At 35.5% G+C, this 72,089-nt stretch overlaps 1 protein-coding gene across 1 annotated transcript; it reads left to right on the top strand.

Annotated features, from left to right (window-relative positions):
- Nucleotides 1–34,436: 34,436 nt before the first annotated feature.
- LOC139352957 (uncharacterized) lies at nucleotides 34,437–40,403 on the top strand. The gene is made up of 2 exons (XM_070995857.1): nucleotides 34,437–36,215; nucleotides 40,114–40,403. The coding sequence occupies exons 1-2, from the start codon at nucleotides 35,235–35,237 to the stop codon at nucleotides 40,138–40,140; spliced, it is 1,008 nt and encodes a 335-aa protein (XP_070851958.1). The 5' UTR covers nucleotides 34,437–35,234; the 3' UTR covers nucleotides 40,141–40,403.
- The last annotated feature ends 31,686 nt before the right edge of the window (nucleotides 40,404–72,089 follow it).

Raw genomic sequence — 72,089 nt, 5'->3', positions numbered from 1 at the left:
TTTAAATTTAAATGTTTAAATGCGGATAACAGTATAATGATTCCACAAGCTTGTAAAGGTATGCCATATCGAAATTCGAGTCCTTTTAATCAAGTTATTGACTTTTAAGGATAGAAAGAAGGCCCGTTTTTGTAAACCTTCGCAAAACTAAAATCAATGACATAAAAACGGTCATATTTTTGCTACCTTTAAAGTTAAATGTTTTAATGCAGGTAACAACATAAGCATTTCACAAACCCATAAAAGTATGCCATATCGAAATCAGAGCCTTTTGACCAAGGTATTGGCTTTTAAAGATGGAAAGAAGGACCATTTCTAAACCTTCGCAAAATTAAAATCGATGACATAAAAACTGTTATAGCAACATAATCATCCAACAAGCCCTTAAAGTTATGCTTTATCGAAATCCGAATCCGTTTGACCAAGTTATGGGCTTTTAAAGATGGAGGAAGGCCCATTTCTGTAAACCTTTGCAAAATTAAAATCAATGACATAAAAACGCTCATATTTTGACTACCTTTAAAGTTAAATGTTTTAATGCAGATAACAACATAAGCATTTCACAAGCCCATAAAGGTATGCCATATCGAAATCAGAGCCTTCTGACCAAGGTATTGGCATTTAAAGATGTAAAGAAGGACCATTTCTAAACCTTCGCAAAATTAAAATCAATGACATAAAAACTGTTATAGCAACATAATCATCCCACAATCCCTTAAAGTTATGCCTTATCGAAATCCGAATACGTTTGACCAAGTTATGGGCTTTTAAAGATGGAGGAAGGCCCATTTCCATAAACCCTTGCAAAATTAAAATCAATGACATAAAAACAGTCATATTTTTTACTACCTTTAAAGTTATACATTTTAATGCAGATAGCAACATAATCATTTCACAAGCCCATGAAGGTATGCCATATCGAAATCCGAGTCCTTTTGACCAAGTAATGGGCTTTTAAAGATGGAAAGAAGGCGCATTTCTGTAAGCCTTTGCTGAATTAAAATCAATGACATAAAAACGGTCATAGTTTTACTACCTTTAAGGTTAAATGTTTTAATGCAGATAGCAACATAATCATTCCACAAGCGCATAAAGGTATGCCACATCGAAATCCGAGTCCTTTTGACCAAGGTATGTGCTTTTAAAGATGGAAAGAAGGCCCATTTCTGTAAGCCTTCGCAAAATTAAAAAAAATGACATAAAAACGTTCATATTTTTACTACCTTTAAAGTTAAATGTTTTAATGCAGATAGCAACATAATTGTCCCACAAGCCCATAAAGGTATGCCTTATCGAAACCCGAATCCGTTTGACCAAGGTATGGGCTTTTAAAGATCGAAAGAAGGACCATTTCTGTAAACCTTCGCAAAATTAAAATAATGACATAAAAACTGTCATATTTTGTTCTACCTTTGAGTTATACATTTTAATGCAGATAGCAACATAATCATTTCACAAGCCCATGAAGGTATGCCATATCGAAATCCGAGTCCTTTTGACCAAGTAATGGGCTTTTAAAGATGGAAAGAAGGCCCATTTCTGTAAGCCTTTGCTAAATTAAAATCAATGACATAAAATCGGTCATAGTTTTACTACCTTTAAGGTTAAATGTTTTAATGCAGATAACAACATAATCATTCCTTAAGCCGAATCCTTTTGACCAAAGAATGGGCTTTTAAAGATGGAAAGAAGGCCCATTTCTGTAAGCCTTCGCAAAATTAAAACCAATGACATAAAAACGGTCATATTTTTGACTACCTTTAAATTTAAATGTTTATATGCGGATAACAGTATAATGATTCCACAAGCTTGTAAAGGTATGCCATATCGAAATTCGAGTCCTTTTTATCAAGTTATTGACTTTTTAGGATAGAAAGAAGGCCCATTTTTGTAAACCTTCGCAAAATTAAAATCAATGACATAAAAACGGTCATATTTTTTCTACCTTTAAAGTTAAATGTTTTAATGCAGATAACAACATAAGCATTTCACAAGCCCATAAAGGTATGCCATATCGAAATCAGAGCCTTTTGACCAAGGTATTGGCTTTTAAAGATTGAAAGAAGGACCATTTCTAAACCTTCGCAAAATTAAAATCAATGACATAAAAACTGTCATAGCAACATAATCATTTCACAAGCCCGAATATATGCCATATCGAAATCCGAGTTCTTTTGACCAAGTAATGGGCTTTTAATGATGGAAAGAAGGCCCATTTCTGTAAACCTTTCCTAAATTAAAATCAATGTCATAAAAACGGTCATATTTTTACTTCCTTTAAAGTTGAATGTTTTAATGCAGATAACAAAATTAAAATCAATGACATAAAAACGGTCATATTTTTAATACCTTTAAAGTTAAATGTTTTAATGCAGATAACAACATAAGCATTTCACAAGCCCATAAAGGTATGCCATATCGAAATCAGAGCCTTCTGACCAAGGTATTGGCTTTTAAAGATGGAAAGAAGGACCATTTCTAAACCTTCGCAAAATTAAAATCAATGACCTAAAAACTGTCATAGCAACAAAATCATCCCACAAGCCCTTAAGGGTATGCCATGTCGAAATCCGAGTCCTATTGACCAAGTAATGGGCTTTTAATGATGGAAAGAAGGCCCATTTCTGTAAACCTTTGCTAAATTAAAATCAATGACATAGAAACGGTCATATTTTTACTTCCTTTAAAGTTGAATGTTTTAATGCAGATAACAAAATTAAAATCGATGACATAGAAATGGTCATATTTTATACTACCTTTAAAGTTATATATTTTAATGCAGATAGTAACATAATTGTCCCACAAGCCCATAAAGGTATGCCATATCGAAATCCGAGTCCTTTTGACCAAGTTATGGGCTTTTAAAGATGCAAAGAAGGCCCATTTCTGTAAGCCTTCGCAAAATTAAAATCAATGACATAAAAACGGTCACATTTTTGACTACCTTTAAATTTAAATGTTTAAGTGCGGATAACAGTATAATAATTTCACAAGCTTGTAAAGGTATGCCATATCGAAATTCGAGTCCTTTTGATCAAGTTATTGGCTTTTAAGGATAGAAAGAAGTCCCATTTCTGTAAACCTTCGCAAAATTAACATCAATGACATAAAAACGGTCATATTTTTGACTACCTTTAAAGTTAAATGTTTTAATGCAGATAGCAACATAATTGTCCCACAAGCCCATAAAGGTATGCCTTATCGAAATCCGAATCCGTTTGACCAAGGTATGGGCTTTTAAAGATCGAAAGAAGGACCATTTCTGTAAACCTTCGCAAAATTAAAATAATGACATAAAAACTGACATATTTTTTACTACCTTTAAAGTTATATATTTTAATGCAGATAAAAACATAAGCATTCCACAAGCCCATAAAGGTATGCCATATCGAAATCCGAGTCCTTTTGACCAAGTTATGGGCTTTTAAAGATGGAAAGATGGCCCTTTTCTGTAAGCCTTCGCAAAATTAAAACCAATGACATAAAAACGGTCATATTTTTGACTACCTTTAAATTTAAATGTTTATATGCGGATAACAGTATAATGATTCCACAAGCTTGTAAAGGTATGCCATATCGAAATTCGAGTCCTTTTTATCAAGTTATTGACTTTTTAGGATAGAAAGAAGGCCCATTTTTGTAAACCTTCGCAAAATTAAAATCAATGACATAAAAACGGTCATATTTTTTCTACCTTTAAAGTTAAATGTTTTAATGCAGATAACAACATAAGCATTTCACAAGCCCATAAAGGTATGCCATATCGAAATCAGAGCCTTTTGACCAAGGTATTGGCTTTTAAAGATGGAAAGAAGGACCATTTCTAAACCTTCGCAAATTTAAAAACAATGACATAAAAACTGTCATAGCAACATAATCATTTCACAAGCCCGAATGTATGCCATATCGAAATCCGAGTCCTTTTGACCAAGTAATGGGCTTTTAATGATGGAAAGAAGGCCCATTTCTGTAAGCCTTTGCTAAATTAAAATCAATGTCATAAAAACGGTCATATTTTTACTTCCTTTAAAGTTGAATGTTTTAATGCAGATAACAAAATTAAAATCAATGACATAAAAACAGTCATATTTTTTACTACCTTTAAAGTTATATATTTTAATGCAGATAGTAACATAATTGTCCAACAAGCCCATAAAGGTATGCCATATCGAAATCCGAGTCCTTTTGACCAAGTTATGGGCTTTTAAAGATGCAAAGAAGGCCCATTTCTGTAAGCCTTCGCAAAATTAAAATCAATGACATAAAAACGGTCATATTTTTGACTACCTTTTAATATAAATGTTTAAGTGCGGATAACAGTATAATAATTTCACTAGCTTGTAAAGGTATGCCATATCGAAATTCGAGTCCTTTTGATCAAGTTATTGGCTTTTAAGGATAGAAAGAAGTCCCATTTCTGTAAACCTTCGCAAAGTTAACATCAATGACACAAAAACGGTCATATTTTTGACTACCTTTAAAGTTAAATGTTTTAATGCAGATAGCAACATAATTGTCCTACAAGCCCATAAAGGTATGCCTTATCGAAATCCGAATCCGTTTGACCAAGGTATGGGCTTTTAAAGATCGAAAGAAGGACCATTTCTGTAAACCTTCGCAAAATTAAAACCAATGACATAAAAACGGTCATATTTTTGACTACCTTTAAATTTAAATGTTTATATGCGGATAACAGTATAATGATTCCACAAGCTTGTAAAGGTATGCCATATCGAAATTCGAGTCCTTTTTATCAAGTTATTGACTTTTTAGGATAGAAAGAAGGTCCATTTTTGTAAACCTTCGCAAAATTAAAATCAATGACATAAAAACGGTCATATTTTTTCTACCTTTAAAGTTATATATTTTAATGCAGATAAAAACATAAGCATTCCACAAGCCCATGAAGGTATGCCATATCGAAATCCGAGTCCTTTTGACCAAGTTATGGGCTTTTAAAGATGGAAAGAAGGCCCATTTCTGTAAGCCTTCGCAAAATTAAAACCAATGACATAAAAACGGTCATATTTTTGACTACCTTTAAATTTAAATGTTTTAATGCGGATAACAGTATAATGATTCCACAAGCTTGTAAAGGTATGCCATATCAAAATTCGAGTCCTTTTGATCAAGTAATTGGCTTTTAAGGATAGAAAGAAGGCCCATTTTGGTAAACCTTCGCAAAATTAAAACCAATGACATAAAAACGGTAATATTTTTGACTACCTTTAAATTTAAATGTTTAAGTGCGGATAACAGTATAATAATTTCACAAGCTTGTAAAGGTATGCCATATCTAAATTCGAGTCCTTTTGATCAAGTTATTGGCTTTTAAGGATAGAAAGAAGTCCCATTTTTGTAAACCTTCTCAAAATTAACATCAATGACACAAAAACGGTCATATTTTTGACTACCTTTAAAGTTAAATGTTTTAATGCAGATAGCAACATAATTGTCCCACAAGCCCATAAAGGTATGCCTTATCGAAATCCGAATCCGTTTGACCAAGGTATGGGCTTTTAAAGATCGAAAGAAGGACCATTTCTGTAAGCCTTCGCAAAATTAAAACCAATGACATAAAAACGGTCATATTTTTGACTACCTTTAAATTTAAATGTTTATATGCGGATAACAGTATAATGATTCCACAAGCTTGTAAAGGTATGCCATATCGAAATTCGAGTCCTTTTTATCAAGTTATTGACTTTTTAGGATAGAAAGAAGGCCCATTTTTGTAAACCTTCGCAAAATTAAAATCAATGACATAAAAACGGTCATATTTTTTCTACCTTTAAAGTTAAATGTTTTAATGCAGATAACAACATAAGCATTTCACAAGCCCATAAAGGTATGCCATATCGAAATCAGAGCCTTTTGACCAAGGTATTGGCTTTTAAAGATGGAAAGAAGGACCATTTCTAAACCTTCGCAAAATTAAAATCAATAACATAAAAACTGTCATAGCAACATAATCATTTCACAAGCCCGAATGTATGCCATATCGAAATCCGAGTCCTTTTGACCAAGTAATGGGCTTTTAATGATGGAAAGAAGGCCCATTTCTGTAAGCCTTTGCTAAATTAAAATCAATGTCATAAAAACGGTCATATTTTTACTTCCTTTAAAGTTGAATGTTTTAATGCAGATAACAAAATTAAAATCAATGACATAAAAACAGTCATATTTTTTACTACCTTTAAAGTTATATGTTTTAGTGCAGATAGCAAAATAATCATCCCACAAGCCCATAAAGGTATGCCATATCGAAATCCGAGTCCTTTTGACCAAGTTATGGGCTTTTAAAGATGCAAAGAAGGCCCATTTCTGTAAGCCTTCGCAAAATTAAAATCAATGACATAAAAACGGTCATATTTTTGACTACCTTTAAATTTAAATGTTTAAGTGCGGATAACAGTATAATAATTTCACAAGCTTGTAAAGGTATGCCATATCGAAATTCGAGTCCTTTTGATCAAGTTATTGGCTTTTAAGGATAGAAAGAAGTCCCATTTCTGTAAACCTTCGCAAAATTAACATCAATGACACAAAAACGGACATATTTTTGACTACCTTTAAAGTTAAATGTTTTAATGCAGATAGCAACATAATTGTCCCACAAGCCCATAAAGGTATGCCTTATCGAAATCCGAATCCGTTTGACCAAGGTATGGGCTTTTAAAGATCGAAAGAAGGACCATTTCTGTAAACCTTCGCAAAATTAAAATAATGACATAAAAACTGTCATATTTTTTACTAACTTTAAAGTTATATGTTTTAGTGCAGATAGCAAAATAATCATCCCACAAGCCCATAAAGGTATGCCAAATCGAAATCCGAGTCCTTTTAACCAAGTAATGGGCTTTTAAAGAAGGAAAGAAGGCCCATTTCTGTAAGCCTTTGCTAAATTAAAATCAATGACATAAAAACGGTCATAGTTTTACTACCTTTAAGGTTAAATGTTTTAATGCAGATAACAACATAATCATTCCACAAGCCGAATCCTTTTGACCAAGTAATGGGCTTTTAAAGATGGAAAGAAGGCCCATTTCTGTAAGCCTTCGCAAAATTAAAACCAATGACATAAAAACTGTCATATTTTTGACTACCTTTAAATTTAAATGTTTAAATGCGGATAACAGCATAATAATTCCACAAACTTGTAAAGGTATGCCATATCGAAATTCGAGTCCTTTTGATCAAGTTATTGGCTTTTAAGGATAGAAAGAAGGCCCATTTCTGTAAACCTAGCAAAATTAAAATCAATTACATAAAAACGGTCATATTTTTACTACCTTTAAAGTTAAATGTTTTAATGCAGATAACAACATAAGCATTTCACAAGCCCATAAAGGTATGCCATATCGAAATCAGAGCCTTTTACCCAAGGTATTGGCTGTTAAAGATGGAAAAAAGGACCATTTCTAAACCTTCGCAAAATTAAAATCAATGACATAAAAACTGTCATAGCAACATAATCATTTCACAAGCCCATGAACGTATGCCATATCGAAATCCGAGTCCTTTTGACCAAGTAATGGGCTTTTAATGATGGAAAGAAGGCCCATTTCTGTAAGCCTTTGCTAAATTAAAATCAATGACATAAAAACGGTCATATTTTTACTTCCTTTAAAGTTGAATGTTTTAATGCAGATAACAAAATTAAAATCAATGACTAAAAACAGTCATATTTTTTACTACCTTTAAAGTTATATGATTTAGTGCAGATAGCAAAATAATCATCCCACAAGCCCATAAAGGTATGCCATATCGAAATCAGAGCCTTTTGACCAAGGTATTGGCTTTTAAAGATGGAAAAAAGGACCATTTCTAAACCTTCGCAAAATTAAAATCAATGACATAAAAACTGTCATAGCAACATAATCATTTCACAAGCCCATGAATGTATGCCATATCGAAATCCGAGTCCTTTTGACCAAGTAATGGGCTTTTAATGATGGAAAGAAGGCCCATTTCTGTAAGCCTTTGCTAAATTAAAATCAATGTCATAAAAAGGGTCATATTTTTACTTCCTTTAAAGTTGAATGTTTTAATAACAAAATTAAAATCAATGACATAAAAACGGTCACATTTTTAATACCTTTAAAGTTAAATGTTTTAATGCAGATAACAACATAAGCATTTCACAAGCCCATAAAGGTATGCCATATCGAAATCAGAGCCTTCTGACCAAGGTATTGGCTTTTAAAGATGGAAAGAAGGACCATTTCTAAACCTTCGCAAAATTAAAATCAATGACCTAAAAACTGTCATAGCAACAAAATCATCCCACAAGCCCTTAAGGGTATGCCATGTCGAAATCCGAGTCCTATTGACCAAGTAATGGGCTTTAAATGATGGAAAGAAGGCCCATTTCTGTAAACCTTTGCTAAATTAAAATCAATGACATAGAAACGGTCATATTTTTACTTCCTTTAAAGTTGAATGTTTTAATGCAGATAACAAAATTAAAATCGATGACATAAAAATGGTCATATTTTTTACTACCTTTAAAGTTATATATTTTAATGCAGATAGTAACATAATTGTCCCACAAGCCCATAAAGGTATGCCATATCGAAATCCGAGTCCTTTTGACCAAGTTATGGGCTTTTAAAGATGCAAAGAAGGCCCATTTCTGTAAGCCTTCGCAAAATTAAAATCAATGACATAAAAACGGTCATTTTTTTGACTACCTTTAAATTTAAATGTTTAAGTGCGGATAACAGTATAATAATTTCACAAGCTTGTAAAGGTATGCCATATCGAAATTCGAGTCCTTTTGATCAAGTTATTGGCTTTTAAGGATAGAAAGAAGTCCCATTTCTGTAAACCTTCGCAAAATTAACATCAATGACATAAAAACGGTCATATTTTTGACTACCTTTAAAGTTAAATGTTTTAATGCAGATAGCAACATAATTGTCCCACAAGCCCATAAAGGTATGCCTTATCGAAATCCGAATCCGTTTGACCAAGGTATGGGCTTTTAAAGATCGAAAGAAGGACCATTTCTGTAAACCTTCGCAAAATTAAAATAATGACATAAAAACTGACATATTTTTTACTACCTTTAAAGTTATATATTTTAATGCAGATAAAAACATAAGCATTCCACAAGCCCATAAAGGTATGCCATATCGAAATCCGAGTCCTTTTGACCAAGTTATGGGCTTTTAAAGATGGAAAGAAGGCCCTTTTCTGTAAGCCTTCGCAAAATTAAAACCAATGACATAAAAACGGTCATATTTTTGACTACCTTTAAATTTAAATGTTTATATGCGGATAACAGTATAATGATTCCACAAGCTTGTAAAGGTATGCCATATCGAAATTCGAGTCCTTTTTATCAAGTTATTGACTTTTTAGGATAGAAAGAAGGCCCATTTTTGTAAACCTTCGCAAAATTAAAATCAATGACATAAAAACGGTCATATTTTTTCTACCTTTAAAGTTAAATGTTTTAATGCAGATAACAACATAAGCATTTCACAAGCCCATAAAGGTATGCCATATCGAAATCAGAGCCTTTTGACCAAGGTATTGGCTTTTAAAGATGGAAAGAAGGACCATTTCTAAACCTTCGCAAAATTAAAATCAATGACATAAAAACTGTCATAGCAACATAATCATTTCACAAGCCCGAATGTATGCCATATCGAAATCCGAGTCCTTTTGACCAAGTAATGGGCTTTTAATGATGGAAAGAAGGCCCATTTCTGTAAGCCTTTGCTAAATAAAAATCAATGTCATAAAAACGGTCATATTTTTACTTCCTTTAAAGTTGAATGTTTTAATGCAGATAACAAAATTAAAATCAATGACATAAAAACAGTCATATTTTTTACTACCTTTAAAGTTATATGTTTTAGTGCAGATAGCAAAATAATCATCCCAAAAGCCCATAAAGGTATGCCATATCGAAATCCGAGTCCTTTTGACCAAGTTATGGGCTTTTAAAGATGCAAAGAAGGCCCATTTCTGTAAGCCTTCGCAAAATTAAAATCAATGACATAAAAACGGTCATATTTTTGACTACCTTTTAATTTAAATGTTTAAGTGCGGATAACAGTATAATAATTTGACAAGCTTGTAAAGGTATGCCATATCGAAATTCGAGTCCTTTTGATCAAGTTATTGGCTTTTAAGGATAGAAAGAAGTCCCATTTCTGTAAACCTTCGCAAAGTTAACATCAATGACACAAAAACGGTCATATTTTTGACTACCTTTAAAGTTAAATGTTTTAATGCAGATAACAACATAAGCATTTCACAAGCCCATAAAGGTATGCCATATCGAAATCCGAGTCCTTTTGACCAAGTAATGGGCTTTTAATTATGGAAAGAAGGCCCATTTCTGTAAGCCTTTGCTAAATTAAAATCAATGTCATAAAAACGGTCATATTTTTACTTCCTTTAAAGTTGAATGTTTTAATGCAGATAACAAAATTAAAATCAATGACATAAAAACAGTCATATTTTTTACTACCTTTAAAGTTATATGTTTTAGTGCCGATAGCAAAATAATCATCGCAAAAGCCCATAAAGGTATGCCATATCGAGATCCGAGTCCTTTTGACCAAGTTATGGGCTTTTAAAGATGCAAAGAAGGCCCATTTCTGTAAGCCTTCGCAAAATTAAAATCAATGACATAAAAACGGTCATATTTTTTCTACCTTTAAAGTTAAATGTTTTAATGCAGATAACAACATAAGCATTTCACAAGCCCATAAAGGTATGCCATATCGAAATCAGAGCCTTTTGACCAAGTTATGGGCTTTTAAAGATGCAAAGAAGGCCCATTTCTGTAAGCCTTCGCAAAATTAAAATCAATGACATAAAAACGGTCATATTTTTGACTACCTTTTAATTTAAATGTTTAAGTGCGGATAACAGTATAATAATTTCACTAGCTTGTAAAGGTATGCCATATCGAAATTCGAGTCCTTTTGATCAAGTTATTGGCTTTTAAGCATTTCTGTAAACCTTCGCAAAGTTAACATCAATGACACAAAAACGGTCATATTTTTGACTACCTTTAAAGTTAAATGTTTTAATGCAGATAGCAACATAATTGTCTCACAAGCCCATAAAGGTATGCCTTATCGAAATCCGAATCCGTTTGACCAAGGTATGGGCTTTTAAAGATCGAAAGAAGGACCATTTCTGTAAACCTTCGCAAAATTAAAATAATGACATAAAAACTGTCATATTTTTTACTACCTTTAAAGTTATATATTTTAATGCAGATAAAAACATAAGCATTCCACAAGCCCATGAAGGTATGCCATATCGAAATCCGAGTCCTTTTGATCAAGTTATTGGCTTTTAAGGATAGAAAGAAGTCCCATTTCTGTAAACCTTCGCAAAATTAAAATCAATGACATAAAAACGGTCATATTTTTGACTACCTTTAAATTTAAATGTTTAAGTGCGGATAACAGTATAATAATTTCACAAGCTTGTAAAGGTATGCCATATCGAAATTCGAGTCCTTTTGATCAAGTTATTGGCTTTTAAGGATAGAAAGAAGTCCCATTTCTGTAAACCTTCGCAAAATTAACATCAATGACACAAAAACGGTCATATTTTTGACTACCTTTAAAGTTAAATGTTTTAATGCAGATAGCAACATAATTGTCCCACAAGCCCATAAAGGTATGCCATATCGAAAGCCGAGTCCTTTTGACCAAGTTATGGGCTTTTAAAGATGGAAAGAAGGCCCATTTCTGTAAGCCTTCGCAAAATTAAAACCAATGACATAAAAACGGTCATATTTTTGACTACCCTTAAATTTAAATGTTTATATGCGGATAACAGTATAATGATTCCACAAGCTTGTAAAGGTATGCCATATCGAAATTCGAGTCCTTTTTATCAAGTTATTGACTTTTTAGGATAGAAAGAAGGCCCATTTTTGTAAACCTTCGCAAAATTAAAATCAATGACATAAAAACGGTCATATTTTTTCTACCTTTAAAGTTAAATGTTTTAATGCAGATAACAACATAAGCATTTCACAAGCCCATAAAGGTATGCCATATCGAAATCAGAGCCTTTTGACCAAGGTATTGGCTTTTAAAGATGGAAAGAAGGACCATTTCTAAACCTTCGCAAAATTAAAATCAATAACATAAAAACTGTCATAGCAACATAATCATTTCACAAGCCCGAATGTATGCCATATCGAAATCCGAGTCCTTTTGACCAAGTAATGGGCTTTTAATGATGGAAAGAAGGCCCATTTCTGTAAGCCTTTGCTAAATTAAAATCAATGTCATAAAAACGGTCATATTTTTACTTCCTTTAAAGTTGAATGTTTTAATGCAGATAACAAAATTAAAAACAATGACATAAAAACAGTCATATTTTTTACTACCTTTAAAGTTATATGTTTTAGTGCAGATAGCAAAATAATCATCCCACAAGCCCATAAAGGTATGCCATATCGAAATCCGAGTCCTTTTGACCAAGTTATGGGCTTTTAAAGATGCAAAGAAGGCCCATTTCTGTAAGCCTTCGCAAAATTAAAATCAATGACATAAAAACGGTCATATTTTTGACTACCTTTAAATTTAAATGTTTAAGTGCGGATAACAGTATAATAATTTCACAAGCTTGTAAAGGTATGCCATATCGAAATTCGAGTCCTTTTGATCAAGTTATTGGCTTTTAAGGATAGAAAGAAGTCCCATTTCTGTAAACCTTCGCAAAATTAAAATAATGACATAAAAACTGTCATATTTTTTACTAACTTTAAAGTTATATGTTTTAGTGCAGATAGCAAAATAATCATCCCACAAGCCCATAAAGGTATGCCAAATCGAAATCCGAGTCCTTTTAACCAAGTAATGGGCTTTTAAAGAAGGAAAGAAGGCCCATTTCTGTAAGCCTTTGCTAAATTAAAATCAATGACATAAAAACGGTCATAGTTTTACTACCTTTAAGGTTAAATGTTTTAATGCAGATAACAACATAATCATTCCACAAGCCGAATCCTTTTGACCAAGTAATGGGCTTTTAAAGATGGAAAGAAGGCCCATTTCTGTAAGCCTTCGCAAAATTAAAACCAATGACATAAAAACTGTCATATTTTTGACTACCTTTAAATTTAAATGTTTAAATGCGGATAACAGCATAATAATTCCACAAACTTGTAAAGGTATGCCATATCGAAATTCGAGTCCTTTTGATCAAGTTATTGGCTTTTAAGGATAGAAAGAAGGCCCATTTCTGTAAACCTAGCAAAATTAAAATCAATGACAGAAAAACGGTCATATTTTTACTACCTTTAAAGTTAAATGTTTTAATGCAGATAACAACATAAGCATTTCACAAGCCCATAAAGGTATGCCATATCGAAATCAGAGCCTTTTACCCAAGGTATTGGCTGTTAAAGATGGAAAAAAGGACCATTTCTAAACCTTCGCAAAATTAAAATCAATGACATAAAAACTGTCATAGCAACATAATCATTTCACAAGCCCATGAACGTATGCCATATCGAAATCCGAGTCCTTTTGACCAAGTAATGGGCTTTTAATGATGGAAAGAAGGCCCATTTCTGTAAGCCTTTGCTAAATTAAAATCAATGACATAAAAACGGTCATATTTTTACTTCCTTTAAAGTTGAATGTTTTAATGCAGAGAACAAAATTAAAATCAATGACTAAAAACAGTCATATTTTTTACTACCTTTAAAGTTATATGTTTTAGTGCAGATAGCAAAATAATCATCCCACAAGCCCATAAAGGTATGCCATATCGAAATCAGAGCCTTTTGACCAAGGTATTGGCTTTTAAAGATGGAAAAAAGGACCATATCTAAACCTTCGCAAAATTAAAATCAATGACATAAAAACTGTCATAGCAACATAATCATTTCACAAGCCCATGAATGTATGCCATATCAAAATCCGAGTCCTTTTGACCAAGTAATGGGCTTTTAATGATGGAAAGAAGGCCCATTTCTGTAAGCCTTTGCTAAATTAAAATCAATGTCATAAAAAGGGTCATATTTTTACTTCCTTTAAAGTTGAATGTTTTAATGCAGATAACAAAATTAAAATCAATGACATAAAAACGGTCATATTTTTTTACTACCTTTAAACTTATATGTTTTAGTGCAGATAGCAAAATAATCATCCCACAAGCCCATAAAGGTATGCCATATCGAAATCAGAGCCTTTTGACCGAGGTATTGGCTTTTCAAGATGGAAAAAAGGACCATTTCTAAACCTTCGCAAAATTAAAATCAATGACATAAAAACTGTCATAGCAACATAATCATTTCACAAGCCCATGAATGTATGCCATATCAAAATCCGAGTCCTTTTGACCAAGTAATGGGCTTTTAATGATGGAAAGAAGGCCCATTTGTGTAAGCCTTTGCTAAATTAAAATCAATGTCATAAAAACGGTCATATTTTTACTTCCTTTAAAGTTGAATGTTTTAATGCAGATAACAAAATTAAAATCAATGACATAAAAACGGTCATATTTTTTTACTACCTTTAAAGTTATATGTTTTAGTGCAGATAGCAAAATAATCATCCCACAAGCCCATAAAGGTATGCCATATCGAAATCCGAGTCCTTTTGACCAAGTTATGGGCTTTTAAAGATGCAAAGAAGGCCCATTTCTGTAAGCCTTCGCAAAATTAAAAACAATGACATAAAAACGGTAATTTTTTTGACTTCCCTTAAATTTAAATGTTTAAGTGCGGACAACAGTATAATAATTCCACAAGCTCATAAAGGTATGTAATTCGAGTCCTTTTGATCAAGTTATTGGCTTTTAAGGATAGAAAGAAGGCCCATTTCTGTAAACCTTTGCAAAATTAAAATCAATGACATAAAAACGGTCATATTTTTAATACCTTTAAAGTTAAATGTTTTAATGCAGATAACAACATAAGCATTTCACAAGCCCATAAAGGTATGCCATATCGAAATCAGAGCCTTCTGACCAAGGTATTGGCCTTTAAAGATGGAAAGAAGGACCATTTCTAAACCTTCGCAAAATTAAAATCAATGACATAAAAACTGTCATAGCAACAAAATCATCCCACAAGCCCTTAAGGGTATGCCATGTCGAAATCCGAGTCCTATTGACCAAGTAATGGGCTTTTAATGATGGAAAGAAGGCCCATTTCTGTAAGCCTTTGCTAAATTAAAATCAATGTCATAAAAACGGTCATATTTTTACTTCCTTTAAAGTTGAATGTTTTAATGCAGATAACAAAATTAAAATCAATGACATAAAAACGGTCATATTTTTTTACTACCTTTAAAGTTATATGTTTTAGTGCAGATAGCAAAATAATCATCCCACAAGCCCATAAAGGTATGCCATATCGAAATCCGAGTCCTTTTGACCAAGGTATGGGCTTTTAAAGATCGAAAGAAGGACCATTTCTGTAAACCTTCGCAAAATTAAAATAATGACATAAAAACTGACATATTTTTTACTACCTTTAAAGTTATATATTTTAATGCAGATAAAAACATAAGCATTCCACAAGCCCATAAAGGTATGCCGTATCGAAATCCGAGTCCTTTTGACCAAGTTATGGGCTTTTAAAGATGGAAAGAAGGCCCGTTTCTGTAAGCCTTCGCAAAATTTTTTGATTTGATTATTTTTGACTACCTTTAAATTTAAATGTTTAAATGCGGATAACAGTATAATGATTCCACAAGCTTGTAAAGGTAAGCCATATCGAAATTCGAGTCCTTTTGACCAAGTTATGGGCTTTTAAAGATGCAAGGAAGGCCCATTTCTTTAACCTTCGCAAAATTAAAATCAATGACATAAAAACTGTCATAGCAACATAATCATTTCACAAGCCCGAATGTATGCCATATCGAATTCCGAGTCCTTTTGACCAAGTAATGGGCTTTTAATGATGGAAAGAAGGCCCATTTCTGTAAGCCTTTGCTAAATTAAAATCAATGACATAAAAACGGTCATATTTTTACTTCCTTTAAAGTTGAATGTTTTAATGCAGATAACAAAATTAAAATCAATGACATAAAAACGGTCATATTTTTTTACCACCTTTAAAGTTATATGTTTTAGGGCAGATAGCAAAATAATCATCCCACAAGCCCATAAAGGTATGCCATATCGAAATCCGAGTCCTTTTGACCAAGTTATGGGCTTTTAAAGATGCAAAGAAGGCCCATTTCTGTAAGCCTTCGCAAAATTAAAAACAATGACATAAAAACGGTCATTTTTTTGACTACCCTTAAATTTAAATGTTTAAGTGCGGACAACAGTATAATAATTCCACAAGCTCATAAAGGTATGTAATTCGAGTCCTTTTGATCAAGTTATTGGCTTTTAAGGATAGAAAGAAGGCCCATTTCTGTAAACCTTTGTAAAATTAAAATCAATGACATAAAAACGGTCATATTTTTAATACCTTTAAAGTTAAATGTTTTAATGCAGATAGCAACATAAGCATTTCACAAGCCCATAAAGGTATGCCATATCGAAATCAGAGCCTTCTGACCAAGGTATTGGCTTTTAAAGATGGAAAGAAGGACCATTTCTAAACCTTCGCGAAATTAAAATCAATGACATAAAAACTGTCATAGCAACAAAATCATCCCACAAGCCCTTAAGGGTATGCCATGTCCAAATCCGAGTCCTATTGACCAAGAAATGGGCTTTTAATGATGGAAAGAAGGCCCATTTCTGTAAGCCTTTGCTAAATTAAAAGCAATGACATAAAAACGGTCATATTTTTACTTCCTTTAAAGTTGAATGTTTTAATGCAGATAACAAAATTAAAATCAATGACATAAAAACGGTCATATTTTTTTACTAACTTTAAAGTTATATGTTTTAGTGCAGATAGCAAAATAATCATCCCACAAGCCCATAAAGGTATGCCATATCGAAATCCGAGTCCTTTTGACCAAGTTATGGGCTTTTAAAGATGCAAAGAAGACCCATTCATTTAACCTTCGCAAAATTAAAATCAATGACATAAAAACGGTCATTTTTTTGACTACCCTTAAATTTAAATGTTTAAGTGCGGACAACAGTATAATAATTCCACAAGCTCATAAAGGTATGTAATTCGAGTCCTTTTGATCAAGTTATTGGCTTTTAAGGATAGAAAGAAGGACCATTTCTGTAAACCTTTGCAAAATTAAAATCAATGACATAAAAACGTTCATATTTTTAATACCTTTAAGGTTAAATGTTTTAATGCAGATAACAACATAAGCATTTCACAAGCCCATAAAGGTATGCCATATCGAAATCAGAGCCTTTTGACCAAGGTATTGGCTTTTAAAGATGGAAAGAAGGACCATTTCTAAACCTTCGCAAAATTAAAATCAATGACATAAAAACTTTCATAGCAACATAATCATTTCACAAGCCCGAATGTATGCCATATCGAAATCCGAGTCCTTTTGACCAAGTAATGGGCTTTTAATGATGGAAAGAAGGCCCATTTCTGTAAGCCTTTGCTAAATTAAAATCAATGACATAAAAACGGTCATATTTTTACTTCCTTTAAAGTTGAATGTTTTAATGCAGATAACAAAATTAAAATCAATGACATAAAAACGGTCATATTTTTTTACCACCTTTAAAGTTATATGTTTTAGTGCAGATAGCAAAATAATTATCCCACAAGCCCATAAAGGTATGCCATATCGAAATCCGAGTCCTTTTGACCAAGTTATGGGCTTTTAAAGATGCAAAGAAGGCCCATTTCTGTAAGCCTTCGCAAAATTAAAAACAATGACATAAAAACGGTCATTTTTTTGACTACCCTTAAATTTAAATGTTTAAGTGCGGACAACAGTATAATAATTCCACAAGCTCATAAAGGTATGTAATTCGAGTCCTTTTGATCAAGTTATTGGCTTTTAAGGATAGAAAGAAGGACCATTTCTGTAAACCTTTGCAAAATTAAAATCAATGACATAAAAACGTTCATATTTTTAATACCTTTAAGGTTAAATGTTTTAATGCAGATAACAACATAAGCATTTCACAAGCCCATAAAGGTATGCCATATCGAAATCAGAGCCTTTTGACCAAGGTATTGGCTTTTAAAGATGGAAAGAAGGACCATTTCTAAACCTTCGCAAAATTAAAATCAATGACATAAAAACTTTCATAGCAACATAATCATTTCACAAGCCCGAATGTATGCCATATCGAAATCCGAGTCCTTTTGACCAAGTAATGGGCTTTTAATGATGGAAAGAAGGCCCATTTCTGTAAGCCTTTGCTAAATTAAAATCAATGTCATAAAAACGGTCATATTTTTACTTCCTTTAAAGTTGAATGTTTTAATGCAGTTAACAAAATTAAAATAAATGACATAAAAACAGTCATATTTTTTACTACCTTTAAAGTTATATGTTTTAGTGCAGATAGCAAAATAATCATCCCACAAGCCCATAAAGGTATGCCATATCGAAATCCGAGTCCTTTTGACCAAGTTATGGGCTTTTAAAGATGCAAAGAAGACCCATTCATTTAACCTTCGCAAAATTAAAATCAATGACATAAAAACGGTCATTTTTTTGACTACCCTTAAATTTAAATGTTTAAGTGCGGACAACAGTATAATAATTCCACAAGCTCATAAAGGTATGTAATTCGAGTCCTTTTGATCAAGTTATTGGCTTTTAAGGATAGAAAGAAGGCCCATTTCTGTAAACCTTTGCAAAATTAAAATCAATGACATAAAAACGGTCATATTTTTAATACCTTTAAAGTTAAATGTTTTAATGCAGATAACAACATAAGCATTTCACAAGCCCATAAAGGTATGCCATATCGAAATCAGAGCCTTCTGACCAAGGTATTGGCTTTTAAAGATGGAAAGAAGGACCATTTCTAAACCTTCGCGAAATTAAAATCAATGACATAAAAACTTTCATAGCAACATAATCATTTCACAAGCCCGAATGTATGCCATATCGAAATCCGAGTCCTTTTGACCAAGTAATGGGCTTTTAATGATGGAAAGAAGGCCCATTTCTGTAAGCCTTTGCTAAATTAAAATCAATGACATAAAAACGGTCATATTTTTACTTCCTTTAAAGTTGAATGTTTTAATGCAGATAACAAAATTAAAATCAATGACATAAAAACGGTCATATTTTTTTACCACCTTTAAAGTTATATGTTTTAGTGCAGATAGCAAAATAATTATCCCACAAGCCCATAAAGGTATGCCATATCGAAATCCGAGTCCTTTTGACCAAGTTATGGGCTTTTAAAGATGCAAAGAAGGCCCATTTCTGTAAGCCTTCGCAAAATTAAAAACAATGACATAAAAACGGTCATTTTTTTGACTACCCTTAAATTTAAATGTTTAAGTGCGGACAACAGTATAATAATTCCACAAGCTCATAAAGGTATGTAATTCGAGTCCTTTTGATCAAGTTATTGGCTTTTAAGGATAGAAAGAAGGACCATTTCTGTAAACCTTTGCAAAATTAAAATCAATGACATAAAAACGTTCATATTTTTAATACCTTTAAGGTTAAATGTTTTAATGCAGATAACAACATAAGCATTTCACAAGCCCATAAAGGTATGCCATATCGAAATCAGAGCCTTTTGACCAAGGTATTGGCTTTTAAAGATGGAAAGAAGGACCATTTCTAAACCTTCGCAAAATTAAAATCAATGACATAAAAACTTTCATAGCAACATAATCATTTCACAAGCCCGAATGTATGCCATATCGAAATCCGAGTCCTTTTGACCAAGTAATGGGCTTTTAATGATGGAAAGAAGGCCCATTTCTGTAAGCCTTTGCTAAATTAAAATCAATGTCATAAAAACGGTCATATTTTTACTTCCTTTAAAGTTGAATGTTTTAATGCAGTTAACAAAATTAAAATAAATGACATAAAAACAGTCATATTTTTTACTACCTTTAAAGTTATATGTTTTAGTGCAGATAGCAAAATAATCATCCCACAAGCCCATAAAGGTATGCCATATCGAAATCCGAGTCCTTTTGACCAAGTTATGGGCTTTTAAAGATGCAAAGAAGACCCATTCCTTTAACCTTCGCAAAATTAAAATCAATGACATAAAAACTGTCATAGCAACATAATCATTTCACAAGCCCGAATGTATGCCATATCGAATTCCGAGTCCTTTTGACCAAGTAATGGGCTTTTAATGATGGAAAGAAGGCCCATTTCTGTAAGCCTTTGCTAAATTAAAATCAATGACATAAAAACGGTCATATTTTTACTTCCTTTAAAGTTGAATGTTTTAATGCAGATAACAAAATTAAAATCAATGACATAAAAACGGTCATATTTTTTTACCCCCTTTAAAGTTATATGTTTTAGTGCAGATAGCAAAATAATCATCCCACAAGCCCATAAAGGTATGCCATATCGAAATCCGAGTCCTTTTGACCAAGTTATGGGCTTTTAAAGATGCAAAGAAGGCCCATTTCTGTAAGCCTTCGCAAAATTAAAAACAATGACATAAAAACGGTCATTTTTTTGACTACCCTTAAATTTAAATGTTTAAGTGCGGACAACAGTATAATAATTCCACAAGCTCATAAAGGTATGTAATTCGAGTCCTTTTGATCAAGTTATTGGCTTTTAAGGATAGAAAGAAGGCCCATTTCTGTAAACCTTTGCAAAATTAAAATCAATGACATAAAAACGGTCATATTTTTAATACCTTTAAAGTTAAATGTTTTAATGCAGATAACAACATAAGCATTTCACAAGCCCATAAAGGTATGCCATATCGAAATCAGAGCCTTCTGACCAAGGTATTGGCTTTTAAAGATGGAAAGAAGGACCATTTCTAAACCTTCGCGAAATTAAAATCAATGACATAAAAACTGTCATAGCAACAAAATCATCCCACAAGCCCTTAAGGGTATGCCATGTCGAAATCCGAGTCCTATTGACCAAGAAATGGGCTTTTAATGATGGAAAGAAGGCCCATTTCTGTAAGCCTTTGCTATTGTAAATTAAAAGCAATGACATAAAAACGGTCATATTTTTACTTCCTTTAAAGTTGAATGTTTTAATGCAGATAACAAAATTAAAATCAATGACATAAAAACGGTCATATTTTTTTACTACCTTTAAAGTTATATGTTTTAGTGCAGATAGCAAAATAATCATCCCACAAGCCCATAAAGGTATGCCATATCGAAATCCGAGTCCTTTTGACCAAGTTATGGGCTTTTAAAGATGCAAAGAAGGCCCATTTCTGTAAGCCTTCGCAAAATTAAAACCAATGACATAAAAACGGTCATTTTTTTGACTACCCTTAAATTTAAATGTTTAAGTGCGGACAACAGTATAATAATTCCACAAGCTCATAAAGGTATGTAATTCGAGTCCTTTTGATCAAGTTATTGGCTTTTAAGGATAGAAAGAAGGCCCATTTCTGTAAACCTTTGCAAAATTAAAATCAATGACATAAAAACGGTCATATTTTTAATACCTTTAAGGTTAAATGTTTTAATGCAGATAACAACATAAGCATTTCACAAGCCCATAAAGGTATGCCATATCGAAATCAGAGCCTTCTGACCAAGGTATTGGCTTTTAAAGATGGAAAGAAGGACCATTTCTAAACCTTCGCAAAATTAAAATCAATGACATAAAAACTGTCATAGCAACAAAATCATCCCACAAGCCCTTAAGGGTATGCCATGTCGAAATCCGAGTCCTATTGACCAAGTAATGGGCTTTTAATGATGGAAAGAAGGCCCATTTCTGTAAACCTTTGCTAAATTAAAATCAATGACATAAAAACGGTCATATTTTTACTTCCTTTAAAGTTGAATGTTTTAATGCAGATAACAAAATTAAAATCGATGACATAAAAATGGTCATATTTTTTTCTACCTTTAAAGTTATATATTTTAATGCAGATAGCAACATAATTGTCCCACAAGCCCATAAAGGTATGCCATATCGAAATCCGAGTCCTTTTGACCAAGTTATGGGCTTTGAAAGATGCAAAGAAGGCCCATTTCTGTAAGCCTTCGCAAAATTAAAATCAATGACATAAAAACGGTCATATTTTTGACTACCTTTAAATTTAAATGTTTAAGTGCGGATAACAGTATAATAATTTCACAAGCTTGTAAAGGTATGCCATATCGAAATTCGAGTCCTTTTGATCAAGTTATTGGCTTTTAAGGATAGAAAGAAGTCCCATTTCTGTAAACCTTCGCAAAATTAACATCAATGACATAAAAACGGTCATATTTTTGACTACCTTTAAAGTTAAATGTTTTAATGCAGATAGCAACATAATTGTCCCACAAGCCCATAAAGGTATGCCTTATCGAAATCCGAGTCCGTTTGACCAAGGTATGGGCTTTTAAAGATCGAAAGAAGGACCATTTCTGTAAACCTTCGCAAAATTAAAATAATGACATAAAAACTGACATATTTTTTACTACCTTTAAAGTTATATATTTTAATGCAGATAAAAACATAAGCATTCCACAAGCCCATGAAGGTATGCCATATCGAAATCCGAGTCCTTTTGACCAAGTTATGGGCTTTTGAAGATGGAAAGAAGGCCCATTTCTGTAAGCCTTCGCAAAATTAAAACCAATGACATAAAAACGGTCATATTTTTGACTACCTTTAAATTTAAATGTTTTAATGCGGATAACAGTATAATGATTCCACAAGCTTGTAAAGGTATGCCATATCAAAATTCGAGTCCTTTTGATCAAGTAATTGGCTTTTAAGGATAGAAAGAAGGCCCATTTTTGTAAACCTTCGCAAAATTAAAATCAATGACATAAAAACGGTCATATTTTTGACTACCTTTAAAGTTAAATGTTTTAATGCGGATAACAGTATAAAGATTCCACAAGCTTGTAAAGGTATGCCATATCGAAATTCGAGTCCTTTTGATCAAGTTATTGACTTTTAAGGATAGAAAGAAGGCCCATTTCTGTAAGCCTTCGCAAAATTAAAACCAATGACATAAAAACGGTCATATTTTTGACTACCTTTAAATTTAAATGTTTAAGTGCGGATAACAGTATAATAATTTCTTGAGCTTGTAAAGGTATGCCATATCGAAATTCGAGTCCTTTTGATCAAGTTATTGGCTTTTAAGGACAGAAAGAAGTCCCATTTCTGTAAACCTTCTCAAAATTAACATCAATGACACAAAAACGGTCATATTTTTGACTACCTTTAAAGTTAAATGTTTTAATGCAGATAGCAACATAATTGTCCCACAAGCCCATAAAGGTATGCCTTATCGAAATCCGAATCCGTTTGACCAAGGTATGGGCTTTTAAAGATCGAAAGAAGGACCATTTCTGTAAGCCTTCGCAAAATTAATATAATGACATAAAAACTGTCATATTTTTTACTACCTTTAAAGTTATAAATTTTAATGCAGATAGCAACATAATCATTTCACAAGCCCATGAAGGTATGCCATATCGAAATCCGAGTCCTTTTGACCAAGTAATGGGCTTTTAAAGATGGAAAGAAGGCCCATTTCTGTAAGCCTTTGCTAAATTAAAATCAATGACATAAAAACGGTCATAGTTTTAGTACCTTTAAGGTTAAATGTTTTAATGCAGATAACAACATAAGCATTCCACAAGCCCATAAAGGTATGCCTTATCGAAATCCGAATCCGTTTGACCAAGGTATGGGCTTTTAAAGATCGAAAGAAGGACCATTTCTGTAAACCTTCGCAAAATTAAAATCAATGACATAAAAACGGTCATATTTTTGACTACCTTTAAATTTAAATAATTAAGTGCGGATAACAGTATAATAATTTCACAAGCTTGTAAAGGTATGCCATATCGAAATTCGAGTCCTTTTGATCAAGTTATTGGCTTTTAAGGATAGAAAGAAGTCCCATTTCTGTAAACCTTCGCAAAATTAACATCAATGACACAAAAACGGTCATATTTTTGACTACCTTTAAAGTTAAATGTTTTAAGGCAGATAGCAACATAATTGTCCCACAAGCCCATTAAGGTATGCCTTATCGAAATCCGAATCCGTTTGACCAAGGTATGGGCTTTTAAAGATCGAGAGAAGGACCATTTCTGTAAACCTTCGCAAAATTAAAATAATGACATAAAAACTGTCATATTTTTTACTACCTTTAAAGTTATATATTTTAATGCAGATAAAAACATAAGCATTCCACAAGCCCATAAAGGTATGCCATATCGAAATCCGAGTCCTTTTGACCAAGTTATGGGCTTTTAAAGATGGAAAGAAGGCCCATTTCTGTAAGCCTTCGCAAAATTAAAAGCAATGACATAAAAACGGTCATATTTTTGAATACCTTTAAATTTAAATGTTTTAATGCGGATAACAGTATAATGATTCCACAAGCTTGTAAAGGTATGCCATATCAAAATTCGAGTCCTTTTGATCAAGTTATTGGCTTTTAAGGATAGAAAGAAGGACCATTTTTGTAAACCTTCGCAAAATTAAAATCAATGACATAAAAACGGTCATATTTTTGACTACCTTTAAAGTTAAATGTTTTAATGCGGATAACAGTATAATGATTCCACAAGCTTGTAAAGATATGCCATATCGAAATTCGAGTCCTTTTGATCAAGTTATTGACTTTTAAGGATAGAAAGAAGGCCCGTTTCTGTAAGCCTTCGCAAAATTAAAACCAATGACATAAAAACGGTCATATTTTTGACTACCTTTAAATTTAAATGTTTAAGTGCGGATAACAGTATAATAATTTCACATGCTTGTAAAGGTATGCCATATCGAAATTCGAGTCCTTTTGATCAAGTTATTGGCTTTTAAGGATAGAAAGAAGTCCCATTTCTGTAAACCTTCTCAAAATTAACATCAATGACACAAAAACGGTCATATTTTTGACTACCTTTAAAGTTAAATGTTTTAATGCAGATAGCAACATAATTGTCCCACAAGCCCATAAAGGTATGCCTTATCGAAATCCGAATCCGTTTGACCAAGGTATGGGCTTTTAAAGATCGAAAGAAGGACCATTTCTGTAAGCCTTCGCAAAATTAATATAATGACATAAAAACTGTCATATTTTTTACTACCTTTAAAGTTATAAATTTTAATGCAGATAGCAACATAATCATTTCACAAGCCCATGAAGGTATGCCATATCGAAATCCGAGTCCTTTTGACCAAGTAATGGGCTTTTAAAGATGGAAAGAAGGCCCATTTCTGTAAGCCTTTGCTAAATTAAAATCAATGACATAAAAACGGTCATAGTTTTAGTACCTTTAAGGTTAAATGTTTTAATGCAGATAACAACATAAGCATTCCACAAGCCCATAAAGGTATGCCTTATCGAAATCCGAATCCGTTTGACCAAGGTATGGGCTTTTAAAGATCGAAAGAAGGACCATTTCTGTAAACCTTCGCAAAATTAAAATCAATGACATAAAAACGGTCATATTTTTGACTACCTTTAAATTTAAATAATTAAGTGCGGATAACAGTATAATAATTTCACAAGCTTGTAAAGGTATGCCATATCGAAATTCGAGTCCTTTTGATCAAGTTATTGGCTTTTAAGGATAGAAAGAAGTCCCATTTCTGTAAACCTTCGCAAAATTAACATCAATGACACAAAAACGGTCATATTTTTGACTACCTTTAAAGTTAAATGTTTTAAGGCAGATAGCAACATAATTGTCCCACAAGCCCATTAAGGTATGCCTTATCGAAATCCGAATCCGTTTGACCAAGGTATGGGCTTTTAAAGATCGAGAGAAGGACCATTTCTGTAAACCTTCGCAAAATTAAAATAATGACATAAAAACTGTCATATTTTTTACTACCTTTAAAGTTATATATTTTAATGCAGATAAAAACATAAGCATTCCACAAGCCCATAAAGGTATGCCATATCGAAATCCGAGTCCTTTTGACCAAGTTATGGGCTTTTAAAGATGGAAAGAAGGCCCATTTCTGTAAGCCTTCGCAAAATTAAAAGCAATGACATAAAAACGGTCATATTTTTGAATACCTTTAAATTTAAATGTTTTAATGCGGATAACAGTATAATGATTCCACAAGCTTGTAAAGGTATGCCATATCAAAATTCGAGTCCTTTTGATCAAGTTATTGGCTTTTAAGGATAGAAAGAAGGACCATTTTTGTAAACCTTCGCAAAATTAAAATCAATGACATAAAAACGGTCATATTTTTGACTACCTTTAAAGTTAAATGTTTTAATGCGGATAACAGTATAATGATTCCACAAGCTTGTAAAGATATGCCATATCGAAATTCGAGTCCTTTTGATCAAGTTATTGACTTTTAAGGATAGAAAGAAGGCCCGTTTCTGTAAGCCTTCGCAAAATTAAAACCAATGACATAAAAACGGTCATATTTTTGACTACCTTTAAATTTAAATGTTTAAGTGCGGATAACAGTATAATAATTTCACATGCTTGTAAAGGTATGCCATATCGAAATTCGAGTCCTTTTGATCAAGTTATTGGCTTTTAAGGATAGAAAGAAGTCCCATTTCTGTAAACCTTCGCAAAATTAACATCAATGACATAAAAACGGTCATATTTTTGACTACCCTTAAAGTTAAATGTTTTAATGCAGATAGCAACATAATCATTTCACAAGCCCATGAAGGTATGCCATATCGAAATCCGAGTCCTTTTGACCAAGTAATGGGCTTTTAAAGATGCAAAGAAGGCCCATTTCTGTAAGCCTTCGCAAAATTAAAATCAATGACATAAAAACGGTCATATTTTTGACTACCTTTAAAGTTAAATGTTTTAATGCGGATAACAGTATAAAGATTCCACAAGCTTGTAAAGGTATGCCATATCAAAATTCGAGTCCTTTTGATCAAGTAATTGGCTTTTAAGGATAGAAAGAAGGCCCATTTTTGTAAACCTTCGCAAAATTAAAATCAATGACATAAAAACGGTCATATTTTTGACTACCTTTAAAGTTAAATGTTTTAATGCGGATAACAGTATAAAGATTCCACAAGCTTGTAAAGGTATGCCATATCGAAATTCGAGTCCTTTTGATCAAGTTATTGACTTTTAAGGATAGAAAGAAGGCCCATTTCTGTAAGCCTTCGCAAAATTAAAACCAATGACATAAAAACGGTCATATTTTTGACTACCTTTAAATTTAAATGTTTAAGTGCGGATAACAGTATAATAATTTCTTGAGCTTGTAAAGGTATGCCATATCGAAATCAGAGTCCTTTTGACCAAGTTATGGGCTTTTAAAGATGGAAAGAAGGCCCATTTCTGTAAGCCTTCGCAAAATTAAAACCAATGACATAAAAACGGTCATATTTTTGACTACCTTTAAATTTAAATGTTTATATGCGGATAACAGTATAATGATTCCACAAGCTTGTAAAGGTATGCCATATCGAAATTCGAGTCCTTTTTATCAAGTTATTGACTTTTTAGGATAGAAAGAAGGCCCATTTTTGTAAACCTTCGCAAAATTAAAATCAATGACTTAAAAACGGTCATATTTTTTCTACCTTTAAAGTTAAATGTTTTAATGCAGATAGCAACATAAGCATTTCACAAGCCCATAAAGGTATGCCATATCGAAATCAGAGCCTTTTGACCAAGGTATTGGCTTTTAAAGATGGAAAGAAGGACCATTTCTAAACCTTCGCAAAATTAAAATCAATGACATAAAAACTGTCATAGCAACATAATCATTTCACAAGCCCGAATGTATGCCATATCGAAATCCGAGTCCTTTTGACCAAGTAATGGGCTTTTAATGATGGAAAGAAGGCCCATTTCTGTAAGCCTTTGCTAAATTAAAATCAATGTCATAAAAACGGTCATATTTTTACTTCCTTTAAAGTTGAATGCTTTAATGCAGATAACAAAATTAAAATCAATGACATAAAAACAGTCATATTTTTTACTACCTTTAAAGTTATATGTTTTAGTGCAGATAGCAAAATAATCATCCCACAAGCCCATAAAGGTATGCCATATCGAAATCCGAGTCCTTTTGACCAAGTTATGGGCTTTTAAAGATGCAAAGAAGGCCCATTTCTGTAAGCCTTCGCAAAATTAAAATCAATGACATAAAAACGGTCATATTTTTGACTACCTTTTAATTTAAATGTTTAAGTCCGGATAACAGTATAATAATTTCACAAGCTTGTAAAGGTATGCCATATCGAAATTCGAGTCCTTTTGATCAAGTTATTGGCTTTTAAGGATTGAAAGAAGTCCCATTTCTGTAAACCTTCGCAAAATTAACATCAATGACACAAAAACGGTCATATTTTTGACTACCTTTAAAGTTAAATGTTTTAATGCAGATAGCAACATAATTGTCCCACAAGCCCATAAAGGTATGCCTTATCGAAATCCGAATCCGTTTGACCAAGGTATGGGCTTTTAAAGATCGAAAGAAGGACCATTTCTGTAAACCTTCGCAAAATTAAAATAATGACATAAAAGCTGACATATTTTTTACTACCTTTAAAGTTATATATTTTAATGCAGATAAAAACAAAGGCATTCCACAAGCCCATGAAGGTATGCCACATCGAAATCCGAGTCCTTTTGACCAAGTTATGGGCTTTTGAAGATGGAAAGAAGGCCCATTTCTGTAAGCCTTCGCAAAATTCAAACCAATGACATAAAAACGGTCATATTTTTGACTACCTTTAAATTTAAATGTTTTAATGCGGATAACAGTATAATGATTCCACAAGCTTGTAAAGGTATGCCATATCAAAATTCGAGTCCTTTTGATCAAGTAATTGGCTTTTAAGGATAGAAAGAAGGCCCATTTTTGTAAACCTTCGCAAAATTAAAATCAATGACATAAAAACGGTCATATTTTTGACTACCTTTAAAGTTAAATGTTTTAATGCGGATAACAGTATAAAGATTCCACAAGCTTGTAAAGGTATGCCATATCGAAATTCGAGTCCTTTTGATCAAGTTATTGACTTTTAAGGATAGAAAGAAGGCCCATTTCTGTAAGCCTTCGCAAAATTAAAACCAATGACATAAAAACGGTCATATTTTTGACTACCTTTAAATTTAAATGTTTAAGTGCGGATAACAGTATAATAATTTCTTGAGCTTGTAAAGGTATGCCATATCGAAATTCGAGTCCTTTTGATCAAGTTATTGGCTTTTAAGGATAGAAAGAAGTCCCATTTCTGTAAACCTTCTCAAAATTATCATCAATGACACAAAAACGGTCATATTTTTGACTACCTTTAAAGTTAAATGTTTTAGTGCAGATAGCAACATAATTGTCCCACAAGCCCATAAAGGTATGCCTTATCGAAATCCGAATCCGTTTGACCAAGGTATGGGCTTTTAAAGATCGAAAGAAGGACCATTTCTGTAAGCCTTCGCAAAATTAATATAATGACATAAAAACTGTCATATTTTTTACTACCTTTAAAGTTATAAATTTTAATGCAGATAGCAACATAATCATTTCACAAGCCCATGAAGGTATGCCATATCGAAATCCGAGTCCTTTTGACCAAGTAATGGGCTTTTAAAGATGGAAAGAAGGCCCATTTCTGTAAGCCTTTGCTAAATTAAAATCAATGACATAAAAACGGTCATAGTTTTAGTACCTTTAAGGTTAAATGTTTTAATGCAGATAACAACATAAGCATTCCACAAGCCCATAAAGGTATGCCTTATCGAAATCCGAATCCGTTTGACCAAGGCTTTTAAAGATCGAAAGAAGGACCATTTCTGTAAACCTTCGCAAAATTAAAATCAATGACATAAAAACGGTCATATTTTTGACTACCCTTAAATTTAAATAATTAAGTGCGGATAACAGTATAATAATTTCACAAGCTTGTAAAGGTATGCCATATCGAAATTCGAGTCCTTTTGATCAAGTTATTGGCTTTTAAGGATAGAAAGAAGTCCCATTTCTGTAAACCTTCGCAAAATTAACATCAATGACACAAAAACGGTCATATTTTTGACTACCTTTAAAGTTAAATGTTTTAAGGCAGATAGCAACATAATTGTCCCACAAGCCCATAAAGGTATGCCTTATCGAAATCCGAATCCGTTTGACCAAGGTATGGGCTTTTAAAGATCGAGAGAAGGACCATTTCTGTAAACCTTCGCAAAATTAAAATAATGACATAAAAACTGTCATATTTTTTACTACCTTTAAAGTTATATATTTTAATGCAGATAAAAACATAAGCATTCCACAAGCCCATAAAGGTATGCCATATCGAAATCCGAGTCCTTTTGACCAAGTTATGGGCTTTTAAAGATGGAAAGAAGGCCCATTTCTGTAAGCCTTCGCAAAATTAAAACCAATGACATAAAAACGGTCATATTTTTGACTACCTTTAAATTTAAATGTTTTAATGCGGATAACAGTATAATGATTCCACAAGCTTGTAAAGGTATGCCATATCAAAATTCGAGTCCTTTTGATCAAGATATTGGCTTTTAAGGATAGAAAGAAGGACCATTTTTGTAAACCTTTGCAAAATTAAAATCAATGACATAAAAACGGTCATATTTTTGACTACCTTTAAAGCTAAATGTTTTAATGCGGATAACAGTATAATGATTCCACAAGCTTGTAAAGGTATGCCATATCGAAATTCGAGTCCTTTTGATCAAGTTATTGACTTTTAAGGATAGAAAGAAGGCCCGTTTCTGTAAGCCTTCGCAAAATTAAAACCAATGACATAAAAACGGTCATATTTTTGACTACCTTTAAATTTAAATGTTTAAGTGCGGATAACAGTATAATAATTTCACAAGCTTGTAAAGGTATGCCATATCGAAATTCGAGTCCTTTTGATCAAGTTATTGGCTTTTAAGGATAGAAAGAAGTCCCATTTCTGTAAACCTTCGCAAAATTAACATCAATGACATAAAAACGGTCATATTTTTGACCACCCTTAAAGTTAAATGTTTTAATGCAGATAGCAACATAATCATTTCACAAGCCCATGAAGGTATGCCATATCGAAATCCGAGTCCTTTTGACCAAGTAATGGGCTTTTAAAGGTGGAAGAAGGCCCATTTCTGTAAGCCTTCGCAAAATTAAAACCAATGACATAAAAACGGTCATATTTTTGACTACCTTTAAATTTAAATGTTTAAATGCGGATAACAGTATAATGATTCCACAAGCTTGTAAAGGTATGCCATATTGAAATTCGAGTCCTTTTGATCAAGTTATTGACTTTTAAGGATAGAAAGAAGGCCCATTTTTGTAAACCTTCGCAATATTAAAATCAATGACATAAAAACGGTCATATTTTTGCTACCTTTAAAGTTAAATGTTTTAATGCAGATAACAACATAAGCATCCCACAAGCCCATAAAGGTATGCCATATCGAAATCCGAGTCCTTTTGACCAAGTTATGGGCTTTTAAAGATGCAAAGAAGGCCCATTTCTGTAAGCCTTCGCAAAATTAAAACCAATGACATAAAAACGGTCATATTTTTGACTACCTTTAAATTTAAATGTTTAAATGCGGATAACAGTATAATGATTCCACAAGCTTGTAAAGGTATGCCATATTGAAATTCGAGTCCTTTTGATCAAGTTATTGACTTTTAAGGATAGAAAGAAGGCCCATTTTTGTAAACCTTCGCAATATTAAAATCAATGACATAAAAACGGTCATATTTTTGCTACCTTTAAAGTTAAATGTTTTAATGCAGATAGCAACATAATCATTTCACAAGCCCATGAAGGTATGCCATATCGAAATCCGAGTCCTTTTGACCAAGTAATGGGCTTTTAAAGGTGGAAGAAGGCCCATTTCTGTAAGCCTTCGCAAAATTAAAACCAATGACATAAAAACGGTCATATTTTTGACTACCTTTAAATTTAAATGTTTAAATGCGGATAACAGTATAATAATTTCACAAGCTTGTAAAGGTATGCCATATCGAAATTCGAGTCCTTTTGATCAAGTTATTGGCTTTTAAGGATAGAAAGAAGTCCCATTTCTGTAAACCTTCGCAAAATTAACATCAATGACACAAAAACGGTCATATTTTTGACTACCTTTAAAGTTAAATGTTTTAATGCAGATAGCAACATAATTGTCCCACAAGCCCATAAAGGTATGCCTTATCGAAATCCGAATCCGTTTAACCAAGGTATGGGCTTTTAAAGATCGAAAGAAGGACCATTTCTGTAAACCTTCGCAAAATTAAAATAATGACATAAAAACTGTCATATTTTTTACTACCTTTAAAGTTATATATTTTAATGCAGATAAAAACATAAGCATTCCACAAGCCCATGAAGGTATGCCATATCGAAATCCGAGTCCTTTTGACCAAGTTATGGGCTTTTAAAGATGGAAAGAAGGCCCCTTTCTGTAAGCCTTCGCAAAATTCAAACCAATGACATAAAAACGGTCATATTTTTGACTACCTTTAAATTTAAATGTTTTAATGCGGATAACAGTATAATGATTCCACAAGCTTGTAAAGGTATGCCATATCAAAATTCAAGTCCTTTTGATCAAGTAATTGGCTTTGAAGGATAGAAAGAAGGCCCATTTTTGTAAACCTTCGCAAACTTAAAATCAATGACATAAAAACGGTCATATTTTTGACTACCTTTAAAGTTAAAGGTTTTAATGCGGATAACAGTATAATGATTCTACAAGCTTGTAAAGGTATGCCATATCGAAATTCGAGTCCTTTTGATCAAGTTATTGACTTTTAAGGATAGAAAGAAGGCCCATTTCTGTAAGCCTTCGCAAAATTAAAACCAATGACATAAAAACGGTCATATTTTTGACTACCTTTAAATTTAAATGTTTAAGTGCGGATAACAGTATAATAATTTCACAAGCTTGTAAAGGTATGCCATATCGAAATTCGAGTCCTTTTGATCAAGTTATTGGCTTTTAAGGATAGAAAGAAGTCCCATTTCTGTAAACCTTCGCAAAATTAACATCAATGACATAAAAACGGTCATATTTTTGACTACCTTTAAAGTTAAATGTTTTAATGCAGATAGCAACATAATTGTCCCACAAGCCCATAAAGGTATGCCTTATCGAAATCCGAATCCGTTTGACCAAGGCTTTTAAAGATCGAAAGAAGGACCATTTCTGTAAACCTTCGCAAAATTAAAATAATGACATAAAAACTGTCATATTTATACCCGTTACTCGTAGAGTAAAAGGGTATACTAGATTCGTCGGAAAGTATGTAACAGGCAGAAGGAAGCGTTTCCGACCCCACAAAGTATATATATTCTTGATCAGGATCACTAGCCGAGTCGATCTAGCCATGTCCGTCTGTCCGTCTGTCCGTCTGTCCGTCTGTCTGTCCGTCCGGATGAACGCTGAGATCTCGGAAACTATGGGAGCTAGGCTATTGAGATTTGGCGTGCAGATTCCTGAGCTTCTTACGCAGCGCAAGTTTGTTTCGGCACAGTGCCACGCCCACTCTAACGCCCACAAATAAAACGCCCAATAGAATAAAAATTTTAACTGAAATTTATTGTTCTCATCAATACCTATCGATTGACCCAAAAAAAAGTTTGCCACGCCCACTTTAACGCCCACAAACCGCGAAAACCTGTGACGCCCACAATTTTCATGCTAGATAAAAAATTTTAACTGAAATGTATTGGTCTCGTCGATACCTATCGATTGATCCAAAAAAAAATTTGCCACGCCCACTCTAACGCCCATAACGCTTAAATCTGTATACCGCCGGTAGGTGGCGCATTTTAATCTCGCTTTGCTGCTTGCATATCTCCATATAGCTGAGTAACGGGTATCTGATAGTCGAGGTACTCGACTATAGCGTTCTTCCTTGTTTTTACTACCTTTTAAGTTATACATTTTAATGCAGATAGCAACATAATCATTTCACAAGCCCATGAAGGTATGCCATATCGAAATCCGAGTCCTTTTGACCAAGTAATGGGCTTTTAAAGATGGAAAGAAGGCCCATTTCTGTAAGCCTTTGCTAAATTAAAATCAATGACATAAAAACGGTCATAGTTTTACTACCTTTAAGGTTAAATGTTTTAATGCAGATAACAACATAAGCATTCCACAAGCCCATAAAGGTATGCCATATCGAAATCCGAGTCCTTTTGACCAAGTAATGGGCTTTTAAAGGTGGAAAGAAGGCCCATTTCTGTAAGCCTTCTCAAAATTAAAACCAATGACATAAAAACGGTCATATTTTTGACTACCTTTAAATTTAAATGTTTAAATGCGGATAACAGTATAATGATTCTACAAGCTTGTAAAGGTATGCCATATCGAAATTCGAGTCCTTTTGATCAAGTTATTGGCTTTTAAGGATAGAAAGAAGTCCCATTTCTGTAAACCTTCGCAAAATTAACATCAATGACACAAAAACGGTCATATTTTTGACTACCTTTAAAGTTAAATGTTTTAATGCGTGTTCGGAGCAGATCGCCAGCGCCTAGTCATGCGCGCATAGGTGTACGACGGCACCTGCATCGCTCTCTGCTTATCTTTCGCCTTCTTTCTTATACCCATAAAGCTGTCGCTTATCTATTCAGCAACTACTTTGTAAGCCTGCATATGTCTATATGAAGATCTTGGAGCCAAGCTTTTTACACATTCACAGTCCGTCTGCCGCTCCGAATAAAAGCTATACATTTTAATATAACCTAGTCGTGCGTTATTAATTATAAATATAAGGGTGGCATATTTGTTGTCTTCCCCATAAACATTTGGTGACCCCGACGTGATAGCAGTTTTAATCGGAGTCTGCAACTCGGTTTCGCGATTGTTTAATATAGTTTAAACAAACGCTTTGTTTCGCTGTCTTTATCGTGCATTCGGTCACAAACAGACAAACATACATACATATGTGCATATAAAAGTGCACAGCCGGCCGTTTGATTTTTTGTACATTTTGCGCTGTGAAAAAGCACCAAATTTGTGTTGTGCAAATAATTCTTAACAAAGGGAATCGCATTTAATCTTTGTTAATAGCGCATATTACATATATACATGTACATATAGCCACACATACATTCGTTTGCCAGTTACATAATCCGCTGTTGCTAGGCGGGCAATTTATCGGCAAGAACAACAACAACAAAGTTAAAGGTTCCGTTGCATCTCGGCGACGCTTGTTAACCTTCACGTTTTCGCGGTAAAGGGTATACGGTGTTTTGTGCCTCTAACGCGGTCGGACATTTTACTTTACTTCATTTTCATTTCATTTTTTTTTCTTTCTCGTAATTGAAAAATGTCTGATACGGAAAACTCGGTTCGGGCTCAAAATGAATCCACAAGTGACGTCGACTACTACCGAGTCAAAGCCCAATCTATTTTGCGGCAAATGAGCTCGATGAAATGCTATTTAAAAGCTGATGCGGTTAATCAGTTTGACGAATCTGATTTGCTGGCGCGAATGGAATGGATCAATTCCTTAAACCAGGCATTTGATTCTGCGCAGACATCGTTGGAAAGACTGGACTTTGCAGAGATCTCGAGCGACCATCGGATTGAATTTGCTGAAGTCTTCATGGATGTGAAGGCGAAACTAAGCCGAGGCTTGGCGGCTCATCGCAAGTCACAATTGCCGGCTTCAACCGCTGCAAATTCAACATCTATTGACATCACTAATAATGCGGATCTTTCTTTTCGATCTAGAAAGCCTCGGTTGCCAAATTTGGAAATTGCTCGTTTTCATGGATCCTACTCTGAGTGGCCGGATTTTTTTGCGACTTTCACTACGGTCATCGGAAATGATGATGAGCTAAGCGACATTGAAAAATTACAATATTTGCGTTCGAGTTTGGGCGGCGTGGCTCTGGAAACCATACGATCGCTCGAGCCCTCGAATGCTAATTTTAAAAAGGCTATGAATTTGCTGGTTAATCGATTTGATAATAAAGTTTTACACTTTCAGGCACATGTTCAGGCAATATTCGGTTTAAAGGGTGTCGAGAAGGGATCTTCGAAGGGTCTTCGGGAGCTGAGCGATTGCATGAATTCGCATCTGCGAGCAATTCGAACCCTGGCCAATACGCAACAAATTTTGGATGGACTTTTAATTCACATCGTCACTCGGAAACTGGATCAGAGGACGCGGGAAAAATGGGAAGAGGATTTGTCAATCACTGAGCTGTCTACCTGGGATGCTATGGAGTCGTTTTTGGAAAAGAGGTGCAGGATGATGGAAAACTTGGATCAAGCCTTGGTAACTCAAACACCAGGCCAACAGGTGGGAAAAAACTTGCACAAATATAACCAAAATACACTTATTGCATCTGCTACTAACTCAAATCATTTGACATGCTTATTTTGCGATGCACGGGATCATTATTTGCCAAAGTGTCCTCGATTTTTAAATTTGAGTCCGAATCTTCGATATAGAGAAGCAAAGAAGTTGCACCTTTGCCTCAACTGTTTGCGCAAGGGGCATAGTTTGCAGCAATGCAAGTCGACTCACTGCAAGTATTGTCGCATGAAGCATCATTCATTATTACACATGAACCATGACCCATCCGCAACATCAACCTCATTTTCATCTTCATCATGCGATCCATCCTCGAGCTCTCAGCCATTACCATCTACTTCATCAGCATTAGTATCATGTTCGCATACATCATCGCATCCTGATCATCATTTACCAAGCCCCCCACCCAAAGCCTTAAATGTTTTGCCGATCGACTACGTGTTGCTTCCAACTGCTATTATCTACGTCAGAAATAGAATTGGGGCATTTATGCCTTGCCGAGCAATTTTAGATTCGGCCTCCCAGCTAAACTTCATAACCTCTCGCTTAGCCAGCCAACTAAACTTGAATCACAGAAGATCGCAAACGTCGATTTCTGGGATAGGAGAATCTTCCATGATCTCTGATAAGACTGTCGATATTCTTGTGCAATCACGGGATGCAAGCTATCGAGCGGCATTCACAGCGGTTGTGACTCACAGTATTACTGATTATCAACCCCATTTCAATATAAATGCAACATCGTGGAGGATACCGCAAAACATTTCACTCGCTGACCCTAATTTCAATCAATCACAACGAATTGACCTTTTACTCGGCGCTGGGTTGTTTTTCGAAATAATTTCTATGGGACAAATTCATTTGGATAGGGCTTTGCCAACTCTTCAGAACACCAAGCTTGGTTGGATAGTCTCTGGAGGGTTATCATCGAACATGCCAACTCATAAGTCGGTTTTACAAGCCAGCATCAAGGACCCAGCTGATTATTCCGATGACACACTTTCCGCCATTGTAAAGCGATTTTGGGAAATTGAGGACTTCACTTCGTCTAAGCCATCTTTATTGCCGGAAGACTTGCGATGTGAGCAACTTTTTACTGAAAATTGCATTCGACTTGGAAACGGCCAATACTCTGTTCGTCTCTTGACCACTTCCGGATTCGAATCTTTAGGTGATTCTTATTGCTTGGCTCGTCGTCGTTTCAAGAGTTTGGAAGCTAAATTAGATAGAAACCCAGCCCTGAAAGCTCAGTATTCAGCATTTTTGAGGGAGTATATCGACCTAGGTCACATGTCTCTTGTAACTAAGGAACCGCCAGAAACACAATTCTTTTTGCCCCATCATTGCGTACATAAGCAGGAAAGCACGAGTACGAAGCTTCGTGTCGTTTTTGATGGATCTGCTAAAACAACTTCTGGTAGCTCTCTGAACGACTTACTTCTGGCAGGACCAACAATTCAACAAAAAATCTTCAATATACTGCTTCGCTTTCGATTTTTTAAAGTTGCCCTTTGTGGAGATATCTGCAAGATGTACCGTTGCGTGCGTGTTTCGTACCCGGATGATTTCTTGCAGTGCATCGTTTGGAGAGAGAGCTCCAGGAAAGAATTAAGTGTTTTTAAATTGAACACGGTGACTTACGGAACCAAGCCAGCTGCCTTCTTGGCTATAAGGGCCATGCATCAACTCTCTTACGATGAGGAGGAATCATTTCCTATTGGAGCAAAAATTGTTCGTAGAGATTTCTATGTGGATGATTTAATATCTGGTGGGGACTCAGTTGAGGAGGTGAGAGAAATTCGTCGTCAGGTGAAGGAATTACTGTCGCGAGGCCACTTTCCAATTCGCAAATGGTGTTCGAATGAGTCAGCAGCCCTGAAGGGAGAGTCTGAATGCGACAAGGAGCAGTTAATCAAATTTCACGATGGATCGGATGTCGCCAAGGCATTGGGACTAGTCTGGGATCCATCTTCTGATCAGCTCCTATTTCATTTTTCTCAACTGCCAATCAATCAACGACCCACTAAGCGGGTTGCATTGTCGACGATTGCCAAATTCTATGATCCACTCGGTTTAATAACTCCTATTATCACAAAATCTAAGATTTTTCTGCAATCTCTATGGAGTGCGAACGTGGATTGGGATGATGCACTGCCAGAGCCCATTCTTTCGTCATGGGGGGAGTTGACCTCACAGTTATCGGTCGTACAGAACTTAAAATTCCCACGATTCGTACTGCAACCAAGGGCTTCCGTTGAGTTGCATGGATTCTGCGATGCTAGCATGTCAGCTTATGGAGCGTGTCTATACTTGCGATCGGAGACCAATGGAGAATCGAAAGTCCATCTGCTCTGTGCCAAGTCAAGGGTAGCTCCATTGAAGGCCTTAACAATTCCAAGATTAGAACTTTCCGCAGCGCTTTTATTGGCTGAGCTAATCGTAAACGCCAAGGAAGCCATAGATTTCGATTGCACCTTTCATTGCTGGTCGGACTCGTCCATTGTGTTGGCGTGGATTCGGCAACCTCCGAGGGAGTTTAACGTTTTCGTATCAAACAGAATCGCGAAAATTCAGGAGATGACGAAAGACATGTCTTGGCATCACGTTCCTACAAACTTGAACCCGGCAGACGTCGTATCGCGAGGATGTACCCCAAGAGAATTGTTGGAACATTCCCTTTGGGCTAACGGGCCTCCATTCCTTCTGCAAAGCTCGTCAAATTGGCCGTCCCTGCTAGACTCAGTAAAGGATCTTCCAGAGCGCCGTTCTGTGGCTTTAATTGGGGCCGTTTGCATAGACAGTTCATCAAACTGCAAATTCCTCAACTCTTTCGATAAGTTGCAGCGCGTATTTGCATACATTTATCGATTCATTTCAAATTGCAGAGCCAAATCTGCGCCGTTAAAAGGTCGACTTTCGGTGGAGGAGATCAACTCTGGAACTGTACTTCTTCTGAGGAGCATCCAACAGGTTAACTTGGCGAAGGAGTATGGAGCTCTTAGCCAGGGCAAGCCGTTTCCACAGAAAAGCAAGCTGGTTTCGCTTAGACCTATACTCGGCTCCGATGGGTTACTTCGCGTGGGTGGAAGGCTTCAGAACGCAAACTTGGACTACGACACGAGGCATCCGATACTGTTGCCCAAGGATCATCCAGTCACCAAGGCGATCATCGTTTATTATCATGAGAAATATTTGCATGGAGGATCGCAGGCGCTGCTTGCCGCATTACGGCAAAGGTACTGGCCGATTGGAGGCCGCAAGTTCGTCGCCAGCGTTATCAACAAATGCGTCCGATGTTTCCGAATGAAGCCTGTTACTTGGGAGCACGTCATGGGTAGCCTTCCAGCAAATAGAGTGCAGCCTAATCCAGCTTTTCATACCACAGGAGTGGACTATTGTGGGCCATTCTATCATAAAGCAGAGGCCAGAAATAAGGCACCCCACAAGTGCTATATCGCCGTCTTTGTCTGTTTTTCCACGAAGGCTGCTCATTTGGAAGTGGTCCAGGATCTCACGACGGATTCTTTCATCGCAGCGCTGAGGAGATTCATCAGCCTTAGAGGCAGTCCGCGTACCATTTGGAGCGACAATGCTACAAACTTTGTCGGTGCAAAGAGAGAGCTTGCCGAGCTGAAAGAGCTCTTTTTGAGCGAGCAACACACAGCATCGATATCTTCCGTCTGTTTAGCTGATGGGATCGATTGGAAGTTCATCCCTCCGCGTGCCCCGCACTTCGGTGGTTTATGGGAGGCCGCTGTGAAGTCAGCTAAATTTCACTTCAACAGAGTCGTCGGTGCATCCATCTTAGCCATCGATGAATTAAGAACTCTTGCATATGAGATTTCTGCCATCCTTAACTCCCGTCCACTCTGTCCAATTTCAGAAAATGCTGAAAGCCTTGAGGTGCTAACACCGGCGCATTTCCTGAAGGGTTCCAGCTACACTAAGTTTCCTGAGCCTGGCATTACTCATCTCCGCGAAGACCGCCTCAGCAGATGGCAGCGGGTTACCCAGATGCAGCAACATTTCTGGAAAAGGTGGAGCAGCGAGTATTTGTCCCTACTTCAAGAGAGGAGCAAGTGGCGCGTCGAAACGTCTAACATCAAGGTTGGACGCATAGTTTTGCTTAAGGAGGACAACGTTCCACCCTTGAGATGGCAGCTTGGGTGCATCCAAGAAGAAAGACAGCGTTACTTGGGAGCACGTCATGGGTAGCCTTCCAGCAAATAGAGTGCAGCCTAATCCAGCTTTTCATACCACAGGAGTGGACTATTGTGGGCCATTCTATCATAAAGCAGAGGCCAGAAATAAGGCACCCCACAAGTGCTATATCGCCGTCTTTGTCTGTTTTTCCACGAAGGCTGCTCATTTGGAAGTGGTCCAGGATCTCACGACGGATTCTTTCATCGCAGCGCTGAGGAGATTCATCAGCCTTAGAGGCAGTCCGCGTACCATTTGGAGCGACAATGCTACAAACTTTGTCGGTGCAAAGAGAGAGCTTGCCGAGCTGAAAGAGCTCTTTTTGAGCGAGCAACACACAGCATCGATATCTTCCGTCTGTTTAGCTGATGGGATCGATTGGAAGTTCATCCCTCCGCGTGCCCCGCACTTCGGTGGTTTATGGGAGGCCGCTGTGAAGTCAGCTAAATTTCACTTCTACAGAGTCGTCGGTGCATCCATCTTAGCCATCGATGAATTAAGAACTCTTGCATATGAGATTTCTGCCATCCTTAACTCCCGTCCACTCTGTCCAATTTCAGAAAATGCTGAAAGCCTTGAGGTGCTAACACCGGCGCATTTCCTGAAGGGTTCCAGCTACACTAAGTTTCCTGAGCCTGGCATTACTCATCTCCGCGAAGACCGCCTCAGCAGATGGCAGCGGGTTACCCAGATGCAGCAACATTTCTGGAAAAGGTGGAGCAGCGAGTATTTGTCCCTACTTCAAGAGAGGAGCAAGTGGCGCGTCGAAACGTCTAACATCAAGGTTGGACGCATAGTTTTGCTTAAGGAGGACAACGTTCCACCCTTGAGATGGCAGCTTGGGTGCATCCAAGAAGTCATACCCGGCGGGGACGGAGTCATCAGAGTAGCTATGGTCCGTACAGCCGTCGCCAAGCTAGCCGTTCTGCCCATCGATTCCGAGATAGTTGGAACCTTACCTCTTCCAACGGGGGGAGTATGTTCGGAGCAGATCGCCAGCGCCTAGTCATGCGCGCATAGGTGTACGACGGCACCTGCATCGCTCTCTGCTTATCTTTCGCCTTCTTTCTTATACCCATAAAGCTGTCGCTTATCTATTCAGCAACTACTTTGTAAGCCTGCATATGTCTATATGAAGATCTTGGAGCCAAGCTTTTTACACATTCACAGTCCGTCTGCCGCTCCGAATAAAAGCTATACATTTTAATATAACCTAGTCGTGCGTTATTAATTATAAATATAAGGGTGGCATATTTGTTGTCTTCCCCATAAACAATGCGGATAACAGTATAATGATTCCACAAGCTTGTAAAGGTATGCCATATCGAAATTCGAGTCCTTTTGATCAAGTTATTGACTTTTAAGGATAGAAAGAAGGCCCATTTCTGTAAGCCTTCGCAAAATTAAAACCAATGACATAAAAACGGTCATATTTTTGACTACCTTTAAATTTAAATGTTTAAATGCGGATAACAGTATAATGATTCCACAAGCTTGTAAAGGTATGCCATATCGAAATTCGAGTCCTTTTGATCAAGTTATTGACTTTTAAGGATAGAAAGAAGGCCCATTTTTGTAAACCTTCGCAATATTAAAATCAATGACATAAAAACGGTCATATTTTTGCTACCTTTAAAGTTAAATGTTTTAATGCAGATAACAACATAAGCATTTCACAAGCCCATAAAGATATGCCATATCGAAATCAGAGCCTTTTGACCAAGGTATTGGCTTTTAAAGATGGAAAGAAGGACCATTTCTAAACCTTCGCAAAATTTAAATCAATGACATAAAAACTGTCATAGCAACATAATCGTTTCACAAGCCCATGAATGTATGCCATATCGAAATCCGAGTCCTTTTGACCAAGTAATAGGCTTTTAAAGATGGAAAGAAGGCCCATTTCTGTAAGCCTTTGCTAAATTAAAATCAATGACATAAAAACGGTCATAGTTTTACTACCTTTAAGGTTAAATGTTTTAATGCAGATAACACCATAAGCATTCCACAAGCCCATAATGGTATGCCATATCGAAATCCGAGTCCTTTTGACCAAGTAATGGGCTTTTAAAGATGCAAAGAAGGCCCATTTCTGTAAGCCTTCGCAAAATTAAAACCAATGACATAAAAACGGTCATATTTTTGACTACCTTTAAATTTAAATGTTTTAATGCGGATAACAGTATAATGATTCCACAAGCTTGTAAAGGTATGCCATATCAAAATTGCAAATATGCAGATAACAAAATTAAAATCGATGACATAAACACGGTTATATTTTTTACTACCTTTAAAGTTATATATTTTAATGCAGATAGCAACATAATTGTCCCACAAGCCCATAAAGGTATGCCTTATCGAAATCCGAATCCGTTTGACCAAGTTATGGGCTTTTAAAGATGGAGGAAGGCCCGTTTCTGTAAGCCTTCGCAAAATTAAAACCAATGACATAAAAACGGTCATATTTTTGACTACCTTTAAATTTAAATGTTTAAGTGCGGATAACAGTATAATAATTTCACAAGCTTGTAAAGGTATGCCATATCGAAATTCGAGTCCTTTTGATCAAGTTATTGGCTTTTAAGGATAGAAAGAAGTCCCAATTCTGTAAACCTTCGCAAAATTAAAATATTGACATAAAAACTGTCATATTTTTTACTACCTTTAAAGTTATATATTTTAATGCAGATAAAAACATAAGCATTCCACAAGCCCATAAAGGTATGCCATATCGAAATCCGAGTCCTTTTGACCAAGTAATGGGCTTTTAATGATGGAAAGAAGGCCCATTTCTGTAAGCCTTTGCTAAATTAAAATCAATGACATAAAAACGGCCATAAAGGTATGCCATATCGAAATCCGAGTCCTTTTGACCAAGTAATGGGCTTTTAATGATGGAAAGAAGGCCCATTTCTGTAAGCCTTTGCTAAATTAAAATCAATGTCACAAAAACGGTCATATTTTTACTTCCTTTAAAGTTGAATGTTTAAATGCAGATAACAAAATTAAAATCAATGACATATAAACAGTCATATTTTTTACTACCTTTAAAGTTATATGTTTTAGTGCAGATAGCAAAATAATCATCCCACAAGCCCATAAAGGTATGCCATATCGAAATCCGAGTCCTTTTGACCAAGTAATGGGCTTTTAAAGATGGAAAGAAGGCCCATTTCTGTAAGCCTTTGCTAAATTAAAATCAATGACATAAAAACGGTCATAGTTTTACTACCTTTAAGGTTAAATGTTTTAATGCAGATAACAACATAAGCATTCCACAAGCCCATAAAGGTATGCCATATCGAAATCCGAGTCCTTTTGACCAAGTAATGGGCTTTTAAAGGTGGAAAGAAGGCCCATTTCTGTAAGCCTTCTCAAAATTAAAACCAATGACATAAAAACGGTCATATTTTTGACTACCTTTAAATTTAAATGTTTAAATGCGGATAACAGTATAATGATTCTACAAGCTTGTAAAGGTATGCCATATCGAAATTCGAGTCCTTTTGATCAAGTTATTGGCTTTTAAGGATAGAAAGAAGTCCCAATTCTGTAAACCTTCGCAAAATTAAAATAATGACATAAAAACTGTCATATTTTTTACTACCTTTAAAGTTATATATTTTAATGCAGATAAAAACATAAGCATTCCACAAGCCCATGAAGGTATGCCATATCGAAATCCGAGTCCTTTTGACCAAGTTATGGGCTTTTAAAGATGGAAAGAAGGCCCCTTTCTGTAAGCCTTCGCAAAATTCAAACCAATGACATAAAAACGGTCATATTTTTGACTACCTTTAAATTTAAATGTTTTAATGCGGATAACAGTATAATGATTCCACAAGCTTGTAAAGGTATGCCATATCAAAATTCAAGTCCTTTTGATCAAGTAATTGGCTTTGAAGGATAGAAAGAAGGCCCATTTTTGTAAACCTTCGCAAACTTAAAATCAATGACATAAAAACGGTCATATTTTTGACTACCTTTAAAGTTAAAGGTTTTAATGCGGATAACAGTATAATGATTCTACAAGCTTGTAAAGGTATGCCATATCGAAATTCGAGTCCTTTTGATCAAGTTATTGACTTTTAAGGATAGAAAGAAGGCCCATTTCTGTAAGCCTTCGCAAAATTAAAACCAATGACATAAAAACGGTCATATTTTTGACTACCTTTAAATTTAAATGTTTAAGTGCGGATAACAGTATAATAATTTCACAAGCTTGTAAAGGTATGCCATATCGAAATTCGAGTCCTTTTGATCAAGTTATTGGCTTTTAAGGATAGAAAGAAGTCCCATTTCTGTAAACCTTCGCAAAATTAACATCAATGACATAAAAACGGTCATATTTTTGACTACCTTTAAAGTTAAATGTTTTAATGCAGATAGCAACATAATTGTCCCACAAGCCCATAAAGGTATGCCTTATCGAAATCCGAATCCGTTTGACCAAGGCTTTTAAAGATCGAAAGAAGGACCATTTCTGTAAACCTTCGCAAAATTAAAATAATGACATAAAAACTGTCATATTTATACCCGTTACTCGTAGAGTAAAAGGGTATACTAGATTCGTCGGAAAGTATGTAACAGGCAGAAGGAAGCGTTTCCGACCCCACAAAGTATATATATTCTTGATCAGGATCACTAGCCGAGTCGATCTAGCCATGTCCGTCTGTCCGTCTGTCCGTCTGTCCGTCTGTCTGTCCGTCCGGATGAACGCTGAGATCTCGGAAACTATGGGAGCTAGGCTATTGAGATTTGGCGTGCAGATTCCTGAGCTTCTTACGCAGCGCAAGTTTGTTTCGGCACAGTGCCACGCCCACTCTAACGCCCACAAACCGCCCAAAACTGTGGCTCCTACAGTTTTGATGATAGAATAAAAATTTTAACTGAAATTTATTGTTCTCATCAATACCTATCGATTGACCCAAAAAAAGGTTTGCCACGCCCACTTTAACGCCCACAAACCGCGAAAACCTGTGACGCCCACAATTTTCATGCTAGATAAAAAATTTTAACTGAAATGTATTGGTCTCGTCGATACCTATCGATTGATCCAAAAAAAAATTTGCCACGCCCACTCTAACGCCCATAACGCTTAAATCTGTATACCGCCGGTAGGTGGCGCATTTTAATCTCGCTTTGCTGCTTGCATATCTCCATATAGCTGAGTAACGGGTATCTGATAGTCGAGGTACTCGACTATAGCGTTCTTCCTTGTTTTTACTACCTTTTAAGTTATACATTTTAATGCAGATAGCAACATAATCATTTCACAAGCCCATGAAGGTATGCCATATCGAAATCCGAGTCCTTTTGACCAAGTAATGGGCTTTTAAAGATGGAAAGAAGGCCCATTTCTGTAAGCCTTTGCTAAATTAAAATCAATGACATAAAAACGGTCATAGTTTTACTACCTTTAAGGTTAAATGTTTTAATGCAGATAACAACATAAGCATTCCACAAGCCCATAAAGGTATGCCATATCGAAATCCGAGTCCTTTTGACCAAGTAATGGGCTTTTAAAGGTGGAAAGAAGGCCCATTTCTGTAAGCCTTCTCAAAATTAAAACCAATGACATAAAAACGGTCATATTTTTGACTACCTTTAAATTTAAATGTTTAAATGCGGATAACAGTATAATGATTCTACAAGCTTGTAAAGGTATGCCATATCGAAATTCGAGTCCTTTTGATCAAGTTATTGGCTTTTAAGGATAGAAAGAAGTCCCATTTCTGTAAACCTTCGCAAAATTAACATCAATGACACAAAAACGGTCATATTTTTGACTACCTTTAAAGTTAAATGTTTTAATGCGGATAACAGTATAATGATTCCACAAGCTTGTAAAGGTATGCCATATCGAAATTCGAGTCCTTTTGATCAAGTTATTGACTTTTAAGGATAGAAAGAAGGCCCATTTCTGTAAGCCTTCGCAAAATTAAAACCAATGACATAAAAACGGTCATATTTTTGACTACCTTTAAATTTAAATGTTTAAATGCGGATAACAGTATAATGATTCCACAAGCTTGTAAAGGTATGCCATATCGAAATTCGAGTCCTTTTGATCAAGTTATTGACTTTTAAGGATAGAAAGAAGGCCCATTTTTGTAAACCTTCGCAATATTAAAATCAATGACATAAAAACGGTCATATTTTTGCTACCTTTAAAGTTAAATGTTTTAATGCAGATAACAACATAAGCATTTCACAAGCCCATAAAGATATGCCATATCGAAATCAGAGCCTTTTGACCAAGGTATTGGCTTTTAAAGATGGAAAGAAGGACCATTTCTAAACCTTCGCAAAATTTAAATCAATGACATAAAAACTGTCATAGCAACATAATCGTTTCACAAGCCCATGAATGTATGCCATATCGAAATCCGAGTCCTTTTGACCAAGTAATAGGCTTTTAAAGATGGAAAGAAGGCCCATTTCTGTAAGCCTTTGCTAAATTAAAATCAATGACATAAAAACGGTCATAGTTTTACTACCTTTAAGGTTAAATGTTTTAATGCAGATAACACCATAAGCATTCCACAAGCCCATAATGGTATGCCATATCGAAATCCGAGTCCTTTTGACCAAGTAATGGGCTTTTAAAGATGCAAAGAAGGCCCATTTCTGTAAGCCTTCGCAAAATTAAAACCAATGACATAAAAACGGTCATATTTTTGACTACCTTTAAATTTAAATGTTTTAATGCGGATAACAGTATAATGATTCCACAAGCTTGTAAAGGTATGCCATATCAAAATTGCAAATATGCAGATAACAAAATTAAAATCGATGACATAAACACGGTTATATTTTTTACTACCTTTAAAGTTATATATTTTAATGCAGATAGCAACATAATTGTCCCACAAGCCCATAAAGGTATGCCTTATCGAAATCCGAATCCGTTTGACCAAGTTATGGGCTTTTAAAGATGGAGGAAGGCCCGTTTCTGTAAGCCTTCGCAAAATTAAAACCAATGACATAAAAACGGTCATATTTTTGACTACCTTTAAATTTAAATGTTTAAGTGCGGATAACAGTATAATAATTTCACAAGCTTGTAAAGGTATGCCATATCGAAATTCGAGTCCTTTTGATCAAGTTATTGGCTTTTAAGGATAGAAAGAAGTCCCAATTCTGTAAACCTTCGCAAAATTAAAATATTGACATAAAAACTGTCATATTTTTTACTACCTTTAAAGTTATATATTTTAATGCAGATAAAAACATAAGCATTCCACAAGCCCATAAAGGTATGCCATATCGAAATCCGAGTCCTTTTGACCAAGTAATGGGCTTTCAATGATGGAAAGAAGGCCCATTTCTGTAAGCCTTTGCTAAATTAAAATCAATGACATAAAAACGGCCATAAAGGTATGCCATATCGAAATCCGAGTCCTTTTGACCAAGTAATGGGCTTTTAATGATGGAAAGAAGGCCCATTTCTGTAAGCCTTTGCTAAATTAAAATCAATGTCACAAAAACGGTCATATTTTTACTTCCTTTAAAGTTGAATGTTTAAATGCAGATAACAAAATTAAAATCAATGACATATAAACAGTCATATTTTTTACTACCTTTAAAGTTATATGTTTTAGTGCAGATAGCAAAATAATCATCCCACAAGCCCATAAAGGTATGCCATATCGAAATCCGAGTCCTTTTGACCAAGTAATGGGCTTTTAAAGATGGAAAGAAGGCCCATTTCTGTAAGCCTTTGCTAAATTAAAATCAATGACATAAAAACGGTCATAGTTTTACTACCTTTAAGGTTAAATGTTTTAATGCAGATAACAACATAAGCATTCCACAAGCCCATAAAGGTATGCCATATCGAAATCCGAGTCCTTTTGACCAAGTAATGGGCTTTTAAAGGTGGAAAGAAGGCCCATTTCTGTAAGCCTTCTCAAAATTAAAACCAATGACATAAAAACGGTCATATTTTTGACTACCTTTAAATTTAAATGTTTAAATGCGGATAACAGTATAATGATTCTACAAGCTTGTAAAGGTATGCCATATCGAAATTCGAGTCCTTTTGATCAAGTTATTGGCTTTTAAGGATAGAAAGAAGTCCCAATTCTGTAAACCTTCGCAAAATTAAAATAATGACATAAAAACTGTCATATTTTTTACTACCTTTAAAGTTATATATTTTAATGCAGATAAAAACATAAGCATTCCACAAGCCCATAAAGGTATGCCATATCGAAATCCGAGTCCTTTTGACCAAGTAATGGGCTTTTAATGATGGAAAGAAGGCCCATTTCTGTAAGCCTTTGCTAAATTAAAATCAATGACATAAAAACGGCCATAAAGGTATGCCATATCGAAATCCGAGTCCTTTTGACCAAGTAATGGGCTTTTAATGATGGAAAGAAGGCCCATTTCTGTAAGCCTTTGCTAAATTAAAATCAATGTCATAAAAACGGTCATATTTTTACTTCCTTTAAAGTTGAATGTTTAAATGCAGATAACAAAATTAAAATCAATGACATATAAACAGTCATATTTTTTACTACCTTTAAAGTTATATGTTTTAGTGCAGATAGCAAAATAATCATCCCACAAGCCCATAAAGGTATGCCATATCGAAATCCGAGTCCTTTTGACCAAGTTATGGGCTTTTAAAGATGCAAAGAAGGCCCATTTCTGTAAGCCTTCGCAAAATTAAAATCAATGACATAAAAACGGTCATATTTTTGACTACCTTTAAATTTAAATGTTTAAGTGCGGATAACAGTATAATAATTTCACAAGCTTGTAAAGGTATGCCATATCGAAATTCGAGTCCTTTTGATCAAGTTATTGGCTTTTAAGGATAGAAAGAAGTCCCATTTCTGTAAACCTTCGCAAAATTAACATCAATGACACAAAAACGGTCATATTTTTGACTACCTTTAAAGTTAAATGTTTTAATGCGGATAACAGTATAATGATTCCACAAGCTTGTAATGGTATGCCATATCGAAATTCGAGTCCTTTTGATCAAGTTATTGACTTTTAAGGATAGAAAGAAGGCCCATTTCTGTAAGCCTTCGCAAAATTAAAACCAATGACATAAAAACGGTCATATTTTTGACTACCTTTAAATTTAAATGTTTAAGTGCGGATAACAGTATAATAATTTCACAAGCTTGTAAAGATATGCCATATCGAAATTCGAGTCCTTTTGATCAAGTTATTGGCTTTTAAGGATAGAAAGAAGTCCCATTTCTGTAAACCTTCGCAAAATAAACATCAATGACATAAAAACGGTCATATTTTTGACTACCTTTAAAGTTAAGTGTTTTAATGCAGATAGCAACATAATTGTCCCACAAGCCCATAAAGGTATGCCTTATCGAAATCCGAATCCGTTTGACCAAGGTATGGGCTTTTAAAGATCGAAAGAAGGACCATTTCTGTAAACCTTCGCAAAATTAAAATCAATGGCATAAAAACGGTCATATTTTTGACTACCTTTAAATTTAAATAATTAAGTGCGGATAACAGTATAATGATTCCACAAGCTTGTAAAGGTATGCCATATCAAAATTCGAGTCCTTTTGATCAAGTTATTGGCTTTTAAGGATAGAAAGAAGGACCATTTTTGTAAACCTTCGCAAAATTAAAATCAATAACACAAAAACGGTCATATTTTTGACTACCTTTAAAGTTAAATGTTTTAATGCGGATAACAGTATAATGATTCCACAAGCTTGTAAAGGTATGCCATATCGAAATTCGAGTCCTTTTGATCAAGTTATTGACTTTTAAGGATAGAAAGAAGGCCCATTTCTGTAAGCCTTCGCAAAATTAAAACCAATGACATAAAAACGGTCATATTTTTGACTACCTTTAAATTTAAATGTTTAAGTGCGGATAACAGTATAATAATTTCACAAGCTTGTAAAGGTATGCCATATCGAAATTCGAATCCTTTTGATCAAGTTATTGGCTTTTAAGGATAAAAAGAAGTCCCATTTCTGTAAACCTTCGCAAAATTAACATCAATGACATAAAAACGGTCATATTTTTGACTACCTTTAAAGTTAAATGTTTTAATGCAGATAGCAACATAATTGTCCCACAAGCCCATAAAGGTATGCCTTATCGAAATCCGAATCCGTTTGACCAAGGTATGGGCTTTTAAAGATCGAAAGAAGGACCATTTCTGTAAACCTTCGCAAAATTAAAATAATGACATAAAAACTGTCATATTTATACCCGTTACTCGTAGAGTAAAAGGGTATACTAGATTCGTCGGAAAGTATGTAACAGGCAGAAGGAAGCGTTTCCGACCCCACAAAGTATATATATTCTTGATCAGGATCACTAGCCGAGTCGATCTAGCCATGTCCGTCTGTCCGTCTGTCCGTCTGTCTGTCCGTCCGGATGAACGCTGAGATCTCGGAAGCTATGTGAGCTAGGCTATTGAGATTTGGCGTGCAGATTCCTGAGCTTCTTACGCAGCGCAAGTTTGTTTCGGCACAGTGCCACGCCCACTCTAACGCCCACAAACCGCCCAAAACTGTGGCTCCTACAGTTTTGATGATAGAATAAAAATTTTAACTGAAATTTATTGTTCTCATCAATACCTATCGATTGACCCAAAAAAAAGTTTGCCACGCCCACTTTAACGCCCACAAACCGCGAAAACCTGTGACGCCCACAATTTTCATGCTAGATAAAAAATTTTAATTGAAATGTATTGGTCTCGTCGATACCTATCGATTGATCCAAAAAAAAATTTGCCACGCCCACTCTAACGCCCATAACGCTTAAATCTGTATACCGCCGGTAGGTGGCGCATTTTAATCTCGCTTTGCTGCTTGCATATCTCCATATAGCTGAGTAACGGGTATCTGATAGTCGAGGTACTCGACTATAGCGTTCTTCCTTGTTTTTACTACCTTTTAAGTTATACATTTTAATGCAGATAGCAACATAATCATTTCACAAGCCCATGAAGGTATGCCATATCGAAATCCGAGTCCTTTTGACCAAGTAATGGGCTTTTAAAGATGGAAAGAAGGCCCATTTCTGTAAGCCTTCTCAAAATTAAAACCAATGACATAAAAACGGTCATATTTTTGACTACCTTTAAATTTAAATGTTTAAATGCGGATAACAGTATAATGATTCTACAAGCTTGTAAAGGTATGCCAATCGAAATTCGAGTCCTTTTGATCAAGTTATTGGCTTTTAAGGATAGAAAGAAGTCCCATTTCTGTAAACCTTCGCAAAATTAACATCAATGACACAAAAACGGTCATATTTTTGACTACCTTTAAAGTTAAATGTTTTAATGCGGATAACAGTATAATGATTCCACAAGCTTGTAAAGGTATGCCATATCGAAATTCGAGTCCTTTTGATCAAGTTATTGACTTTTAAGGATAGAAAGAAGGCCCATTTCTGTAAGCCTTCGCAAAATTAAAACCAATGACATAAAAACGGTCATATTTTTGACTACCTTTAAATTTAAATGTTTAAGTGCGGATAACAGTATAATAATTTCACAAGCTTGTAAAGGTATGCCATATCGAAATTCGAGTCCTTTTGATCAAGTTATTGGCTTTTAAGGATAGAAAGAAGTCCCATTTCTGTAAACCTTCGCAAAATTAACATCAATGACACAAAAACGGTCATATTTTTGACTACCTTTAAAGTTAAATGTTTTAATGCAGATAGCAACATAATTGTCCCACAAGCCCATAAAGGTATGCCTTATCGAAATCCGAATCCGTTTGACCAAGGTATGGGCTTTTAAAGATCGAAAGAAGGACCATTTCTGTAAGCCTTCGCAAAATTAATATAATGACATAAAAACTGTCATATTTTTTACTACCTTTAAAGTTATACATTTTAATGCAGATAGCAACATAATCATTTCACAAGCCCATGAAGGTATGCCATATCGAAATCCGAGTTCTTTTGACCAAGTAATGGGCTTTTAAAGATGGAAAGAAGGCCCATTTCTGTAAGGCTTTGCTAAATTAAAATCAATGACATAAAAACGGTCATAGTTTTAGTACCTTTAAGGTTAAATGTTTTAAATGTTTTAAGATAACAACATAAGCATTCCACAAGCCCATAAAGGTATGCCTTATCGAAATCCGAATCCGTTTGACCAAGGTATGGGCTTTTAAAGATCGAAAGAAGGACCATTTCTGTAAACCTTCGCAAAATTAAAATCAATGACATAAAAACGGTCATATTTTTGACTACCTTTAAATTTAAATAATTAAGTGCGGATAACAGTATAATGATTCCACAAGCTTGTAAAGGTATGCCATATCAAAATTCGAGTCCTTTTGATCAAGTTATTGGCTTTTAAGGATAGAAAGAAGAACCATTTTTGTAAACCTTCGCAAAATTAACATCAATGACACAAAAACGGTCATATTTTTGACTACCTTTAAAGTTAAATGTTTTAATGCGGATAACAGTATAATGATTCCACAAGCTTGTAAAGGTATGCCATATCGAAATTCGAGTCCTTTTGATCAAGTTATTGACTTTTAAGGATAGAAAGAAGGCCCATTTCTGTAAGCCTTCGCAAAATTAAAATCAATGACATAAAAACGGTCATATTTTTGACTACCCTTAAATTTAAATGTTTAAGTGCGGATAACAGTATAATAATTTCACAAGCTTGTAAAGGTATGCCATATCGAAATTCGAGTCCTTTTGATCAAGCTATTGGCTTTTAAGGATAGAAAGAAGTCCCATTTCTGTAAACCTTCGCAAAATTACCATCAATGACATAAAAACGGTCATATTTTTGACTACCTTTAAAGTTAAATGTTTTAATGCAGATAGCAACATAATTGTCCCACAGGCCCATAAAGGTATGCCTTATCGAAATCCGAATCCGTTTGACCAAGGTATGGGCTTTTAAAGATCGAAAGAAGGACCATTTCTGTAAACCTTCGCAAAATTAAAATAATGGCATAAAAACTGTCATATTTTTTACTACCTTTTAAGTTTTTAATGCAGATAGCAACATAATCATTTCACAAGCCCATGAAGGTATGCCATATCGAAATCCGAGTCCTTTTGACCAAGTAATGGGCTTTTAAAGATGGAAAGAAGGCCCATTTCTGTAAGCCTTTGCTAAATTAAAATCAATGACATAAAAACGGTCATAGTTTTACTACCTTTAAGGTTAAATGTTTTAATGCAGATAACAACATAAGCATTTCACAAGCCCATAAAGGTATGCCATATCGAAATCCGAGTCCTTTTGACCAAGTAATGGGCTTTTAAAGGTGGAAAGAAGGCCCATTTCTGTAAGCCTTCGCAAAATTAAAACCAATGACATAAAAACGGTCATATTTTTGACTACCTTTAAATTTAAATGTTTAGATGCGGATAACAGTATAATGATTCCACAAGCTTGTAAAGTTATGCCATTCGAAATTCGAGTCCTTTTGATCAAGTTATTGACTTTTAAGGATAGAAAGAAGGCCCATTTCTGTAAGCCTTCGCAAAATTAAAATCAATGACATAAAAACGGTCATATTTTTACTACCTTTAAAGTTAAATGTTTTAATGCAGATAACAACATAAGCATTTCACAAGCCCATAAAGGTATGCCATATCGAAATCAGAGCCTTTTGACCAAGATATTGGCTTTTAAAGATGGAAAGAAGGACCACTTCTAAACCTTCGCAAAATTAAAATCAATGACATAAAAACTGTCATAGCAACATAATCATTTCACAAGCCCATGAATGTATGCCTTATCGACATCCGAGTCCTTTTGACCAAGTAATGGGCTTTTAATGATGGCAAGAAGGCCCATTTCTGTAAGCCTTTGCTAAATTAAAATCAATGACATAAAAACGGCCATAAAGGTATGCCATATCGAAGTCCTAGTTCATTTGACCAAGTTATGGGCTTTAAAAGATGAAAAGAAGGCCCATTTCAGTAAACCTGCGCAAAATTAAATCAGTGACATAAAAACGGTCAGATTTTTGACTACCTTTAAATTTAAATGTTTAAGTGCGGATAACAGTATAATAATTCCACAAGCTTGTAAAGGTAAAGAAGTCCTATTTCTGTAAGCCTTCGCAAAATTAAAACCAATGACATAAAAACGGTCATATTTTTGACTACCTTTAAATTTAAATGTTTAAGTGCGGATAACAGTATAATAATTTCACAAGCTTGTAAAATTATGCCATATCGAAATTCGAGTCCTTTTGATCAAGTTATTGGCTTTTAAGGATAGAAAGAAGTCCCAATTCTGTAAACCTTCGCAAAGTTAAAATCAATGACATAAAAACGGTCATATTTTTGACTACCTTTAAAGTTAAATGTTTTCGGCCAAAGAGCTAGTGGGATGGCTCTGAGGGCGCCGAGCTGAAGGCTACCGAACGGGTCGCAGGTTTCGGATAGCGAGCGCCCTGGTTCTCCAGGGTAGCTACGAATAAGCGTGGAAGTTGGAGACGGCCCGGCTACCGCCAAGCCCCCAACACGAAGCGCAAATAAGTAGCCCCGACAGTCAGCGGGTATCTGCGCCGTAGCAGTACCGAAGTCGCGCTTATGCTGCCGCCTCCGACAAATAGCTCACACACACGCCTACCCACACGCTCTGTACCTACCTCTTCCCTACCCACACAACTCATCTCACCCCGGGCTGGACTAAGGTGTCACTCGTACCGTGCCGAGAGTCAATCTGGCTGGGAGCCCGAGTCATCAAATAACTCAGTCTCAAACGGTGAGCTCAGGCAAGTGGCGACCGCCTGTTCCAATTCAGCCTTACCCGGGTACGGCGGATCTCTGCCCGGGTGGACCTGTAATTTCTCCGCAGCTCGTGGGAATTAACATGGAGAATTTAACAAATACAAAACTAAAAGACTGCACAAGACAAGAGCCCGATACTCTTATAAAGTCGGAAGTCGTAACCAACGACGAAAGAAAGAGCAAGATCACGGCTCTGACTACCCCAGTCCACGTGACGTCTACCCCTGCCAAGGCCAGCGACAAGCCCAAGCCTCCCACCAGCGTAGGTGTGGCTAACCAGCCACTCCAACCTGAGGGTAGCACTAAGGCCGGTCTCGTGGTGAGTACCAGGGCAAAGGAGTTTAAGAGGGTACCACCTAACCAGGCAGGACCTCTTGAAAGAAGGAAGGCTTCTAGGATCCTCAAACGGCTGGCCACCAATCCGATACGGGAGGATCAGACATCGAAATTGGATTACCTGAAAATCCAAGAGGACATAGCCTGGGCAAAGGTAATTATCCCAGACTTCGACATCGCTATGAGCACCAGCCACAGCAACAAGCGAGAGAGGTCGATGGAGTCAGCTCAACCAGCGAGCAAGAAGGCTAAGGTAACCAACCGCGGCACATGGTCGAGATCCTTTGCGGAAGTGGTAAAGGATCGGAAGATCATTGGTGTCATCGACCAGAGCGTTGAAGGCGGTAGGATCCCAAGAAACCAATGGGGTCTGGTTAGACGGGCCCTTGCATCAGTGGCCTTGAAAGTGCTGGATGAAAACCCAGGCCCGCCACCCGATTGCACAGATGCAGGGTGGTACCAGGGCAATGTAAAGTTGATCGCCTGCGAAGACGAGAGATCGGCAGCACTCTACAAGGCTGCAATTACCAAAGTCGGCGAGGTCTACCCCGGGGCCAAGCTGGCAGTTTGTGAGGCTGCAGACATCCCGTCTCGACCGAGAGCGAGGGTGTGGCTGCCGTCGGAACCATCGGAACCAGAGGCTATACTCAGCCTGCTGACCAGGTTCAACCCAAAACTTCCAACAGACGGTTGGAAGGTGGTCAAGGTGGAGAAAACCGAGCGAGTCACCATAAGCGTGGTTATCCTCCTGAACCAGGCCTGCTTGGAACCCTTCGCAACATAGAGTGAACTACGGGTTCGATAAGGTGCAGCTACGCATATACGACACCGATAAGTTGGCGGCAGACAACCTGGCTGCCTGCGCGTCGTACGAACCCCCGAGCGACGACGAACCAGATCACGAAGAGGCCACCCTCACCGGCTACGTGTCAACCGACTCGGAGCTGACAGAGAGCCTGAAGCAGCTGTGCACCCAGGACACAACCCGACCAGGGCGCTCTGTTCTCCAGGACACAGCGGAGGAAGCGGAGGGTACCCAGCCCGAACCCAGTCCCAAAGATGGTGCAGTTTCTGCAAATTAATCTGCACCACAGCAAGGCAGCATCCGCTGACCTCCTCACCCGCCTGGCAACAGGCAACATAGACGTAGTCCTCATTCAAGAGCCATGGATTGTTGGTAACAACATCTGTGGCTTATCAACCCCCCTATACAAGCTTTTTACACCAAGGACAAGGGTAAAACCAGAACCTGCATTCTTACAAAGTCACACTTTATTATTTATTATTATTTATTGTTTTAGGCTTCCTAACGCTACAAGTTTTAAAACTTATAAATTACAGCGCTAGTCACAACTGGTAAACATATTTAAATTTGGACAAAATTGGTTCTTAAGTCTAATGACATACATTGTTACATTTATTGTTGAACATTTAGATAAATAGAAATGAAGTTAAATCGAAATTAAAAAACTAAGGAAAAGGTTTTGGGGATAAGTCGCAATGTTAAAATAGGATAATATACCTTATAGTAGACTAGAACTGCTATTTTTTTAGGTGTGATAGAAGTTTTGTCTTAAATAGTGTTGCGCTCCTAGTTTCTTTTATGTAGTTGGGAAGCTCGTTCCACGTTCTAATCGCATTTATAAAAAATTGTCTATTTGAAAGCAGAAACCTGTGTCGGATGCAGATAATATTCTTTGTTCTTGCAGATCTGGAGAATTGTAATTTTTCAAATAAGTACGATGGCTCCCTGGTGTATATAACTTTGTGTAAAAAGATTATTGTTCTACTTTTCATATAATCTGCCAAGCTTATGTCAAATATCTTGTAAGAAAATTAAGTTACATGGTCAGATCTATGCAAATTAAATATAAAACGCGCAATACTGTTGTATGCTATTTTCAGCTTATGTTGACTTGCTACATCACAATTTGCATAGATCTCTAGACCATAAATGAGTGTGGGTATTATACAAGACTTGGCAATTAGAAGACGCACACTAACAGGTAAGGAACATTTAACTAGTGACAAGGATCTTATTAGTCCGTATGTTTTGTCTACAGCTTTGTTTACGTGGTCATTCCAGTTCAAGGTTCTATTAAATGTGATACCCAAATTATTGGCGGTTTCCACGTACTCAATTGGTGTTTTGTTAATCATCAAGGGGAACAGTTCAATATTGCATAATTTCTTCTTAAAAATGATTAAGCACTTTGATTTCAATGGATTGATGGCTAGACCGTTGTTTTTTGCCCATTCATTTACTCTTCCAAGCTCCATTCTACAAATATCTAAACACTCACTAATTCTCTTTAAGGGACGACTAACATACATCTGAACATCATCAGCATATAAATGGACATTACATTTCGACAGCACAGAAGGAAGATCATTTATATAAAGTGTGAATAATAGTGGTCCAAGAACCGAACCCTGGGGTACACCACGCTTCAGATAGGCAAACGAAGAACAAATATTTGACGATACAACATATTGACGACGATTTTTAAGATGCGAACACAAAAGTTTGACGGCAGTATTGGAGAAGAAATACAAAGTTTTGAGTTTTGAGCACAGGATATCATGATTCACTGGGTCGAACGCTTTGCTGTAGTCCAGCAATAGTAAGAAGGTGACATACGAGTTGTCCGTCTGTTGACGTATATCTTCGGTTATTTTTAAGATGGCTGAAGTGCAGCTACGATTTTTTCTAAATCCAGATTGATGGTCATTTAAGAGGCTATTGACAGATATAAAATTATTTATTTGTGATGCGAAAATATTTTCAAACACCTTTGAGAGGTACGGAAGAATAGATATCGGCCGATATTCTTTGTTTGCTTTTGGTATTGGGATAATTTTGGCGGTTTTCCAGCAATCAGGGAACGTAGACGTGGTAATACATTTCTTATTCCACAGTTTAGCGAAGGCGTCAGACTGGAGCTAAACGAACACACCCATCACACCATAGCATCATTCTATCTGGCTCATGACTACGAAGGGCCACTACCAAACACCACTACACAAGAACTCATACGCACTCACTCATCTAAGGAACTCATCCTGGGTGGGGACGCTAACTCACACCACACACAATGGGGAAGTACAAACACCAACGAAAGGGGTGAGTTACTCTACGACTATCTCCTTCAATCAAATCTATTCATCTGCAACAAAGGTAATGACCCAACTTTCATCACTAGAAATAGGAGGGAAGTACTAGACATTACTCTAATATCTGATCCCTTACTTAACCAGCTAGACGCGTGGAAGGTGGGGATCGAACACTCATTCTCGGACCACCGATACATAGAATTTACAATAAGTCTAGACTATCCTCCCGCCGAGAACATAACTAATCTAAGATTAACCAACTGGGGATACTATAAAAATCTCCTCAACAGGAACCTACTCGCTCCTCCGACACACATACGCAACCGTCAAGATGACGCACAGCATGCGTACTGTAAGGGTAGGTCAACCGATACCGCCCTCCACTCTCTAGTGTACAGTATAGAACGAGGCTTCCGCAATAAGGAATACTCTCTTGCAGCGTTTCTAGACATAGAAGGCGCCTTTAACAACGTCACCCGAACGGCGATTACTTGTGCTCTGACTGAACTGGGCATTGAGCGCCCCATAGTGGGACTCATACACACCATGCTAACCAGCAGGGTAGTGCACTCCACTATGGGACCGGCCCACTCGACCAGGAACGTCAGTAGAGGAACCCCACAAGGGGGCGTGCTCTCACCTCTTCTATGGGTTTTAGTGGTCAACAAACTGCTTTCACTCCTAGAAGAGGCGGGCACAAAAGTGGTAGCCTACGCGGATGACGTGGTTATCCTACTGCAGGGTAAATTCCCGCAAACCCTTTGCAACCTAATGGAGACAGCCCTATCCACCCTCTCCCGGTGGACAGCTGGCTGTGGACTGGGAGTTAACCCGGAAAAAACCGAACTAGTTCTCTTTACAAGGAAGTACAAGGTACCAATTCTAGTTACCCCAAAACTACACCAAACGCGCCTAACCTTTAGCAACCAAGCAAAGTACCTAGGTGTCATTCTTGACAAAAAGCTCCTCTGGACTGATAACATCCTAGATCGCACACGCAAAGCGGCCATAGTCCTCTTCGCTTGTAAAAAAGCCATAGGGAGGCAGTGGGGTTTCTCCCCCATGATAGTTCACTGGCTATATACTGCAATAGACAGGCCCATTCTACTCTACGGAAACATCGTTTGGTGGCCTTCTCTAGATAAAAACTGTAACCTCCGGATCCTTCACAAGATCCAAAGATGGGCAGAGCTCTGCATCAGTGGGGCGCTGCGCACTACCGCCACTGGGCATCTGCCACAGCGCTGAGGCTCCGTGAAGCAGCGGCATGGACAACAGGCTCCACGGGTCACTCCAATATCCTATCAAAGCATTCACCCCTACCACGTTATACAGACTACGTCCCACCCATAGTCGACTTCGAAAGAAGATACAAAATTTATATACCCACCCGTTCAGACTGGGACAACCTCCCACATCAATTCGTAAACGCCGTCAACTTATACACTGACGGCTCCAAGCTTAACTCCCAAACAGGTGGGGGAGTCTTTTCCCCCGAACTAGACTTAAAAGTCTCATCCGCCTACCAGACCACTGTAGTGTTTTCCAAGCGGAAGTGATTGCAATTCAGGAAGCCACTACCCACCTGAACACGTCTGTACATCAAGACATAGATATCTTCATCTTCTCGGATAGTCAAGCTGCCCTCAGGGCCCTCGACTCCTACACAACAAGCTCAAAAACAATCTCTGAATGCCGCAAATCTCTTAACGAGATGGCCACTCATCTGAGTATCAACCTCATCTGGGTGCCTGGACACCGCAACATTGAGGGCAACTGCATAGCAGACGAGCTAGCAAGACAGGGGACAACCGTCGATATCCTTCGCGATATGGACACGGTAGGGATGCCCATGGCTACCTGCAAGCTCCATCTCAGGCAGAGATTGTATACTCTTTCCAACAACCGTTGGAACTCAATCTCAACATGCCACAATTCTAGACTCACATGGCCAAACTACAACACGAAAAGAACAAAAACTCTCCTACAATGTAGCAGGGAGAACATATCCACACTCCTAAATGCCCTTACGGGCCACTGTCTTATAGGGACTCATGCGATAAGGCTGGGTCTAAGTAACCACGACTTCTGCCGCAGCTGCAAACAGATAGACGAAGAGGAGAGCATGGAACACCTCATATGCTTCTGCCCAGCGCATAACCTAAAGCGCTTTCAAACCCTAGGTAGCTACACACTTCCGAACCTTGCGGCCATTCAGGACGTAAGCATTCAAAAACTACTATGTTTCTTGAGAAAAACAGAATACTTCGCGAAAGCAGATAACCCATGAGCTAGGGAAACGGATCTTTTCAGAGATCATGTGGTATCACAAGGGGCCCATTGTGGCCTAAGTGAGGGGACTAATATTTAGTCTCCAACCTCTCCTACCTAACCTAACCTAACCTAAAATTAAATGTTTTAATGCAGATAGCAACATAATTGTCCCACAAGCCCATAAAGGTATGCCATATCGAAATCAGAGTCCGTTTGACCAAGTTATGGGCTTTTAAAGATGGAAAGAAGGACCACTTCTGTAAACCTTCGCAAAATTAAAACCAATGACATAAAATCTGTCATATTTTTTACTACATTTAAATTTATATATTTTAATGCAGATAGCAACATAAGTGTCCCACAAGCCCATAAAGGTATGCCTTATTGAATTCCGAATCTGTTTGACCAAGTTATGGGCTTTTAAAGATGGAAGAAGGCCCATTTCTATAAACCTTTGCAAAGTTAAAATCAATGACATAAAAACAGTCATATTTTTTACTACCTTTAAAGTTATATGTTTTAGTGAAGATAGCAACATAATCATTCCACAAGCCCATAAAGGTATGCCATATCGAAGTCCGAGTCCTTTTGACCAAGGTATGGGCTTTTAAGATGGAAAGAAGGCCCATTTCTGTAAGCCTTTGCTAAATTAAAATCAATGACATAGAAACGGTCATATTTTCACTACCTTTAAAGTTAAATGTTTTAATGCAGATAACACATAATCATTCCACAAGCCCATAATAGTATGCCATATCGAAATCCGAGTCCGTTTGACCAAGTTATGGGCTTTTAAATATGGAAAAAAGTCCCATTTCTGTAAGCCTTCGCAAAATTAAAACCAATTACATAAAAACGGTCATATTTTTGACTACCTTTAAATTTAAATGTTTAAATGCGGATAACAGTATAATTATTCCACAAGCTTGTTAAGGTATGCCATACCGAAATTCGTGTCCTTTTGATCAAGTTATTGGCTTTTAAGGCCCATTTCTGTAAACCTTCTCAAAATTAAAATTAATGACATAAAAACGGTCATATTTTTACTACCTTTAAAGTTAAATGTTTTAATGCAGATAACAAGATAAGCATTTCACAAGCCCATAAAGGTATGCCATATCGAAATAAGAGTCCTTTTGACCAAGGTATGGGCTTTTAAAGATCGAAAGAAGGACCATTTCTGTAAACCTTCGCAAAATTAAAATTATGACATAAAAACTGTAATATTTTTTACTACATTTAAAGTTATATATTTTAATACAGATAGCAACATAATCATTTCACAAGCCCATGAATGTATGCCATATCGAAATCCTAGTCCTTTTGACCAAGTAATGGGCTTTTAAAGATGGAAAGAAGGCCCATTTCTGTAAACCTTCGCAAAATTAAAATGAATGACATAAAAACGTTCATATTTTTACTGTCTTTAAAGTAAAATGTTTTAATGCAGATAACAACATAAGCATTTCACAAGCCCATAAAGGTATGCCATATCGAAATCAGAGTCATTTTGACCAAGGAATGGGCTTTTAAAGATCGAAAGAAGGCCCATTTCTGTAAACCTTCGCAAAATTAAAATCAATGACATAAAAACAGTCATATTTTTTACTACCTTTAAAGGTTAATGTTTTAATGCTGATGACAACATTTATCATCATTCCACAAGCCCATAAAGGTATTCCTTATCGAAATCAGAGTCCTTTTGACCAAGTTGTGGGCTTTTAAAGTTTAAAAGGAAACCCATTTCTGTAAACCTGCGCAAAATTAAAATCAGTGACATAAAAACGGTCATATATTTTACTACCTTTAATGTTATATATTTTAATGCAGATAGCAACATAATCATCCCACAAGCCCTTAAAGGTATGCCATATCGAAATCCGAGTCCTTTTGACCAAGTAATGGGCTTTTAAAGATGGAAAGAAGGCCCATTTCTGTAAGCCTTTGTTAAATTAAAATCAATGACATAAAAACGGTCATATTTTTACTTCCTTTAAAGTTGAATGTTTTAATGCAGATAACAAAATTAAAATCGATGACATAAAAACGGCCATATTTTTTTAAAGTTGAATGTTTTAATGCAGATAACAAAATTAAAATCGATGACATAAAAACGGCCATATTTTTTACTACCTTTAAAGGTTAATATTTTAATGCTGATGACAACATTTATCATCATTCCACAAGCCCATAAAGGTATTCCTTATCGAAATCAGAGTCCTTTTGACCAAGTTGTGGGCTTTTAAAGTTTAAAAGGAAACCCATTTCTGTAAACCTGCGCAAAATTAAAATCAGTGACATAAAAACGGTCATATTTTTTACTACCTTTAATGTTATATATTTTAATGCAGATAGCAACATAATCATCCCACAAGCCCTTAAAGGTATGCCATATCGAAATCCGAGTTTTTTTGACCAAGTTATGGGCTTTTAAAGATGGAGAGAAGGCCCACTTCTGTAAACCTTCGCAAAATGAAAACCAATGACATAAAATCTGTCATATTTTTGACTACCTTTAAATTTAAATGTTTAAGTGCGGATAACAGTAAATTCAATCCACAAGCTTGTAAAGGTATGCCATATCGAAATTCTAGTCCTTTTGATCAAGTTATTGGCTTTTAAGGATAGAAAGAAGTCCCATTTCTGTAAACCTTCGCAAAATTAAAATCAATGACATAAAAACGTTCATATTTTTACTACATTTAAAGTTATATATTTTAATGCAGATAGCAACATAATCATTTCACAAGCCCATGAATGTATGCCATATCGAAATCTGAGTCCTTTTGACCAAGTAATGGGCTTTTAATGATGGAAAGAAGGCCCATTTCTGTAAGCCTTTGCTAAATTAAAATCAATGACATAAAAACGGTCATATTTTTACTTCCTTTAAAGTTGAATGTTTTAATGCAGATAACAAAATTAAAATCAATGACATAAAAACGGTCATATTTTTTACTACCTTTAATAATATATGTTTTAGTGCAGATAGCAACATAATCATCCCACAAGCCCATAAAGGTATGCCATATCAAAATCCGTGTCCTTTTAACCAAGTTATGGGCTTTTAAAGATGGACAGAAGGCTCATTTCTGTAAGCCTTCGCAAAATTAAAAACAATGACATAAAAACGGTCATTTCTTTGACTACCTTTAAATTTAAATGTTTAAGTGCGGATAACAGTATAATAATTCCACGAGCTCATAAAGGTATGCCATATCGAAATTCGAGTCCTTTTGTTCAAGATATTGGCTTTTAAGGGTAGAAAGAAGGCCCATTTCTGTAAACCTTGGTAAAATTAAAATCAATGACATAAAAACGTTCATATTTTTACTACATTTAAAGTTAAATGTTTTAATGCAGATAACAACATAAGCATTTCACAAGCCCATAAAGGTATACCGTGTCGATATCAGAGTCCTTTTGACCAGGGAATGGGCTTTTAAAGATCGAAAGAAGGACCATTTATGTAAACCTTCGCAAAATTTAAATCAAAGACATAAAAACTGTCATATTTTTTACTACCTATAAAGGTTACACCATAATCATTCCACTAGCCCATTAAGGTATTCCATATCGAAATCAGAGTCCTTTTGATCAAGTTGTGGGCTTTTAAAGTTTAAAAGGAGGCCCATTTCTGTAAACCTTCGCAAAATTAAAATAATGACATAAAAACTGTAATATTTTTTACTACATTTAAAGTTATATATTTTAATACAGATAGCAACATAATCATTTCACAAGCCCATGAATGTATGCCATATCGAAATCCTAGTCCTTTTGACCAAGTAATGGGCTTTTAAAGATGGAAAGAAGGCCCATTTCTGTAAGCCATTGCTAAATTAAAATCAGTTAAATGTTTTAATGCAGATAACAACATAATCATTCCACAAGCCCATAAAGGTATGCCATATCGAAATCCGAGTTTTTTTGATCAAGTTATGGGCTTTTAAAGATGGAAAGAAGGCCCATTTCTGTAAACCTTCGCAAAATTAAAATGAATGACATAAAAACGTTCATATTTTTACTGTCTTTAAAGTAAAATGTTTTAATGCAGATAACAACATAAGCATTTCACAAGCCCATAGAGGTATGCCATATCGAAATCAGAGTCCTTTTGACCAAGGAATGGGCTTTTAAAGATCGAAAGAAGGCCCATTTCTGTAAACCTTCGCAAAATTAAAATCAATGACATAAAAACAGTCATATTTTTTACTACCTTTAAAGGTTAATGTTTTAATGCTGATGACAACATTTATCATCATTCCACAAGCCCATAAAGGTATTCCTTATCGAAATCAGAGTCCTTTTGACCAAGTTGTGGGCTTTTAAAGTTTAAAAGGAAACCCATTTCTGTAAACCTGCGCAAAATTAAAATCAGTGACATAAAAACGGTCATATTTTTTACTACCTTTAATGTTATATATTTTAATGCAGATAGCAACATAATCATCCCACAAGCCCTTAAAGGTATGCCATATCGAAATCCGAGTCCTTTTGACCAAGTAATGGGCTTTTAAAGATGGAAAGAAGGCCCATTTCTGTAAGCCTTTGTTAAATTAAAATCAATGACATAAAAACGGTCATATTTTTACTTCCTTTAAAGTTGAATGTTTTAATGCAGATAACAAAATTAAAATCGATGACATAAAAACGGCCATATTTTTTACTACCTTTAAAGTTATATATTTTTATGTAGATAGCAACATAATTGTCCCACAAGCCCATAAAGGTATGCCTTATCGAAATCCGAATCCGTTTGACGCAACATAAGCATTCCACAAGCCCATAAAGGTATGGGCTTTTAAAGATGGAAAGAAGGCCCAGTTCTGTAAGCCTTCGCAAAACTAAAATCAATGAGATAAAAACGCTCATATTTTTACTTCCATTAAAGTTGAATGTTTTAATGCAGATAACAAAATTAAAATCAATAACATAAAAACGGTCATATTTTTTAATGCCTTTAAAGTTATATATTTTAATGCAGATAGCAACATAATTGTCCCACAAGCCCATAAAGGTATGCCTTATCGACATCCGAATCCGTTTGAACATGCTATGGGCTTTTAAAGATGGAGGAACGCCCATTTGTATAAACCTTTGCAAAATTAAAATCACTGACATAAAAACGGTCATATTTTTTACTACCTTTAAAGTTATATGTTTTAGTGCAGATAGCAACATAATCATCCCACAAGCCCATAAAGGTATGCCATATCGATATCCGAGTCCTTTTGACTAAGTTATGGGCTTTTAAAGATAGAAGGAAGGCCCATTTCTGTAAGCCTTCGCAAAATTAAAACCAATGACATAAAAACGGTCATATTTTTGACTACCTTTAAATTTTAATGTTTAAGTGCGGATAACAGTATAATAATTCCATAAGCTTGTAAAGGTATGCCATATCGAAATTCGAGTCCTTTTGATCAAGTTATTTGCTTTTAAGGATAGAAAGAAGTCCCATTTCTGTAAACCTTCGCAAAATTAAAATCAATGACATAAAAACGTTCATATTTTTACTACCTTTAAAGTTAAATGTTTTAATGCAGATAGCAACATAATTGTCCCACAAGCCCATTAAGGTATGCCTTATTGAAATCCGAATACGTTTGACCAAGTCATAATTATTTCACAAGCCCATGAATGTATGCCATATCGAAATCCGAGTCTTTTTGACCAAGTAATGGGCTTTTAAAGATGGAAAGAAGGCCCATTTCTGTAAGCCATAGCTAAATTAAAATCAGTTAAATGTTTAAATGCAGATAACAACATAATCATTCCACAAGCCCATAAAGGTATGCCATATCGAAATCCGAGTTTTTTTGACCAAGCTATGGGCTTTTAAAGATAGAAAGAAGGCCCATTTCTGTAAACCTTCGCAAAATTAAAATGAATGACATAAAAACGTTCATCTTTTTACTGTCTTTAAAGTTAAATGTTTTAATGCAGATAACAACATAAGCATTTCACAAGCCCATAAAGGTATGCCATATCGAAATCAGAGTCCTTCTGACCAAGGAATGGGCTTTTAAAGATCGAAAGAAGGCCCATTGCTTACAGAAATGGGCCTTCTTTCGATCTTTAAAAGCCCATTCCTTGGTCAGAAGGACTCTGATTTCGATATGGCATACCTTTATGGGCTTGTGAAATGCTTATGTTGTTATCTGCATTAAAACATTTAACTTTAAAGACAGTAAAAAGATGAACGTTTTTATGTCATTCATTTTAATTTTGCGAAGGTTCGCAAAATTAAAATCAATGACATAAAAACTGTCATATTTTTTACTACCTTTAAAGGTTAATGTTTTAATGCTGATGACAACATTCATCATCATTCCACAAGCCCATAGAGGTATTCCATATCGAAATCAGAGTCCTTTTGACCAAGTTGTGGGCTTTTAAAGTTTAAAAGGAGACCCATTTCTGTAAACCGGCGCAAAATTAAAATCAGTGATATAAAAACGGTCATATTTTTTACTACCTTTAATGTTATATATTTTAATGCAGATAGCAACATAGTAATTCCACAAGCCCATAAAGGTATGCCATGTCGAAATCCGAGTCCGTTTGACCAAGTAATGGGCTTTTAAAGATGGAAAGAAGGCCCATTTCTGTAAGCCTTTGTTAAATTAAAATCAATGACATAAAAACGGTCATATTTTTACTTCCTTTAAAGTTGAATGTTTTAATGCAGATAGCAAAATTAAAATCGATGACATAAAAACGGTCATATTTTTTACTACCTTTAAAGATATATAGTTTAATGTAGATAGCAACATAATTGTCCCACAAGCCCTTAAAGGTATGCCTTATCGAAATCCGAATCCGTTTGACCAAGTTATGGGCTTTTAAAGTTGGAGGAAGGCCCATTTCTATAAACCTTTGCAAAATTAAAATCAATGACATAAAAACAGTCATATTTTTTACTACCTTTAAAGTAATATGTTTTAGTGCAGATAGCAACATAATCATTCCACAATCCCATAAAGGTATGTCATATCGAAATCCGAGTCCTTTTGACCAAGGTATGGGCTTTTAAAGATGGAAAGAAGGCCCATTTCTGTAAGCCTTCGCAAAACTAAAATCAATGACATAAAAACGGTCATATTTTTACTTCCTTTAAAGTTGAATGTTTTAATGCAGATAGCAAAATTAAAATCGATGACATAAAAACGGTCATATTTTTTACTACCTTTAAAGTTATATGTTTTAGTGCAGATAGCAACATAATCATCCCACAAGCCCATAAAGGTATGCCATATCGATATCCGAGTCCTTTTGACTAAGTTATGGGCTTTTAAAGATAAAAGGAAGGCCCATTTCTGTAAGCCTTCGCAAAATTAAAACCATTGACATAAAAACGGTCATATTTTTGACTACCTTTAAATTTTAATGTTTAAGTGCGGATAACAGTATACTAATTCCATAAGCTTGTAAAGGTATGCCATATCGAAATTCGAGTCCTTTTGATCAAGTTATTGGCTTTTAATGATAGAAAGAAGTCCCATTTCTGTAAGCCTTCGCAAAATTAAAATCAATGACATAAAAACGTTCATATTTTTACTACCTTTAAAGTTAAATATTTTAATGCAGATACCAACATAATTGTCCCACAAGCCCATAAAGGTATGCCTTATCGAAATCCGAATACGTTTGACCAAGTTATGGGCTTTTAAAGATGGAGGAACGCCCATTTCTATAAACCTTTGCAAAATTTAAATCAGTGACATAAAAATGGTCATATTTATTACAACCTTTAAAGTTATATGTTTTAGTGCAGATAGCAACATAATCATCCCACAAACCCATAAAGGTATGCCATGTCGAAATCCGAGTCCTTTTGACCAAGTTATGGGCTTTTAAAGATGGAAAGAAGGCACATTTCTGTAAGCCTTTTGCTAAATTAAAATCAATGACATAAAAACGGTCATATTTTTACTTCCTTTAAAGTTGAATGTTTTAATGCAGATAACAAAATTAAAATCGATGACATAAAAACGGTCATATTTTTTACTACCTTTAAAGTTATATATTTTAATGCAGATAGCAACATTATTGTCCCACAAGGCCATAAAGGTATGCCTTATCGAAATCCGAATCCGTTTGAACAAGTTATGTGCTTTTAAAGATGGAGGAAGGCCCATTTCTATAAACCTTTGCAAAATTAAAACCAATGACATAAAAACGGTCATATTTTTTACTACCTTTAAAGTTAAATGTTTTAATGCAGATAGCAACATAATTGTCCCACAAGCCCATAAAGGTATGCCTTATCGAAATCCGAATCCGTTTGACCAAGTTATGGGCTTTTAAAGATGGAAAGAAGGCCCATTTCTGTAAGCCATTGCTAAATTAAAATCAATGACATAAAAACGTTCATATTTTTACTACCTTTAAAGTAAATGTTTTAATGCAGATAACAACATAAGCATTTCACAAGCCCAAAACGGTACGCCATATCGAAATAAGAGTCCTTTTGACCAAGGTATGGGCTTTTAAAGATCGAAAGAAGGACCATTTCTGTAAACCTTCGCAAAATTAAAATTATTACATAAAAACTGCAGATAGCAACATAATCATTTCACAAGCCCATGAGATATGCCATATCGAAATCCGATTCCTTTTGACCAAGTAATGGGCTTTTAAAGATGGAAAGAAGGCCCATTTCTGTAAGCCTTTGCTAAATTAAAATCAATGACATAAATACAGTCATAGTTTTACTACCTTAAAGGTTAAATGTTTTAATGCAGATAACAACATAATCATTCCACAAGCCCATAAAGATATGCCATATCGAAATCCGAGTCCTTTTGACCAAGTAATGGGCTTTTAAAGATGGAAAGAAGGCCCATTTCTGTAAACCTTCGCAAAATTAAAATCAATGACATAAAACCGTTCATATTTTTACTACCTTTAAAGTTAAATGTTTTAATGCAGATAACAACATAAGCATTTCACAAGCCAATAAAGGTATGCCATATCGAAATCAGAGTCCTTTTGACCAAGGAATGGGCTTTTAAAGATCGAAAGAATGCCCATTTCTGTAAACTTTCGCAAAATTAAAATCAATGAAATAAAAACTGTCATATTTTGTACTACCTTTAAAGGTTAATGTTTTAATGCAGATGACAACATTCATCATCATTCCACAAGCCCATAAAGGTATTCCATATCGAAATCAGAATCCTTTTGACAAGGTTGTGGGCTTTTAAAGTTTAAAAGGAGACCCATTTCTGTAAACCTGCGCAAAATTAAAATCAGTGAGATAAAAACGGTCATATTTTTTACTACCTTTAATGTTATATATTTTAATGCAGATAGCAACATAATAATTCCACAAGCCCATAAAGGTATGCCATATCGAAATCCGAGTCCGTTTGACCAAGTTATATTTTAATGCAGATAGCAACATAATCATTTCACAAGCCCATGAGATATGCCATATCGAAATCCGAGTCCTTTTGACCAAGTAATGGGCTTTTAAAGATGGAAAGAAGGCCCATTTCTGTAAGCCTTTGCTAAATTAAAATCAATGACATAAAAACAGTCATAGTTTTACTACCTTTAAGGTTAAATGGTTTAATGCAGATAACAACTTAATCATTCCACAAGCCCCTAAAGGTATGCCATATCGAAATCCGAGTCCTTTTGACCAAGTAATGGGCTTTTAAAGATGGAAAGAAGGCCCATTTCTGTAAGCCATTGCTAAATTAAAATCAATGACATAAAAACGGTCATATTTTCACTACCTTTAAAGTTAAATGTTTTAATGCAGATAACAACATAATCATTCCACAAGCCCATAAAGGTATGCCATATCGAAATCCGAGTCCTTTTGACCAAGTTATGGGCTTTTAAAGATGGAAAGAAGGCCCATTTCTGTAAACCTTCGCAAAATTAAAATCAATGACATAAAACCGTTCATATTTTTACTACCTTTAAAGTTAAATGTTTTAATGCAGATAGCAACATAATAATTCCACAAGCCCATAAAGGTATGCCATATCGAAGTCCGAGTCCGTTTGACCAAGTTATATTTTAATGCAGATAGCAACATAATCATTTCACAAGCCCATGAGATATGCCATATCGAAATCCGAGTCCTTTTGACCAAGTAATGGGCTTTTAAAGATGGAAAGAAGGCCCATTTCTGTAAGCCTTTGCTAAATTAAAATCAATGACATAAAAACAGTCATAGTTTTACTACCTTTAAGGTTAAATGGTTTAATGCAGATAACAACTTAATCATTCCACAAGCCCCTAAAGGTATGCCATATCGAAATCCGAGTCCTTTTGACCAAGTAATGGGCTTTTAAAGATGGAAAGAAGGCCCATTTCTGTAAGCCATTGCTAAATTAAAATCAATGACATAAAAACGGTCATATTTTCACTACCTTTAAAGTTAAATGTTTTAATGCAGATATCAACATAATCATTCCACAAGCCCATAAAGGTATGCCATATCGAAATCCGAGTCCTTTTGACCAAGTTATGGGCTTTTAAAGATGGAAAGAAGGCCCATTTCTGTAAACCTTCGCAAAATTAAAATCAATGACATGAAAACGGTCACATTTTTAACCACCTTTAATGTTGAATATTTTAATGCGGATAACAATATGATCATTCCACAAGTCCATAGAGGTATGCCATATCGAAATCCGAGTTCTTTGGACCAAGTTGTGGGCTTTTAAAGACGGAGAGAAGGCCCATTTCTGTAAACCTTCGCAAAATTAAAATCAATGACATAAAAACTGTCATATTCTTTAATACCTTTAAAGCTATATATTTTAATGCAGATAACAACATAATCATTCCAAAAGCCCATAAAGGTATTCCATATCGAAATCCGAGTCCGTTTGACCAAGTTATGTGCTTTTAAAGATGGAAAGAAGACCCACTTCTGTAAACCTCCGCAAAATTAAAACCAATGACATAAAAACTGTCATATTTCTTACTACATTTAAATTTATATATTTTAATGAAGATAGCAACATGATCATCCCACAAGCCCTTAAAGGTATGCCATATCGAAATCCGAGTCCTTTTGACCAAGTAATGGGCATTTAAAGATGGAAAGAAGGCCCATTTCTGTAAGCCTTTGCTAAATTAAAATCAATGACATAAAAACAGTCATAGTTTTACTACCTTTAAGGTTAAATGTTTTAATGCAGATAACAACATAATCATTCCACA

The sequence above is a fragment of the Drosophila suzukii genome, chromosome 3 (genome assembly GCF_043229965.1).
Source record: "Drosophila suzukii chromosome 3, CBGP_Dsuzu_IsoJpt1.0, whole genome shotgun sequence".
Lineage (NCBI taxonomy): Eukaryota > Metazoa > Arthropoda > Insecta > Diptera > Drosophilidae > Drosophila > Drosophila suzukii.
The sequence above is the reverse complement of the archived record's forward strand: the minus strand, read 5'-3'. Positions and strand labels throughout refer to the sequence as shown.

Coding starts and splice junctions, on each gene's coding strand:
- LOC139352957 (XM_070995857.1), top strand. CDS start 35,235: ATGTCTGATACGGAAAACTCGGTTCGGGCTCAAAATGAATCCACAAGT. Junction 36,216..40,113: donor CTCAAACACCAGGCCAACAG/GTGGGAAAAAAC, acceptor GTCCAATTTCAG/AAAATGCTGAAAGCCTTGAG.